This window comes from Hydra viridissima, unplaced genomic scaffold (genome assembly GCF_058129835.1).
Source record: "Hydra viridissima isolate aposymbiotic clone 2 unplaced genomic scaffold, HvirCarnegie_v1 scaffold_16, whole genome shotgun sequence".
Taxonomy (NCBI): domain Eukaryota; kingdom Metazoa; phylum Cnidaria; class Hydrozoa; order Anthoathecata; family Hydridae; genus Hydra; species Hydra viridissima.
This window is the reverse complement of record NW_028324315.1, coordinates 1,177,368-1,249,456: the sequence shown is the minus strand read 5'-3', so window position 1 is coordinate 1,249,456 and position 72,089 is coordinate 1,177,368. Positions and strand designations below refer to the sequence as shown.

General features: G+C 28.3%; 2 protein-coding genes, 2 long non-coding RNA genes and 2 pseudogenes across 8 annotated transcripts in view; 2 read left to right on the top strand and 4 right to left on the bottom strand.

Annotated features, from left to right (window-relative positions):
- Positions 1-263: 263 nt before the first annotated feature.
- Positions 264-1,060, bottom strand: LOC145192705 (uncharacterized; annotated as a pseudogene).
- A 386-nt stretch (positions 1,061-1,446) lies between these two features.
- LOC145199999 (uncharacterized) lies at positions 1,447-2,766 on the bottom strand (annotated as a pseudogene).
- Positions 2,767-14,090: 11,324 nt separating this feature from the next.
- On the bottom strand, positions 14,091-31,519 carry LOC149877237 (activin receptor type-2B-like). Of its 4 annotated transcripts, XR_016448143.1 has the most exons (8): positions 28,546-28,796; positions 26,542-26,633; positions 25,939-26,301; positions 25,035-25,723; positions 24,739-24,877; positions 23,294-23,424; positions 17,018-17,282; positions 14,091-14,333 (listed from the first exon to the last, which is right to left on the bottom strand). XR_016448143.1 is itself a non-coding variant. In XM_090074422.1 (6 exons), coding segments are annotated over exons 1-6 (1,437 nt in total). In that variant the 5' UTR covers positions 28,547-31,519; the 3' UTR covers positions 14,091-14,219. The 4 variants fall into 4 exon arrangements, 2 of the variants coding, with proteins under 2 accessions (XP_089930548.1, XP_089930547.1); XR_016448142.1 differs by lacking the exon at positions 28,546-28,796 and having other exon boundaries at positions 26,542-26,689; XM_090074422.1 differs by lacking the exons at positions 17,018-17,282; positions 26,542-26,633 and having other exon boundaries at positions 28,546-31,519.
- A 3,958-nt stretch (positions 31,520-35,477) lies between these two features.
- On the top strand, positions 35,478-40,943 carry LOC149877236 (metabotropic glutamate receptor 4-like). The gene is made up of 3 exons (XM_090074329.1): positions 35,478-35,590; positions 36,261-36,311; positions 38,167-40,943. The coding sequence occupies exons 1-3, from the start codon at positions 35,566-35,568 to the stop codon at positions 40,527-40,529; spliced, it is 2,439 nt and encodes an 812-aa protein (XP_089930455.1). The 5' UTR covers positions 35,478-35,565; the 3' UTR covers positions 40,530-40,943.
- Positions 40,944-44,224: 3,281 nt separating this feature from the next.
- Positions 44,225-59,285, bottom strand: LOC149877235 (uncharacterized). The gene is made up of 4 exons (XR_016448081.1): positions 59,162-59,285; positions 54,761-54,798; positions 47,849-47,973; positions 44,225-44,589 (listed from the first exon to the last, which is right to left on the bottom strand). It is a non-coding gene; the product is annotated as an uncharacterized LOC149877235 (long non-coding RNA).
- Positions 59,286-64,602: 5,317 nt separating this feature from the next.
- Positions 64,603-72,089, top strand: part of LOC149877234 (uncharacterized) — a 16,328-nt gene continuing 8,841 nt past the window's right edge. Inside the window, exons 1-3 of one of the 2 annotated variants that reach the window (XR_016448032.1) lie at positions 64,603-64,812; positions 64,911-65,822; positions 66,462-66,588. This is a non-coding gene — a long non-coding RNA (uncharacterized LOC149877234). The remainder of the gene's footprint in view (positions 64,813-64,910; positions 65,823-66,461; positions 66,589-72,089) is intronic. The other variant, XR_016448033.1, reaches the window with a different exon arrangement.

Below are 72,089 nucleotides of genomic sequence, written 5' to 3'. Positions count from 1 at the left end.
TTTTTCTTTTTCAATAGTTGGGTAGATATTAGTAGACATCATTTATAATATTTAGAACCTCTGGGGTGTTGGAATTTTCAAAAAAAATTTAAAACAAAAAATTCAGAAATCAGCTATAACTTATCCTATAAAAATTAAAGCCCAAAACAAGAAAACTTTATGTTTACTAGTTATATTATAAGTCTGAATGCTAAAATTAACATACTTTACAATATATACTTTAAATTATAAACATTAAATCAAATTATAATATTTGATCTATTTTATGTTTTTGATGCAAATTCAACAATACTGGATTTTAGCCGTTTTGCATAATCTTTATGGTTAATTCTTCGTTTGTATCTATTGCATGTTTTTTTGAACTCATGATGAATAGCTTCTCCTGTTTGCTCACAGTAAACTCCTAGGCCGCAGTTGTTAGAATGAAGAAAAGGAAGTATATGACAAACTGTTGTGTGAACTTTCCATGTAACAGTGAGCTCAATACCCTCGAATGTGTCATGCACATTTTCAATCAAATCTGCATAGGACTTTTTAAACTCCAGAACAGCAGTTTCGATGTTATCCCCTGCTACCATACCAAATGCTTCTGCTTGAAGGCATTTAAACTTTCTAAGACAGTTTACAATTGGTAATAAGTCATACTTTCCATTATTTACAATATCCCTCTCAAGTATATCCACCAACTTCAGGAACTTGCTTGCATTTTTTCCATTAAAATCTATGCCTTAGTATCCTTGAAACATGATGTAATTTGAGTGTAAGCACTTCTCAAACAAAGGCCATATGCTAAGCAAAAACACTGCAAGTTCACTTACTAATCCCATTAGAACATGGAGCTGAGGAACAGGAACCAACTCCTTAAGAAGAGTTTCAGGATCTTCCTCTTTGTACAAAAGTCTTGGATTTATAACATTTTTGAAGAGTGACATTTTAAACTTCTTCTTTCCATCAAGGGTAAAGTTATTGTAGTGTTCATCCAAGGACCTAAGTGTTCTCTTGTTACCAGGCACAAGATTACAAGATCCCTCACAGTATAAACAGCTCTACATCCCAGCATGACTACTTATTCTGAAAACTGAATTTGCACATTTAAGATCAAATGCAGTGTAATACTTTACATCTTAAAAATTCAGAGGCGCAATAAGCTTTCAGAGATTACCATTAGCTTCAGAAACTCCCTCGACAATTGCTATAAGAAAGGATCTCTTTACTCCAGTATCATCAAGCTCTGAATCTAACAAGGTTTTTTTTTGGGGATAAAAAACATTTACAGTGACCTTAAGACCATGACCTGAACCCATAGCTATCTCAAAGTGGAGTCATGTGGATCTATTCCTCTTTCTGTTATGTGCTGTATAAATGTAGATGTATCTTTTACATAAACCAATGTTCTAGTAACAACTTCTCCATCCATGAACGTTTCTTTAGTGGTGTAAAACTAATCTATACAGGTATGGAGAGCTTCAATTTTTTAAAAAATATTTTCTTCAATCCAGGTTTGAGTTCCCATACTAGCTTTGTATTTGGAACAAAAGTTCTTGGTTTGATTCTTTGAAAGCTCAAGAGATTTAACCAACTCCATAACAGTACCGAAGGATATCTGCTTCAGCTCAATTCGGTCACTTTTCTTGTCTGGAGTCCTAACCACAAAGGAGAAACCTGAGTAACCAGCTAAAACTTCTGTCCTCTACAAATATTTTCAGCCTCCATCTTTTGCCTAAGTATACCTGGCAACAGATATTAATAAAATATGTTTATTATTTGGGTTTTTTAAATATGTGTTTTTATTAGAAAAAGCAATTCAATTTACTTGCCTGAGGCAACATGCTCTGAATTCTTAGGTCCAAGCTGTTCTGCTGCTTCAATGAGATTGTTAACAGCTCTGCTCTTGGTACAGATGTGAGCAACTCTTTGCACTAAAATTTTTTGTTTAAAAACAAAAATAAAGCAAAACTAAATATTTTTGTTTAAAAACAAATGCACAAATGTTTTATCCAAAAAAACATTCAGTGCAATCAATGTTATTATGTGACCAAAAGCATGCAGAACATAGTCTGGAAGACTTTACATGTTCAGGAGTAGAATCATTTAAAGCATCAATTTTATCTACTATGTGGTTGATATTTGATGATCTTCTAAGATGTAACCTACCAATCTAAAAATAATTTGTTGGTCAGTAAATATATTATATTAGCATCCTATATGTTCTTTTAGTCTATTCATCCTACGTAAGGCTCGTTTTTATTTTTTATTAAATTTTATCCTATGTAAGATTAAAATTTAAGCATATAGTAAGTTCATTACAATTAAATGTAAATTTAAGTAATATATATGTATTACTTATTTTTTAATAGACAACTAAACATGGAATAAATTCCATTACTTATCAGTGTATCCTTTCTTGGAACATCCTTCCATACACCCTAAAAACAGATTTTATTCTTAGATCCAAGAATCTGTTCTTAAAGTCACTCCATCATTTCTACTTAAAAATTTATGCTTAACTTTATTCTTTACTCCTATAACTTTTTCATTTATGTTTATGTATATTTTATAATTTCTTATTTGTGTATATGTGTATGTATGTATGTATATGTGAATAGATTATAAAAGTCTAAATTTTTGTAAGGTTCTACTATACTGGTTTCATACGAAAGATTTTATCTTTGTTTCAATTGCAGGAGTGATCTTTTAAATTTTAGTTGACTTTTTATCAAACTATGTAAGACAAACAGCACACGTTTTATGTGAACATTCCGCCATTGTATATGCAATTTATTATTCTGCAGGTTTTCAACCTAGTTTTAGCCTAATTTTATTAATATTTTTATCGTTAAAAGTAATGATTTTTGAGCAAAAATTTTTTAACTTTGTCCAACCCCTCAGAAGTTTAAAATATCATGAATGGTGTCTACTAATGTATATCTAACTACTGAAAAAGAAAAATCAGACCTGGGGAACAACTCAATCTGGCAGTCACTCTGGTCCACAGTGTAGGGTTTATTTCCTGTAACTCCTGGTTTTTCAGAATCTCAAGAAACCTCTCCACTTTTTTTTTTTTCTCATTTAATTATTAACAACAATGCATGTTATCTAATCATCAATATGAAATTTAAGTCTTTTTTTTTCTTTTAGTTTTTGGCGGAAGTTATTTATAAAGTATGTGGTGCACATCTTTTTATTTTTCACTGCTTGAATCTTTTGAAGGTTGATTTCTGAAAAATCCATTCTTCTTAAATTTAAAGTGTTCAATTGGATAAAGTTTTTTTTTTTTTTTATTGGTTTTTGAAAAACCATATTGAAAATTTACCCCATTTACAATCTACTCCATGTAAATTGCTGGCTTGCCCATTCAGGTTTTTGACCCTTGATTATAGCAGGTTACAATAATATGCATACCTTTTGTTCTACATCCTATGTTGTTAACTTTTCTTTGTTTAAATTGAATAGTTGAGAGCATAGAAATTGTTTATCTGTCATCTTGATTTTGTTTTGTTTTAAAAGTGTTCAATAAAAATTTTAATAAAAATATTTCAATTCAAAGTGTCTTCAGAAATGGTGTTTTACTGTAACCTTTTGTGTTTATAATAATTTCAAGTATCAATTGTTTCATAATTAACCAACTGAATGTGACAACTTATTGAATGCATTGTTTGGTGTTGAGTAATAAAATTTTTAAAATTTCTGTTAACATTTGTAATTGTTTTCTTTGTATTTGATAAGAATTTAAATTGAACCTATTTTCTTTGGCAACTTTTAAGTAATACAATAATTTAGTACCCTATAGTGTTTGCTAGCCTATAGCACAAAATACATTATATGTTATATTTTTTATTACATTTATACAATGGACATTTCATCTGTTAACAATACTCCTTTTTAATATAATTAGAGCATAATGTTTGAAAATACATGTTACATCACCTTCAGCACATGCTAACTGGACATAATGGGAGGCTGCAAAAGTAAGCTTGTCTCAGGTGACAGTTTTTCATCAGAAGGCAAATATTCCAGTTATAGCAAAACAAAAGGCTTGCAAAAAAATAATTAAAAACCATTATGACAATGATCAAATCAGAGGAATACTTGAAAAATGTAGGTCTACAGGGGTCTACATAGGTCTGCATAGGTCTGCATAGGGGGTGTAATATAAAGAAGCTACAAGATATGAAGAAAAAAAACTTCTGCAACATTTCGCATCTGGCCTTCTAACGCTAAAAAAAATTAATTTATGTTATCACACTTGTTATCAAATTATGCCATCAAACTTTTCTGTTTTAGCAGCAAATACAGGAACCACTACATCGTACTACAACCTTGCAGCGCCAAAAGTCAGAGACTTTTCAAACTTCTCAACTATAAATTTTAGTCTGCAGCTTATGGTGGATGACATACAACTGTGTTGTGGATGCACCGTGGAATGACCTTTTTCATAATTTGGTCAAGTATGAAGCTGTTCATCCCTCTAATTTCTGCTAGAGCAACACTTACTAGAAAACTGACATAACTGGGATAAACATCCTCAAATTGGATTCATGATTTTTAGTAACTTTTAATTGATAACTTTTAATAATTTAATTTTAACAATAATTTTTAACAAAAGCCATTGAAGACTGGTCAGCCTGTATTTCATATCAATTGTAACTGCTGAAATTGTGTGCACAAAATATTGCTATATATGACTGTGCTAAAAGTGTGATTAAGCTGAGCTTAAATTTTCTATCAATAGTCAAGTGAGAAGAACACTGTGCTACATTTGCTTTAATTAAACTGTATGTGAAAGGTATCTAGCAATCAATACTGATTTGTTTAGCACTGAACTGGTGAGCAACCAAAATTGATGATACTTGAATTCAGATCTTTTAACATAAAGCTCATTTCAAAATTTACATTTTCTCAGGGTATAGTGTTATCATTTTCATTTTAAAATGATAGTACTTTAAAAAACTCAATTATTTCACTACAGAAGAATAATTACTTTAAGAAATACTAGAAAAGGAAAGAATAACAATCACTTACTTTGATATTTTTTAAATTCAAGGTAATTTAAATATTGAGACTAATTTTTTTTTTTCTTACTTTCATAATTTCATACATATTATATTCTTATTATACTTATTATATGGATTATTATAAAATTTTTCGTACTTTGTATAATATTGTAATTATAATTCACTCTTATAGGGTGCTAAATACAGTTTCTCGCGGATACTCTTTCTTGTACTCTTAAAAACAGTTTCTTGTTGCAGATTGGTTGAATGAGAAATTGAAAAAAATTGAATAAAATTGATTGGTTGAATGAATTGAGAATGGAGACCTTTATGTCTTAAACTCTTGGTTTTGTTTGAATGGTTTTTTAAAAGATCTATTCTTCTTAGACTTGGTAAAAATAGTATGGTGACAGGATTCGTTTAGCATTTTACAAATACAGCAAGCAGAAGGCTCCAATTTACTATTCATAAACAGTTCTCTAAAAACATAAACAATTTTGCTTCAAATTTTAAAAATACAATTTTCTTCATTCAAGAAAATTTTTATTCAAAAAAAAAAGATTGTAAGGTTTTAGGTGTTTACATAACATTAATAATATTTATTTATCTTTTAGTAAATACCATGTAATAATTTAAATTTATTAATTTTTTTTTTACTACAATTTCTGAGTTTTTAAAAGATGAACATAGTATATGTGCATCTGCCATTATGGAAAAATATCAAAATATCCACAGAGTACTTATTAACTTGGAAAAATGAAGGCATGTATACCATTTGTTCAAACATTATCAACCTCTAAAAAAAAAAGAAAAAAACAGTTTACAATTGAATGGGGAGATTTAAAGCAAAATGGTCTATTTTTTTAATGTGGTCTTAAGAACCACATGAGATGATTTTTAAGAACCACATAAAGATATTGAGCTGATATTTTCAGGAATTTACTTAACCCACTGATATTTGCACCCCAACAAATTTCATCAAGATCTGAGGTGGGTAATTTAGGGCTATTATTCTACTTAGCATGTAAAGACCTGTATTTATGTTTAAATGCTCATTAGATTTGTCAGGTGATCCACTCATTGATCCAATCTTAGGTGTTCCACTGATCATAATAGTAACTTTTTAATTTAAACATCTTATGTAAGTCACAATAATAATACTAATTTTTTTTTAGTAATTAGTTTTTGAAATATTTAAAAGCCAAAAAGAATTGTTATGTGCTCTACAAGTTTATGGTTGTACACAAACTTGTAAAGGTCTGAGCTGCAATAAGTTCTGTATGTAAAATAAACTACTTTAAGAGTTCAAGAAGAATGTTCGGACATCTAAAAATACCTTATACTGTGTCTTGAAAAAAATTAAAATAAAAATACACTATGGTTCTTTAGATGCAGACAGGTGACTTTTTGCTGATTCAGGGTTTTTATGACAATCAGAAGAGTCTAAGAAGCAACTTTTGACCTTTAATATTTTGAGTTTTGCAGAATCTTCCTAAAACATTGGGATATCTATAGATTTTTGATCTGAGAATCAAAAATGAAACTTAATTGAATTGTTTTTACAACTCTATTAGAAAAATGATGTAGAGAAAGAGTGTTTTAAAAAAATCAAAATCTAAAAATCTAAAAAAAAGTCTACCATTATTTTATCTCAGGCCTGCTAAAAAAACTGTAATTATACTTTGTCTCTTTAGTACTTGTTTAAAGTATGGTTTCAAAAATTATATTTTTAATATTAAAAGCTAAAATACAGAGCATGTTTTAATAGAAAAAATATATATTAGCTAAAGCTTGAAAAAAGCTTAACACAGATTCTATCTTGTCTTTATAAGAGTGGTATATTATATTAACTTCCAAAATCTGTCCAGTAGTTACTTGTTTAAGAATTTCCTGGCACACATAATAGACATATAAGAGTACCACCAATACCATGACAAGGGGATTTACCTGCTGGAAAAAAAATTTTTCTTGTGATGATAAAGATTAAAAAGGTTTAAAATTTTTAATTTGTGCTAGATTTAAAAAGTACTTGATACATCTCGTGTCTTTGATATATCTTCTTGAATTTTGTAGAAAAGCCCAGTGTCATAATGAACACCTTTTGAGATGTAATAAAAAGATTTTTGTTTGAGAAATAGTAGCAACTCTGGGTTTCAGCTGTATATGAGTGTGTGGTAAGGTTGTTAATTCTGTTGTGTAACATATCAATAAACTCATTAATTGGCAATTATTAGAATACTAGTGTTTTACAGTCAGTATTCTGTCATTGCTAAAATACAAAATTTTCCTGTACCATGTTGTCTATGAATTTTTGTGCTATATTACTTTTTAATGCTTCAATTCACATTGTTCAATTCAAGTTGACTTCAAAAAAAGAGAACTTCAATTCATTTGTTTGGTGTAGCACACACTCTTCATTTTCAAAGCAACAAATAGTTAAAACCATACATTTCTATAACTTTTGTTACACCTAATTGTGTGTTATAAGTATTTTGGTGGTGGATGCACACACGCAGATTGTGAAGCCTGAAGTTGTGATGTAATACTTAGGTACCAAATTGCAAAACTTAGACGAAGTATTACTAGCCATTTTTTGAACACTCTGGTATACTTAGAAAGTTTTTTTTTTCCTTGGCATGAAAACTTTTATCACTTTGATAAAAGTCAATTTAATATTCTCTGATTTTTTTTGGTTTTTTTAACTTATCTAGATCTTGATCTTTGTTGATGTTATTGTTTGAACTGATGCTGGACACTTCTGTTGTTAAAGAGGCTTCTTCAATACTATGTGTGGAAGGGATTTTTTTGTGACCCTTTCCATTATTTCCTCATGTTTTGCAGCAGACATTTTGCAGTTGACTTTTCAATTTGACTAGTGAAACCCCAAGCAGATGTAGAGGTAATAATCTTTTTTCTCAGTTTGTTGCTTGCAATCCTCTTGAATTCTTCATGAATTTCTACTGTTTTTTTTTTTGTTCCCACTAATTTCTTTTTTTCTTTTTTTGAGTAGACCAAAGATAAAATAAGTAAAACTTATGGACTACAAATAAAACAAAAATCAACTAATTTTGAAACCATAAAGTTGTCACGGTCTGAATGATTTCATGTGGAATGTTCCTTACTGAATTTTACATACTTATTTTTCTATTTTTCTTTATAGTTTCACATAATATTTTGTTGCAGATTCTTTTTAGTTTATTGCACTTTATTTTCAGATAGTAGATTTATTTTCAGATAGTGTTATAAAATTAAGAATAGTAGATTAAGATAGTAGATTTATTAGTGGTATAAAATTAAGAATAAATTATATCTATAATCATAAATAGTTATAGTTAAAAATAATTACAGTTGTAAATAGTTATATGATTAATTGTAAAAAGTTATAATTGTAAATAATTAAAAGTAATTATGATTATAAATTATAAAATTGTTGCAGTCAACTTGCAGATTGACATGATATTATAAGTTACACTCACATCAGAACAAGGAAACATTTGAAAGATATTCAAATTTAAAAGATTGTCACCTTAACAAGCACTGTTTTCCCCTTTTTAGATGATACCTTGAAAGTGTTTTTAGACACAGAATAAAAATTTAAGAATGTATATTTTCCTTGTTAGGTTTGATAACAATTATTTATGTTGTATTAGGCTAACTTTAATATTTTTATAGTGATTTTCAATTTTTTTTTCCATCTTTTCAGAATATCATTTGCTCAATGTTGTAAAAAAAAAATACTACTGGATATTCCCTGATTTCAGAAGATGTCATCTCTAACATCTCAGGTAAATCTCTGGCCTTTTATCAAATCTATTTAGAGAGCATAATTACAAATCAGTTTAAACAAAATGAGTTAGTAAGTAAATTTCCACACAAATCTTCAGATAAAATGCCATTTTGTTTGTCTCCTTTTTCAGTGTTGCTTTTCATTGTTATAATGCCTCAAATTTATGTGTAAAAAATTGGTAAAGGACATGTTAACTACCCATGGGCAAACATATTACAGGCTATAGATTTTGTGAAAAAGGACACCTCTGTTCGTGTTTTATTACTTGAACTTTATATTGTAAAAGAGGAAAAACTAAAAAAAATGTTTTAATACTAATCCTAATCCTAAATCCTAATCATAAAAAGTAATCAAACAAGATTACTAGTTATTAGCAAGATTAACTTGATCATTTGGGAGATTCCATAGTGGTTAAAACTCAAGTCAGCCAATGCCTTTATGCCCTTCTTTGGAATTCGAGAGCCATGTGTAGAAAGAACTTAATTTCTTGCAAAAACTGATTAGTAACTGATTTTTACTGACCAAATTATAATACCAGTTGTCACTATTAAGTGTTTAGATTATTTCTATTGTTTATTGTGGTCTCTTCCCTTCTTACATTTGTAGGGCTTCCTCAAATTTGTGAACAAAGTAAATGCACAAGAATTAGTATTAGTTGATCACACCAAGTCCTTCAGAACAAGTCAGATTCATTATTTTTTTTAAGACAAAAGGAAGCTGTACCTTCCAAAGGGTCCTGAATACATCAAAGGTGTAAGAAGTATACAAGGAGTGCTTCCTGCAATACAAAGTTTCTCATGAAAGGTATTTAGTGAATTTTCTTGAAACTCTATTTAATTGTAAAAAATTAAACTTAAAGTTAATGAATGTAAATAAGTTTTGGTTTCTTTTTCTTTTTTATAAGTATAAAGATAAAGTTGCTGGTTAGATTAAGTACCGTGTTTTGTTCTTCTGTTAATGAAAAATAAAAAATAAAAGTTTTTTTAAAAGATGGAAGGAGAAGTACACACAGGTTTTGAAATGAACAGATATTTGTTATTTTTTTTTGTTAAAAAATGAAAAACCAAAAGATGGTGCTTAATAATCACTCAAAAAATGTGTACTTGAAATGACCATGGAGCATTTACCTCCTAAAATTATGCATTTGTTCAAAACGAAATTTTCAAAAGTATGCAAACCAATAATGCTAGTAAGAAAAGTGAATACGATTTTCATAATAATAACATTATTATATTTTCAGATTTGTACCCTTGAAATTTTTTTCATCATTTCAACATTTTTTTTATTCGTTGAATTTTGTGCCAGATTTGTGTTACTCTTGGAATAAATCAAAATTCATTAAAAGTTTTTATTAAAAACAAAACTTTTAATCAGTTACAAAGACAAAAGTATTTTATGTAAAAGAGTTTATATGCAAAATTAAACTTAAAAGCAATAACAAAGTTAATTGATTCTTTTAAAAAATAATTTTAACTTAATTGCACTATTGAGGAATATTTTCACCAAAATTATAAAAGGTATGTGATGCATAACAAAATCTCAATAAATGTTTAGAATTTTGTATGTCTAAATATATATAAAATATTGTAGTATTAATTTATTTTAAAAGACAGATATAAAAATTTGCGCATTTTATTCATTAATATTTGTTTCTTATTCATTAGTATTTGTTATTATCTGTTATTATTTGATAATAACAAAAAATCCAACGACTATTTCTTTCCTCAAATCTAATTTCACAACAAAACAAAAATAATTTATAACTAAATGCAAGTTTTCTTTAAAATATTTTAACTGAAAGTTGTTGATAGTAAGCTGTTGATAGTGTGAAACCAAAGAAGGATCTTTCTGGAGCATGGTAAAGCAGCAGATTAAAATTTAAAATGGTAACATTTTCATTTATGAAGCATGAGAATATTTTCTTAAATTCCACCATTAGTTACAAATATTTCGTTTGATTAAGTAGGTTAACAGAATTTCAAAAACAAAAATATTTGTCATAGTTCTCTCGTTTCTAGCCTCCTCTTGAAAGAAGTGTAAAAGAAACTTTTTTTCTAATTATCTTTCTGAATGCTCAACAGAAGTTTATAAATAAAGCTGGTTCTTTAATTTTTTTTTTCAACCTGTAATAAAAATGATAAATCTTTGTAATATTTGTAAAAAGTAGCAGAGAAATATTTAAGTAAAAAAATATTTTTCAAATAATTATTTTTCAAATTTATTTCAATCGCACATTAGAAAACTAATTGAAATTGAAAAATGTTGATTGGTTTTACGAAACCTCATTTTTTTTTTTTTTTTTTTTTTTTTTTTTTTTTTTTCCATTAATTCAATATTTCAATTTTAACAAATAATGGATTTTTGACAATGTGTTCAATATATTTTGACAATGTGCTTTTTCTGACAATGTATTTTTTTTGACAATGTGTTCAATGTATTTTTATTTACTTTATCGTTTAGTTGTACATGAAAAGATCTACTGCTGCCATATTGCGTAAACCACCAGCAAATAAAAAGAGATGGAATCATCAAAGTCACCGTTTTGTCGTTCATTAAAAGGATTCGAATTACAAGTTTTCTAAATTTGCAACTATTTTTTTCTTGGTGAAAAACTGAATTGATGAATTAAAGGAAACTTTTATGTGAAGAGAAAAAATTTTTGCTTCAAACTTTTAGTTAATGAATTTTGAATTGATTTTTGTACCATGCAAAAATGTGAAGATCTACAGTAGAAAATTCCTCCATATTTTATTAGAAATATATAAAAACCAGTTAATGCAAGTGGAATGAGAAATGGATGCTAAGATGAATTCCTCTTTCGACATCTTCGACAATATGAATATTGTCTCAGCATTAAGATTGGTGCCGTTTTACTTAACGAATTTGACAAATCTGACATTTTTAGAACTCTCCATCTTCTGACTCAAATTAAAAATTTTTAAATATTTTTTGTTTTAGATTCAAGTAAAATTTATTGGTGTTTTTTTAAATTTAATTAAATTTAATTAAATTTGATTAAAATTCAAAATTTTAAAAATTTAAATTTTTGAAATTTAATTAAATTTAATTAAATTTAATTAAAATTCAAAACATTTAATTAAATTTTTAAATTGAGATTCACTTGTATTTCCTTAAAATGAAACGTTTCATTTGACATCACCTTTCAATGCAAAATATCTTTGTTTGAATCTCGAACTAAAATTATCTTATAAAATATATATTAAAAAAAAAAGTTTTTATGTATTAAATTTGTACATTTGAAGAGCATTATTGTCGCAATCTTTCTTACTCCGTTTCTGTAAAAATTTAGACTTAAAAGACAAGGTTTCCGGTTTAGATCAACAGATATTTTAATTATTACGATAAGCGAAACTTTAACCGCTTCTTTCAACATTCAAAACTTTAATTGATATCCTGGTAACTAGTTGATATGAGGAGGTTTTTTGTAATCAAAGCGCATGCATTTTTTTATCTGCTCGAAGATTGTTGTAATGATTGTCGAATAATAAGGTTTTCTACTGAACCTTCGGAAGTTGAATGCATTTGCTAAAAAAATGTTTTTTATAATTTGATCGCTGATTGTTCAATAAAGTTTAAACTTAAATTCAGAATAAATTTAATCTCTAAAAAAAATATTTTAAAATAAACGAACTACAAGCAAAAATAAAATGAGAAGAACATGAACTTATTTTATTACTGATTTTGTCACAAAAAATTGAAATTTTTTCGGATTTTATGTACTTTCAAAATCATCCACCAAATGAAACTTTTTCAAGAATAAAAATTAAAGACGGCAGGGTTTTACAATATTTAATCAATGCAGTCTGATCTGAAGCCCCAATGATGTCCTTCGCATTCCTCTTGGTGATAAAACGGTCATTTGTGGCAGGCTGGAACAACGGTGAAGTATTTTTCGTCTGAGAACAACAAAATTGGAATTTTTTTTTTTTCAACAAATTAAGGACCTTTCAGGAGCCAGTTTCAGTTCCAGTCTGAGAACCTTTAAGCGGTCACTAAATCAGTTTGAAGAATTTACATCTGGATATTTTTAACATAGCAAGATCTAGAAAATGATAAAAATAAAGAAAATACCAGGTTTAGCTTAAAAATTTCTCTTTTATTTCAACTAAATTAAAAAAATCTTTGTTAAAAAATCTCTCGTTCATCATTAATCACACTTACTGACGCGTTTATCTAAGTAGTATAGCATTCTGAAGCCAATGCGCAATGAAGATCCAGAAGCCTGTAAAAAGCAATTCCAATTGTGGAAGAAATTTAGATTGCGTTTTTAACCTTTGCAATAATTTTCGAGCGTTGATTTGTAAAGAGCTTTTATAACTGAATTTATCAAATACTTATGATTAGTGGAATGAAAAAGAGCGTTATGTTGGGGTTGATTAGTGCAAAAATTTTCCAAAAAGCTTTTGGCTGAACTCGAATTTTGAACATGAAGTTTGAAGGCTGCAAAAAAAATTTGTGTTAATGCAAGATTAAAATGAGTTTTTCTGTACAAATGGTGTAAATTTTTAAAATGCTAAATGAAAATTATAGATTGAGAGGGGGGTTGAAATCAGTAGTAGGCTTAGAAATAGATGTTTAGATGTCGGTTGAGATGATTTTATTACAAATTCGCTGGTCAGTACCCGGCGCTGCCCGGGTTTAAAATTTTTTTACAAAAAAGTCATAATTATGCTTTTTCCTTATTCCTTTCCTATGGTAACAGCTTTTGCTAAAGATGCTTTGTGAGATTTTGCTCCATTGAATTACCCTGTGTAGTAAATCATGGCAGAATCAAGGTAAAATCAGTGCATCTTAGGGTGTGAGCACAATACAGTGAAAACTTTGTTATACAAACCAACCGTGGTGAACAACTTTTGGTAAAGATACTTGGTTAAATTCTACCTACTTTGGGTCCCCTTTGTAGTAAATCAGGATGACCCTAGAAAAAAAGGTACCCACTAGGGTCAAAATTCTGGGACGAAAAGCACCCTATGACCTTCCCCTGGTAAAATGGGGATCTGTGCAAAATTTGGTGAGGATCGGATCAAAATTGCGGATTTGTATAAAGAACACACCCACATACAAACTTTGGGCTTTATATATTAGATTGTTTATTTTTAGGTCTTATAGATTGTTTTGCTCATAATTTATAAAATAGTTTATTGATATTGTTGGATAGAATCTTTTTTCCTTAAGAAAATTAATTTCAATCATCCAATTTCGCAACTTCTATGATAACGGCCATTTTTAATCGATAAAAACCCAAAGGACATTTTAAAATATAGATAAAAATCGAAAGCACACGATAATCTAAACTTTGTTTTTTTTCTCTCGAAAAGTTTGGGTTTACACGATGTGTAACTAACTTATTCGTAATTAGAATGTCTGAAAATGCTAGAAAGCACAAGCCATTATTTTGAACGTCGTCTTGAGATTTTTTAGCAAGCTTTAAGCAGATCTGTTATTCGTACAGAAACGCGTTGAGCAGATAGGCGAGCTCCTGGATCCATCTCCCAGCATTCTTCTATTGTTTCACAGAGATCTTTAAAAACCTTAACAAAATAAAGTAAAAAACATTAAACGTTTATTTTAAATGCACGCCGAGTACGTCGAATAAACTGAATAATAAAATGTTTGAAAAAAAGTGCAAATCTGTTACATCTGCTGTTCATGTATACTGTGTGAGATTTAACTTTAACATCATAACACTGAAAATTTAGCAAAGTTTGACTCAATACAACGAATTTCTTATAAGAATCTTTGTTAAAGAAATGACTCAACCAGATCCGAAAAAAAGCACAAAAACTAAATGTATTAAAACTTTTTAAATATATTTTAACAAATTATATTTTTTATATAATTATACAAATGTATTATAATTAACTACATTAATAACGAAATTTATAAACTAAAATTTAAGAAATGACATAATAAAGTATTCATAGTCGTTATAACAAAACACGCCGTCTGGGGTAAAAAATCAATAACAGCTACTATCCTGTAAATCGCTCTTTTTCGTTTTATCAAAGAATTTTTACCCCAGGAAACAAAAAAAAACCCTAGTTACAATGTTTTTAAAATTAAAACTCATAAAACTGCAAGTTGACAGATCCGACAAATTTTGAAAAAAAAAATTTTTTCAAAGTTTATATGATCTGTCTTTTTTTTTTTAAATTGTTACTTCGAAATAATAATATTTAAGCAGAACAAAAATACCTCCTAAAATGTATTTTGCAATTTATCAAAACTATTTAAGTTTATCACAAACGCTCACAAATAATTTTTTGGTGTCTCTAGTAATTTTGGCATTTGAGGGCTGCGAAAAACTTCAGCTTTGGGAGCAAGAGACATAAATACCCTTAAAATTAAAATTGAAAAAACAAAGCATTTTTTCAAATAACGCTTTTATGTCAATAGTACCTTGTGCACTATATTTTATGAATATTGGGATCTATCAACTTTACGGATCTTATATGACGAGACTTATGTGACGAGACTGATTAACAGGGAGTGTCAGATAAACATAAATATTCAAATTTCAAGTAGAATTTTGTTACATTGCATGATAAACACATTTCTTGACATTCATTCAAGCAACGTATTGGCAAGGTATATTTTGTTTAAATGAACACTTATTTAGCATGTGTTGTTTTACCTCAGGATGAGTTAATGCCTTAAAAAAAAATGGTTTTAAGGGAACAAATTGCATTAAGCTCTTATGAACTGAAACATCTTTTAGTTATAAATTTTTTTTTAAGAATAAATTAACAACAAATTAAAATATAAGAATTTTAGTTGAAAAATATCTTTTAGAGATAACAGGCTGGCCCATACTTTGGTCTTACAATAATTTCATAAATTTATAAAAATTGTTAGTTCATAAGTTTAAAAATTCAAAAAAAAAAAAAAAAAAGAAGTCAAATATAAAAAACTAACTGATAAAAACTTTTTTAAAAAAGGCATCTGACATAATTTTAAAATCAAATATAAAAAATCAACAAATTAAAAAATTCATAATTTTAATTGTGAATGAAAAAAAGAAAATGTTTGTTTTTTTTAAAAATATTCAAATTATAAAAGCATCTGACATAATTTTAAAATCAAATGTAAAAAATCAACAAATTGAAAATTCATAATTTTAATGAGCCAAGGCAAATCCCTTGATCAGAGTGGATCAATCTGCTTAAGAAAATGTTTTCTTTTTTTTTTTTTTTTAAATGTTCAAATTATAAACTTTTACATGGTGACAAATATAAAAATGAACAAAACCATCGAAATTCTCAACAAAACTTCTTTTGGTTCATGTTTAGGCTGTTTAAGAAACTTTTGAAATTTTTTGAAACTGAGCGAAATGCAATTTAAATAAAAGATGATACTTCAACTTTTTCTAATCCTTCAAAAATGATATTTTTAAAATAAAGTTACATTAATAATATAAATATATAACCAAATTTATAATCAAATCAATTCAGTTCAGAAATTTAAACTTGATCATGTTGATACCTATGGTGACAAGTGCTTACAGTTTCACATGGTTTGTTTTGAACAAGAATTTTTTATTACGGCAAGAACTTCAACCAAAAACTGAGCAAAATGTGGGAGCTGATATTGAGAAATGTGTCAACACCAAAAGTTCAGAAAATGAATCTAAGTTCTTGAAGGAATTGAAAATTTTGTTTGATATTACAAATGCTATGGAAATGTTGGCAATAATAACAAAGAAACAGTTCTTATTAGCACAGAGAAATGGAAGACAAGGTTGTATGTTATCAGTTGATTAAAGTTGTTGTACGTTAAAGTTGATTAAAGTTGTATGTAAAGAATAAAAAAGAAAGACCACAGAAAAGGAGAGAAAAAAAGGAACAAATAAGAAAAGAAATTTCAACAGATAAAAACAGTGAAGCAGATCTTGAGGATCAAATTAATGATGCAATTGAAGATTTTATGCTTAAAGTCATTGAATAGAACAATAAATATCTTGAACAGCATTCATAATGTGAAAATGAAGAGCACACACTGAAGAATGCAGAGATAAATTAACAACACTTAGACTTAAAGCAGCATTAGGCAGAACAAAGATGCCTAATAGAAAAACTATTTTAGTCATTGCTGTTATAGCAACAAGTTCAGGACACAACAATAATGATTTAACACTACCAGTAGCCCCATTCATAAGCTAGAAGAAATAATAAGTAAAAATTAGCAAAAAAGGATAAGCAAAGAGTTAAATCCAAACCTGCCTTGTTGTACAGTGGGATGAGAAATTGCTGCTAGATATCACCAATGTAGTTTCTGAAAAAGTTGATTACTTGCCTATGTTAATGACAGGTTGAGACACTGAAAAGGTTCTCATTGTTCCAAAACTACCATATGGAACTCGAGCAGCCATGACTAAGGCTATTATAGCAAGTCTCGTGGAACTGGATGTAAAGGAACAAGTTATTGGGATCTGCTTTGATACAACCTGAAGCAACAGTGGGGTTCATACAAGAGCTTGTAAGCTAATAGAAAAGTTATTGCAAAAAAAAAAACTCTTCAGCAAAGAAATAATTGCTAATGCAAATGAATAAGGATTAAGGATATCAAGGATTAATGAGCTGATTCCAAGTTTTATTAGTACAACATAACCTTATTTTGTTTGTACACAATACTGTTAGTAAGTTGTATATTATTTTGTTATGTTAAGCTTTAAATTAAACTACAATAATAATAAAACCACATGTCCTGAGTTGATTAACCATTTAAAATTGAAATTAAAAAACAATTGTCAAAATACAAAATGCTGCAAATGTTGCCAATCAATCCTAAACTTCAAAAGCCATGTTCAACCTCTAAATATTGTTCAAGCTGACTGAGATTTTTTGTATTTTATTATGTGACTAGTTTATTTCTTATGTTTTTCTCTTGTCTTTTTCTAATCTTATTTAGGCCATTGTGTTTTATTAGTGAATTACTATTTGCAATGACCTGTGTTTTTTGTAACATCCTTAACACGAAATATATTGATATTGATTGAATGTATAGTTTTTTTAAAAATAATTGTCACCACTTAAAAGATTCTAAACTTAATGTTGTTTTTTTTTAACTATTTTTGAACCATTGAGTTATACACCCTATAAATAAGTTAATACATAATGGCTTACATTTTTTGAAAAATTCAGAATCAAGAAGATAAAAATATCCTGTTACCGTCCTGTGAAAAGATAATTGGTAATATTAACATAATATCTTGCTTATACACCCATTTTAATTAAAGTAAAAAAACATAGTGTTGTTTTGAATGAAATAAACAAATCCTTTATAGAATCTATAGACTTCAAAGATGAACAGTTTCCAAAAATAAACAATCCATGAACAATCTAGGTTAGGAACATTGTAACAAATATCCGTGTATTCTAATATCAACTAATTATCATCAACTAAATATCATCAACTAAATATCATCAACTAATTATCATCAACTAATTATCAGAAGTTCGAGGTTTAAAAAACATATTATGTACAAGTAAAGTTTACAAGCCAATACAATTACAAACAATAAAGGAGCCCTGTTTATTATTATAATATAATAATTATTTTATTATCCCTATTTATTATTATATTATAATAATTATTTTATCATCCCTCTTTATTATCATAATATAATTATTATTTTATTATCCCTGTTTATTATTATAATATAATAATTATCTTATTATCCCTGTTTATTATTATATTATAGTAATTATTGTATTATCCCTGTTTATTATTATATTATTATAATAAACAGGGCTCCTACATTGTTTGTAATTTGTTTGTTCTTTTTTAACAAAGAAAATCAAAAAGTAACTATTTCAATATATTTTTATTTACACTTTTAATACTTTTGTTCAAATCTTAAAAGAATTTTTTTTAAGATAATATATATGAAAATACGAATTGCAAAGAGGTTTATTTAAATATGCTTTTACTATCGGTTTTCATGATTCAAGTTTCAACGAGTATTTTTCTGCCAATCAAATGTCAATCCAGCTTTGACGCTGTTATGAAGTACTTTTTTTGTAAATTTTCTTCTGCTGATATTTTGTAGAAATATCTATCAAATAGCGATTAGTGTTTCAAGAGGTTCGGAAATGCTGAAAACAGTGAAAAAGATGCTTAATGATTACAGTCATAAGTTTTTCCCATGGATTCTTGTAAAGATTGTTTATGAATGGTTTACTAAGTGAAGAAACAGATTCAGAGGTCATTGATAAGAGTGATAGCAGTGTTATATCATGAGAATGTTATGAAAACACCAAGATTAAACTCCAAACATCAGAAACCAAATATTTTGTGTGCAATATTTGTGAGATTGAAATGGATCTCACCCAAGGAGATAAAGGAAATAAAGGAGATAAAGGAGATAAAGCTCTCAGAATATTTAGAAATTGGAAGGATGGAAATCCCTTGATGAAAATTTGTTTGCATACCTTATTTGCACATTGATTGAGGAAGATAATATTTATAAGAAAATTTATATAACCAAATTTATAACCAAATCAAGTTGTATAAAAGAATCAGAAAGAAAAAAATTTTTTAATTTATTTTCATTAAAAAAAAAAGTCAAATACAATAACTTAAAACTTAAATACAATAACTTTTATTTAAAATCATGCAACATTGAATCATTTAGTTGTAAAATATTTAAAATACAGGACAGCTTTAGAATATTTTCTACTTCTAGATTCTGAAACTTGATATTCAAAAACTCCCAAAAAGGTTAGTGACTACTTGTAAAAAACTTTTTAGCCAAAATATTGTTAATTGAAATGCACTCCAACAGCTTGACATTGATTAGATAGTGTAAAAAAATTAAATGATCAAGTAACAAAAAGTGTTTTCCAACTTTCTTTAAGATTATTTAAAATATAAATTGACCTACTAATCAAAAAGTGTTGTCTACATCATAAAATTAGAGATTCCTTGGGTTTCCCTAGACATCAGAGGTCATTGTTTTATAAATTACCTAAACTGCCTATCATACACCACTGTTTAAGGTGGCTGTGAAACTCAGCATCTTAAAGGTTTAAACTTAAACATTTTTATAACAGTTTGATTGCCAACCCTAAAACTTCCTTAGTAAATGGGATTTGGAATATACTTGATGAACCCAACCGACCATGCTCAATAGAAAACATCATTTCAAAATTTAAAATCAGATATTTTAGAGTCTCCATGTATGCTTTGTTGTTCGAAATGTAAATCAAATCAACATTTTGATTTTTAAAAACTCAAATACATACAAGCTAAAGTTGAAGCAAATGACTTTTATGTCCCTCTCAAGATCCATGTTGTTAAACCTCTTTCCTTCAAAATTGGAAAACAGGACAAACTTGTGGTGTTTGAGGGCAATCAAAATAAAAATATTTTTTTGAAACTTTGATTTCTTAGTCATTTGTTATTTATAGTTTTATTTCAAAAGGATATTATTATCAGGTTTTAACTTATTTTTAAGTAAAAAGATATTTATGAGAGGAAAAAAAAGAATAATTTCTGTTGCACAAGAGGTTAAGCAAATCAATAAAATATGATCAAAGAGGAAGGAAAATGAAAAGAAATTATACATATAAGAAGGGAAAATGAAATAAATCATAAACATAAGTTTTAACTTTTTACTCAACTCAAACACTTTTAAACAATGAAAAATGAAAGACAATGGCCAAAACTACAACAGTCACACAGTTAAATTTTAAAATTCTTTTAGCAAATGTAATCACATCATTAAAATGATCATAGTTCATTATTAAGGTATACAACAATTCTGATCTATTTTATGATGATCTGAAGGACTTGATTGCATATTATCATCTGTATTTGTAAAATATTAAAAGAATATATTTGAATTAGATATATAAGAGTATCTATTAAGTATTGTATAAAAGATGAGAAAGATCAGTAGTACTGCTATTATATACATTTTTATTGAGGAATTATTATATCATTGTTTACATTAAGATTTTCTTGTTAAAACGTTACATAAAGCTAAAGTTTTAGAAGTCTTCCATTACACAAGCCATTTGACTAGACATACACACTCACACACACAATGAGAGCAACCCAACAAACCTACCATAAAGACCCAATGCCACCTCAGAACTAGAATTTAGTTCCACTACGCCAGTGCTGACTGTCATTTAGGCTTTGGACCAGGAGCTTAGCATCACAGAAGTTAAGATAATTGTAAACTTACTGAACAATCCCCTAAGAATATTTCTGATGGGAATAAATGTTATAGTTGCAGTGAGTAATATCTATACCAATCTCAAACAAAAAGTGGTGGACACAACTCTTAAAAATTGTGGAGTTAATATTACTAAATACAAAGCCAGTGCATTAACAGCATTTAGGAAGATGAAAAGAACTGCTGTACAGACTGCAGAAAATGTTTAATCAGATATAAAGAAGGCAGTGGTAGATTCCCCCTATCCCTGTATAATTGATTTTGACAGCTAGACTGTTCAAAATGAATCAGGAAAAAAGACTAAAGAATGAAAGATTAGCTGTGTTGTGAACATTGAGGGAGAGTCACACCTTTTTGAAGTACCTGTCTTCCAGGTAAAGACCTGTTTCTAGGAATCAAGAAAATACTAGAAGAATATATCCTCATTTTAAAAGTATATGGATTATGCTTTGATACAATTAAAGTTTGGATAGGAAAACAGTAAGCTATGGGCAGATTTAAAAATTTGCAGTAGGTAGTATCTTCAAGCGCATGAATTTGAGCTCATACTTTTGATTTTGATGCTGTCAGTCTGATCTTGATGCTATCATGAAATAATGTAGAGAGGTTTGCTATAAAGATGAGACAATTGACTCTGTGTTGGGATCTCTTTATAAGCACACATGGTATCTAGATTCAAGACTTGTCCTTTGAATAAAAGCTATTTTTTTCTCCATTTAAAGATAAAAATTATTTCAGTGGAGAAAAAAATAGCTTTTGGAGATGTTTGCTTTCTTTTCAGACACCAGAGTGTGATTTTTCAAACATAAGAACAAACATCAGAGAGATATGACCAGTGTAATTGAGAAAGTGCAAAAACCAACCTTTGCTCCTTTGGTTGATGAATTTTCTTATCTAATTTTCTCAATTTTAGGGTTGAAAAATCAGAGAGTGAGAGTAGTTGTCACTTCCACCCCAAAATATTGGCACTCCCAGCCCTCATTTCAGAATTTTGAAAAGTTTGCCAATATCTTAGTTGTTGTGAATAATTATTCTAAATGACGTGATGGGATGGTGTAACATTTTGTGCATAGATATGAAAAAGAGAATGAGAAGCAAAACCGACTACTAACTGTAGACAAAGTAAGGTCAACTTTCAGAGTTCCATGTGGGAGAAGAAGCAAGATTAGAAGAAAAAAAGGATTAAGAAGATATAAAGGAAATTATTGCTTAATTTAAAATGCTACACTGAAAAATTTTTTTAAATGGTAAATTTCTTATTGAGTTTAATACATTGTATTTTTCATTTTGTTTACAGTAACTGTAATGCCCCTCTTGTGTGTTAGATAAGTTATTTGAAAGCCTAAAAATTTATTCAATTTTCAGGCAGGTTTTTAAAACGGGTTTAGAATTTTTTCCAGCTGTCCATCTAAACATATTTTAGGTATTTAAAAACATAACTGATTTATTTAACCTTCTGCTTAGCCGAGAAATTTTTTTTTCCTCTCATAAATATCATTTAAATATCAATACCAGATAAATATCAATACCAGAAATTTAGTAAATTTTTAAATATCAATACCAGAAAATAAGTGAAATCCTAGGACACTTTTACCTATTTTGAAGAATAAGTTTTGAACAACTGCTCTTGAGGGAGACATAAAAATTATCTGATCAATCTGAAAAATAATTTGAGTGAACTTTAACAAATTTGCTCCAACTTTAGCTGGATATGCACTTGAGCTTTTAAAGTTTCCTCAAAATGACTCCCCCTAATCTTTACATTAAGCTAAGCAACAACTTAAAACTTGTAATTAATATTTAGTTACATCTTATTTAGTAAAAATTAGTTTTAACAAAACTACAAGACTAAAAACATTCTTCCCAGGGTTAAAAGATCAGTAGCTCTAATGATTTTAGATCAAGTAAACTATTTCAATTCTGATTTTTCATTAAAATACTAGATTTAAAAAAATTGTCTCATTAGTTGCAGCACTATTTACAGAATTTAAAAACTTCTTTAAAATAGCCATGATAGTGAATCATGGTGTCAGTAGAAAGAAGTTTTTTATAAAAAGAATTTCAAAAAGAAGCAATCTGCTAATGTTTATAGTAATTATTACTGAAAACTATAATACCTTCTGATGTATTTTAGTGCCATATGTTTTTAAGATTTGATATAAGCAAAATGATCATCTATTAATATATAACTAATAATATATAATTAATAATATATAACTATTAATATATAATTATTAATATATAATTAAACAACATAAGCTCTGTGAGGATTTTAGAAGACTTTCTTTAAAACAATGATCAAATTCTTACCGGATGTCTCCACCATTCTGATCGAAGAACTGGTCTTACTTTGCAAACACAAACGCATTTTACCATGTCATCTATTGAGGGATGTAATCCAACAATATTTTGATAAGGAACTTGGTAGTCCTTAACAGGTGCTAGAAGAAAAAGGAAATGAAAAAAATCTTAAAAATTCTGAAAAAAGAAACATTTCCATACCACTCAAAAACACATCTTTTAAGTTTGGTAATATATAAATATATAAAGTTACAAATTTGGTGTGAAGTATTTTTATGGTTAAACTTTTTTAACAGTGTAAGAGGGGGGAGCTTAAATAAATGAAAACTGAACTTTAGGATGAAAAAAAAAGAAATATTAAAAATGAATCTAGATCAGCAAGGAGGTTAATACTAGCATCTAGTATACTGATTGTACAATTTAGAAAAATCTATTTCTAAATTTTTGAGTCCCCAACCCTATGTGAAACCAAATATTAAACTTATTTATATCACAAGTTTTTTTAAACACTTTTAAACACTTGTTTTTGAGATATTGCTGATGATTAAGCTTCTCAGAAATCTTAAATTAATGTCTTATATAACTGACCTTCCTTAGTGTTCAGTATCTCAGACATTAAAATTAGTAGACAGAAATTTTCCAAAGCAATTCTGACACTTCTGCACAAATATATTTACCACATACCTTTCTGTAAGCCTAAACATCTATAAGCCTGAACTGTGTTTTTTTTTTAAAAAGAAAAAAGAAAGGAAAAGTGTTTATATTTTTTAGCCAAACAAAACCTAAAACTAAATGATTAATAGAACAATTATATTGAAATATTTTTAAACGAATAATTATTGAATAAACAGTTTTAACTTAGATTTTTTTTTTTCAAATGGGTTTTAATATGAAGTTATTTAAGCTAATGAAATCTTTCATTAACATGATGTAAAAAGATACATTCAACTTGTTGAGTTTTATCAAAGAAAACTCCTAGTTACATATATGTTAATGGACATGGTTCTATGTAAAAAAAAAAATTTGATTAAAGAAAACATAAAATGACACAATGTGACCTTAACAAAGAAAAATACAAAAAAAAAATCATTCCTCTTGACATGCCTAAAAAGATAGCTATACCTCTTACCCAAGTAAAATGTTTTTTAATCAACAGTTTGAGATCATTTAGTTGTGGTTTTTGTAATCTTTGAAGAAATTTTAAGTTTTATGCTTCTATATAAATTATCAATGAAATAAAATAGCTAAATGAAATTAACTTCTTGAGAACTGTCTGGATTTAACATATATTTTAGAGGTATTAGTATGAAAATCAAGCAAGAAGCTTTTAAGTTCATACTTAAAAAAAAAAAATTTGAATTCTTGTTTGTAAAAAAAAAAAAATTATAACAAAAATTTTATTAACACAACATTTTATTTAAACTATATAAATGATACTTTATGAAACTTCAAACCTTCTGTGCCATCACACCTTGATAGAATTTCCCACAGTACTAAGCCTAATGCATAAATATCTATTTGTAAAAATGACTCAGTTTGAAAAGTAATTGCTCCTTCTAGAACTTCAGGGGCCATATACTGGTTAGTACCAATCTTAAAAAAATGATTTTTAGGTAAAGTTCAAGGAAATTTATATTTAAAACATTTGTTAATTAAAACCCTTTAAAATAATTTATATTTTAACTATTTTGTATTTAAAACAAATGAAAAAAAAAAAAAAAAAAAAAAAAAAGAAAAGAAAGAAAAAAACCTGAAATCTAGCCTTTTCATTGTCTGCATCGTTGACAAATGCAAACGAAGACCCAAAACCACATATGCAACATGTCAAATTATCTTTCACTAAAACATTACCACTTTTAAAATCTCGATGTGCTATTGAAGGTTTGCGTAAACATTCATGCAAGTAAGAGAGCCCATTGGCAATACTTAATGATAAGCTTAATAAAGTTTTAAAATCAATGATATTTAAAGTTAAAAAATTGGTAAGTGAGCCATGTGGATGGAACTCCGTAATAATCCAATATTGAATATGATTATTTTCAAATCTTTTTTCAGCAGCATAAAAGTTTAAAATATTTTCATGATTTAGTTTATAACTTAAAAAAATGTTTCTCTCAGTTTCCCAGAGGTCTTTTTGACTCGCAAGTATCTTTTTGACAGTTACTATTTTATCTTCATAAAAGGCTTTCCATATGTGACCAAATTCCCCATTTGATATTGCTTCATAGAATTTAATGGATTTTGTAGCAATAGGAGGGCTGGGAGGAGTACGCAATTGTAACAAATTTGTTTGATTTAACTCAACAATACGCTTATACCTCCACACAAATATCAAGATGCCAATTATAGTGACAAAACCAAAAGATGGAAAAATGATAAAAAAAATCTTCTTATTGTTGTGTTGAACTTTCTTACTTTGTGCTACGGTAGATTGTTGCTCTGCAAATTAAAAATCTTTATAAAACTTCAGTAATTTAAATAACTAATTAAATTTAATTTTTCAAATTTATTATTATAATTTATTATATATTTATTATAATAATTATTCAAATTTAAAAAATAATTAAATTTGAATAATTTTTAACTTAAATACTTATAAAACCAAAACAGAATAACAAATCATGTCAAAAAATAACTGATTTTTTTGGACTAACTTGTCCTCGGTTTGACGGTAGGCTTTTTTTTCATTAGTGTTTGGTTAAAGATAACATTTGCATTACAAAGGTGGCCAGTACATAAACAAATGTAAGAGCTGAATCCATGTTTTGTTGCTTGATGTTTAAGATAGCATTCTTTTTCATAAAGAAATTCATCTTCATTTTGATACCAGCAACCAGAGGTATGTGGAAGTATGGTTTGATTTACAGCTGAGTTGTTTTGAAGATATAATGAAAAGCAAGGTGATACCTTATCATCACAGTAAACATGATTTAAACAGTTCGAGGGGTGAGTACAGTTACTAAGTTTGATTTCTGAATCCATAGATATGCAAGCCTTTTGAACGATCTTTAAGCACACTAAAGTTACACTAGTAGCAATCAATATTTCTTGATAGACTTTAAACCAAACAGTAAGTTGATATAAAATCAATAATATACATTAAATAAATACTACATTTACTGATTACATTTTTCTTAAAATGAAAATGAAATATTATTTAATTACAGATGACACATGTTACTAGTAACAACATGTTGAAGTTTTTCTGCTATTAATATAAAAGTAAATGGTAAATGAAAAATAAAACAATGACTTACCAAATTTGTAAGTAAAAACTGCAAAGATGTAGTAAATTAGTAAAAAGTGACAATGAAGCATTTTTCTTTATCAATGCCAATAAAATGTTTAACTACATACAGTAAATATATATATGTAAATAAATAAATACACACACACACACACACACACACACACACACACACACACACACACACACACACACACACACACACACACACACACACACACACACACACACACACACACACACACACACACACACACACACACACACACACACACACACACACACACACACACACACACACACACACACACACACACACACACACACACACACACACACACACACACACACACACACACACACATACATACACACACAGTAATTTTAATTTTTATGAATTCCTTATTTTATCATAAACAGTGAATTACAAATTTTGATTAAATTAGAACCTTATTATTATCAGAAATGGGTGTGTGCAGGAATATTTCTGCTGATCTGCTATTGTTTTAGAATAATTTGAAATTTATATTTACATTTAATGTGAGCAAGAAAAATATTGTACCAAAAAAATTATTGTTAAATTTATTCCATTTAGGTAAGTTTTTAAAATTTTTCCATTTAAAATTTCATTATTTAAATATATAAAATGACAATAAATGAAAAAATATAAAAATATTTTCAGAGTAAATTTTTAGGCACAAACCCTCACAACAGTTTCAAATACAAAAAATAGAATTTTTGGTGCAACTACTGATGTTCCTGAAGAATATCAGTAGTTGCACTGAAGAAGGTCATAGAAGAAAGATTCAAGTGAAGGAAAACCACTTTGAATCTGAGAGAAAGTTTGCTGAAAATGTAGAAGAAGACCATAAAATCAAAGTCACAAGAATCCTCAAAAATCCTTTATTGACTGAAAGTCATATAAAACAAAGATTAGCATTGACTAAAAAGTCAATGTGTCAATAGACAACTAAGAAAACTACTACTAGACTACTAGAAGAACAGTTTATGGAGTAATGAGTCAAAGTATAACCTACATCAGATGGAGCCTAAAAAGTTTGCAATTTACACAGACATTCTTAATATTGCAATGTACACAGACATTCATAAAAAGAAACTCAATTCTTCTGCCAGAAAGTTAAAGTTAAAAAACTATTTCATCTTCCAGCAAGACAATGATCCTAAGCACTCAGTAAAGGAAACATAAAAATGGTTCACTGAAAAATGCTGTAGAAATGGTGGAATGGCCAGCACAGTTACCAGAGCTACCACAATTTAAATTGTGCATTTATGGGCATTTTTGGACCATAAAACTGGAGATTTAGAAAGAAGATCTGAAAGATGCAATCTTAAAAGCTTAGGATTAAATTGACCCATAAGAGACCAAAATTTGGTAGAATCAATGGTGAGACATGACAGCTGTCAAACTAAAAGGAGTTCCAATGAAGTATTAAAGATTAATTTTCAGTGTAAACATTTTAAAATAAGTTACTTGATCCATTATCTTTTTGTTATTAAAGTAATTACAGAATGAATTAAAGCAAAATTTTCTAATATAGTGTGATATTAAGAATAAAATATAAAATCAAATGATCAAAATATTATGATTTTAACAACTAAAAAAAAAAAAAAAAAAAAAGACTAAAAAGCTCTTAATCTGTTAATTTATTTGCTCCCTGCATATGTATATATGTATGTATGTATGTATGTATGTATGTATGTATGTATGTATGTATGTGTGTATATATGTATATATATGTATATATGTGTATATATATGTATATATATGTGTATATATATATATATATATATATATATATATATATATATATATATATATATATATATATATATATATATATATATTTAAAAATGTCCAAAAATTCCTCTAAACTTTTAAAAAAGATCACCCCTAAAAAAAATCAGTCAGAATTTATCTAAGAAGCTTTGTAGGACTTTCTGGGACTCTTAAAAGTTTACAAAAAACATGTAAAAAAACATTTCAACACCATACTTTTTGATGATTTTTCAGTAGCAATACATGTTACACAATATAAGTTCTGCAACACTGTTCTCCAGACCACCAGGTTGAAATTCTCCTCACTCCAGATTTTCTAGCATATAATTAATCATATACAATTCTTCTGAGACATTTCTGAAATAAGAATATGATGTCAATACACACCAGAATCTTCATATTTTTCAGTAGATGAATAATAATTTTTTGGATCAAAAATGTTATTCATAACTTTAAAGAAGTTTTGACCACCATCTAAAGATATTCCTACCATTGAATTAAGATTATCAATACTTCTCTCTTCAATTACAAGTTTGATAAATTCTGTACTATTCTTGACATATCTCTGATGATTATCTGATCATTACTAAAGAATTCTGCTTTTCATTCATGGAAAGGATCTAAAGTTTCCTACAGTTCAATCATTTTATTATTAATTCTTAATTTTACAAAACTTTCTTCAGAAACTTCTGTATAAAGTGGAAAATTATTTTTTGGTTTTGTTTTATGACCATTCTAATACATTTGATTGTTCCATAACAAATCGAAATAAGATCTGATTTACTTTCTTTCATTTTAGCATGATTTCATTTACGTTTACTATATCAAAGAGATGGTTTCCGCATGTAGACAGCTTGAACTTCTCTCCTCTGACAATATTTTCTTGTTCCATTTTATATTGTAACAATGCAGATTGTGTTCAAAAAAAAAAAAAAGTTATTATCAAAGTGCCTTAGATATATTCTCCAACCAGTTTTTCTTTTATCTAAACTAAACCAGTTTCTTCTGAAGCTGGAACAAACTACTGAACGATAGATTATAAGATTTTGAAGTCTGGCTATATATATTTTTGAATTTTTTCACATACTAAGGGTGTTATGGCTGTTAAAGATATTGAACTGATACCTTTATTTTGAGGGAAATTCCATAAGTAGATAATTAGTTAGATGTTAGAAAGGTAAACAGCTGTAATTTGCTTAGTTTAACTACCATAATGGCTGAATTTATTGTGATTTTAATAGCATAAAACACAAATAGTTATGTTTTAATTTTGAAATGAACATGTTTAGCAATTAGTTCAGCTTTGCTGAAAACAGAAACTATATCTAGCAGTTAGTAACGATGTCAAGAAAAATTAGGGAGAAAGAAGAAGTTCAACTGAAGAAATTCAATCTGGAGAATAGTAACTGCAATATAGAAGAACAAAGATATTTGGACCAATAATCTGATGAGATATTAGCAGTCATAAAAAAGAGGAAGTGTGTCATTAGAAGAATCATTACTGGAAGAAAAATGAATATTGACACTTTCCAAATGCAAATTACTGGATTGTACCATAATGAAAAAAAAAAAGATGTCAATTTTGAATTCAGCATCTCCAAATTACCATGAAACAGTTCTAATATTTTTAGCACCAAGACATTAACATTTTTACGCCTGTATAAATAATGACAAAGAATATTGCTTCAGAAAAGTTCTATGACATTTGAATGTTTTTCTTTTTTTCTCAATTCTTCAAAGTTTCTCAAAACCAGAAATCAAAAGAAGAAAGCCAAGAATATTGGAAATACTCAAGAAAACTAAAAAATTACAGAACAATATTTGAATATTTGATGGAATGAATCAAGTAATATGACCAAAGCTTGACAATTCAACTTTTAAATAAGATTGATAAATATGCAAACAACTTTCATATGATAGTATTGGCAACTCAACTCCAAGTCAAGCAGTAATTTATAAGTCAATATTTGAAGATATTGTTAAAAGAAGAAATAATTTAAAAGTTGGAGAAAAATGGTCCTGTATTTTGAAGGTAAGCATATTAAAAACTCATTCAACTTTTTTAAAAAACAACAATGCTGAAACAATTGCTACAGAAATTATCAAAAGTTTTGATGAATACAACTCATGAAATGCAATAATGATGGTCATCGCTAACACAATTTTAATACTGGGAAAAGGAATGAAGTTGTTATCAAATGGCAACAAATATGCTCAGAGAAGAAGAAACCAAATTACATTTTATTAGCTGTAAGCATCTCATTCTGGACAGGATTCTCTGGCTGGTGATGAACAATTCACTTGGTGGCAACACAATATCTTCAAACATTGAATATCAGTTTGTGAATGAAACAGAACAAATCTTTGATAAATCGGGCTGGAAATGTGACATTAAATTTTTTGTATCAACATTATACGTAGGAAAAAAGGTATTTTCAATTATTTTACTTTCAAGAAACTCCTAACAAAAAAAGAAATATAATACTGAATTCACTCTCTCTATGCTTGAATTCATTATTATGCCTGCAACAAGGTACACTTTGAATAAGGTTTGCAGATTCATTTCATGACTGGGCAGACTAATGGTTTGATCAGATGCACAATCAAAATGACTTCAAGAAGTTTTCTGAAATTTGAAAACCTTACAAAAAAGAATAATGCTCATCTGAGAATTACTGAAAGCAGGAGCCATCCATACTCAATGTATCAAGAAGTGTACAGAAAGCACAATCTAAATGATGCAATAACTATATGTTACCTGCAGAAAGAAAAACAAACTACAACTTCAGTTTTTTCTCACCAAATAAAATAAATATATAGATACATTTGCAAAACTAATTTATTATAAGCAAACGAGCTAGTACTAGAAAGTTTCTTATTTTAAGGGTACTTTTTTACAACTCTAGTACTAAAAGTTTCTTAAGAGTTTCTTAAATATCAAAAGAGAGAAAAATTACATAAAATGCTATTTGAAAACATGTTAACAAGTAAGGTAAAAAGTTTTACAGTCAACTAAAATTATTTGAATTCCATCAAAATCATTCAACGTAATACAAGGTTTGGTCAGGTTTGTCCCTGAACAGAACACAAATTAGGAAATATTCCTAGAACTCTTAACAAAATAAGTTACTTATCGAAAAGTAACTTAGTATTAACAGTTTCTTAAGAATTTGGGACTTCTAGTACCAGTTTATTATTAAAAAAATTCTTATATAAAAGAACAACGTGTACCTGTTTTAAAATCTTTTTTTTTTTTTTTTTTTTTTTTTTTTTTTGCGAATATTTAAAAATATCTATTTCGCGCGCAAATACATGGTGGATGTGCAAACTTCCTGTACTTTTATTTACGGACGTTGAACAAAAGAATTGAGTGATGTTTTGAGAATTTGAACATTTGAAGTATCGATTTACGGTTTCTTTCTCTCTTAATTCCCTTTTTTCAATGCTTAAAATTCCAATATCAATTAAAACAAGTACCAATTTAGATTTTAATAGTCATGACCCGAACCAATCCTATAAAGCTGAAAAATGCGTAATTTACGCAAAAAAACAGGATTTTTCTTACGCTAAGTAAATTTTTGTAATCTGCAATCTGTTTTTTTTTTGCGTAAATAACGCATTTTCAGCTTTATAGGATTGGCCCCTGCATGAATCTTTTCGCATTATTTGTTTATATTTACATCACGAAATAAAATAATTAAAACGACAGCTTCTTGATAAACATAAGTAGGAACAAATCCATGTCGACTTCAGGTCACAAAAAAGCAAAAGTGATCTTTCACACTCACAGAATCTGCTCTTGTTTATCTTTAAAAGGTGCTCTTCTGCCAAATTTTTGTTTTTAATTTAAAGGTCCTTATAAAAAAGATTTGATCATAAATGAGGCTTTTATCGTCGAAGAAGAACGGAAGATTTTTTGACTATGCATTGAAGCCATCTTTATTGCGAACAGAACATCGCAAAAATCACTAAGTTTTAACTTTTGTTTTTTTTCTGTTATTTGTAACAAATTAAATTTAAGTTCTTAGTTTGCAGTACCTCATATACCTTCTCTAATTTTGTTTCAAAATATTGCACAATGTTGGTTTTCATTTAGGGTTGGGATTCCCGGGATCCCGCGGTTTTTACAATCCCGAAATCCCGGAATGGAACACTTTATCCCAAGCGTCATGTTAATATGTTATTCCGTTAAAATTTTACTGCGCAGTTTTTCACGTTTTTGTTTTACTTCTCTCGGTATTATTTTACTTCTTATTATTTTACTTTATCAAGTTAAGCAGGAATGTTAAAGTTTGTGGGTGGGGTGGATAAGTAGTGTTAGGAGGTATTTACTGTAGGATTCTGTATGAGGAGAAAAAAGGAAGTTCGTGATTTATTAAATTGAAACTAATTCAATTTTTCTTCCTATGAAACTTTTATTACGTAATGCATAGATTAAATGATAGGTTTTTTTCCAGGCTAGATTTAGATTCACTTTTTTATGTAAAGTTATGCGTTTTCTCTTATTCTTAGCATTAGAAAACTTACCTTTAGGAACAGATATCAAATAGTTTCACTTATAACTGAAAGCCATAAAATATTGATGTATCTGACGAACGGATCTGTTCCTCTTACACCAGGACTATATATACTTGTAAAACAGCATGGAATCAACAACATTTTGGTTTAATATAAACCTTTTTCACTTTAAAGCTTTTAGTTTTTAAAAAATGTGAAAATGATTGTTGTTTTTATTTTCTAAAAGAATAAAGAAGGAGATGTTAGTTGGTCGAGTTTAGTGGATGGTGGATATTAAATCAAGCTAGTTTTTGTCTTGTGAATGACCACACAGCGAAATATCATTTCCAAAAACATTTACTGTACCAAGGATCTTTATATCTGTTTCCCATATATAATCTGTGGCCATACCACTTTTGGTTAGTTACCTTTCCATGTTATTGCCTAAATATCTAAATAAGAGACTGGAACAAGGTTTTGATATCATGTGTTTCACAACCAGATTGCAAGTACATACATGTTGACATTCAGAACCTGTCAGCAAATACGAATTGTTCGGAAAAAACAATTTCAATCAGCTTTTGATGAGCCAGGCTAAGGGAAGATTTTAAGAAAATTTGATTTTTAGTTGTTTATGTTTATGTTAGCATAAGTTTGCAGGTTTACAGATTGTTCTCCTATGATACATTCGTAAAATGAGAGCTTAATGTAATTTTTGATTGATAAAATGAATACCATCTTTAAGTTTTTTTTTTAGCATAAAAGTTATAGCAACGTCATTAGTGAACAAGCTTGCATCCTGAAGACGAAGAGTCTCTACAGTTGCTTGTATTGGAAAAACCATGAAAAAACGTTTAAATAGTTTTGAATATTAGTTTTAAATATTAGTTTTAAATATTAGTTTTAAATATTAGTTTTAAATATTAGTTTTAAATATTAGTTTTAAATATTTTAGCTGAGTCGTAAAAAATAGACGTTCAACAAATATAAAATATTTTGCATGTTACCGTAATAGATAGGCACAAGTTTTATTATTTATTTTAATATAAAGTTAAACTTCTTTACAATTATATAGCAAAATCGAAATAGTTAGAACGCCATGGTTTCATTTGTAATGCAGTTAAAGGCAATAAAAAACTATTTATTTGGGTTAGTTGATGGTAAATTACAACTTCATTTAACCAATTTTTTACATCAGCTGTAGTGCCTTCATCTTGCTAAATATAATACTTGCTCACTACACTTCTTTTTAAAAACATGTTATGACCAGTTTTCGCAGCCAGTTTTATTTTTTTGTTCTTCGATCTAATTTACTTGATTTTTTTTTTAATGTAATTACTTTTAAGTTTAAAAATAACACTATTTTTTAATATAAAGAAATCTTTAAAATAAATTTACTATTCATATTAAATTGCTTTAAAAGTAATTTTATTGTAAATTAAAAAAACGCCAAAAAAATAAACGCCACAAACAATAATAGTCAAATAATAACGATAACAGCAAAATTCCAACGTTAAAACAGTAAAAAAATTTTAACGACTGTAAATTTTAAAGACGGTAAATTAATTTTAACGACAGTAAAGAATTAAAAAAGGTACACCAGGATAGGTTTTTTTTTAAGGTTACAATGAAAAAAAAAACAAAATAACAAAAAATAGCTTGCAGTTTCCGTATTTTTTTTTTTTTTATCTTAGAATGATATTTGATTGAATATTTTTTTAATAAAATTTCTTCAGTTGAGTTTTTTGAGTATTTTGAATTAGTAATAGTAAATAGTCATAACTTTTTTTTTTTTCAAATCGGAAAATAGTTGCTTAAATAAAAGACTGTAAAACTAGATGGAACTACCTTTTGTTAATGCTTCAGCGCGCTATTTGTTAAAAATTTGTCTACAAAAGGCATCAATAGACAGAAGTCTATCTGAAGATGAATCTTTAAAAATCCGGATTTCTGACGGTCGATTGTTCTACCAGTATCCTCGAATAACTTTACAGTAAGATACACAAAATTACAAGTGACTCCGAGCGGTTGTATGAAAGATATCAACTCTTTCTATACCACATTTTTTAAACCAACTACATCAACACGATTTCATGCAAGCCCCATTCCATGACTGCAAACAACTGAAACTAAAAATTTTATACGCAGAAAAGTAGCATGTCACTTGTCAAATATTTGTTCAAAGTGAACTTGTTTAGTCGTGTCCAAAAACATCTGAGGCTGCTAGGTATGTCTAGAAAACTATAGCCTTCACCAAGTAATGCAGAGAGGTTAAAACTGGGGGCAGAGGAGTATTTACCAAAAGGAGGACAATGCTTCTATACCAATGAAAAAATCATAAAAAAATAAGATTTTTTAGTTACATTAAAACTTTTATTTCTTCTAATACTAAACATTTTACCACAATAGGTTTATACATAGTAAATACAATAATAAGAAAACGAAACGTCTATGAAAAAAATAACGCAATTCCAAGAAAAGTATTTTTAAGTTAGGAGAAAGTTGGCGCCAAAAAAAAAATCAGTGTTACGTTTTTGATTACATTCGCCTAAATACAATTTTCCCGGTAATCGTGTTACCGCTCATTAATCTCTATTAAAAAACAACAAGATGTTTCAATCAAATAAATTCGCTGATATCGTTATCTCCGTAGTCATCAGTGTACTCCTTTAACAATTTATAGTCACGCGTCTTTTAATTCTAACGCTCACGAGGTGTGCTAATCCACGTACAAACAAAATGAACAAGTTTCAATTTCTTTTAGGTAAAAATTATTTCTCTTCATTTTTTTTTTTTATCTCTCTCTCTCTTTTTGTTTACTTTAAAAGTATCCTCCAAATATTCTGGATTTTCTCTGATAAAAAATGATTTGTTTACTTTCAAAAGACAAACTTCCTGGATGCCACATGGCCTTATCCATTTAAATCCGTTGCATATCAATCTATTGTATCAATAAGTACTTGCGCTATTGTTTATAAGGTTATAATTGTTACTATTTAAATAGCATTTTCTCTCATAACCGTCTACGAAATTTTTAAAATTTGATACATCGATTAAAGTTTTAAATAAAAAAAAATTTTTTTTTCTTCATGCACAAGTAACTTGAATTTAGAGTCATATATTCAAATAAAAAATTTAATGAACTCAACATTTAATAATGCATAAGTAATTATCAATTTAGAGAGAAATCAAAAATATTGGATGAGAGCAATTTCAATTTATGTTGTTAAATTAGAGATTAAGATTAGCTTTTTTTAGGTTGTTTTTTTCTTTTTGTCTTTCTTTATTAAGGAGAGTTTTATGTTGTTGGATGGGATTGAAAATAAGTAAACTAAGTTTTAACAAAAAGAAAGTTTAATTAGTCAATTAGTTATTAACCTTTCAAAAAGTTATTTTGAACAGCAGATGCAAAGTTAAAAGAATTTTTTTTCTAGGTTTTGTATGGCTCCTACAGGTTGCTTCTGATAACAGTGTTAATATCTCAAGTAAGTAATTTAAAGACATTACTACTGCATGCTATAAATGAATATATTTTGTGTAATTACTTATTAAGATTTATCAAAATATTTAAATTACGTACAATTATCAAATTACAAGGGCTAGTAAAGTTTATCAGAACATTCAAATTGTCAATTAAACTTTCTGTAGTTAACAAAATACAGAGTACAAATTCAAATTATGGAATATAACAGTAATAAATTTCCTCTTTTCCCAAAAATATTTTCTTCAAAAATTTTTTTTAATGATTTCTGCAACCCAAAACCAAAGTGAATCTCTAACTATTGCTGTTTAATGGCTTGGCTGTAAAAAAGAATTCAAGTAATTTTTATACTTGAACAAATCTTAAATTGATAGATAAATAAAATGAATTAATAAATTTCCTTTGAAATATGTAAATGATGCCAATAATATTTTAAAGATTAAAAATTTGTTCAGGGTTACTATTGATAATAGTATATCTTTTTTCATCTTGTTACTAAAATTTTTTTTTTTTTTTTTGAATTTTAGTTATCAAACTGCTATAAAACTTTTGTAACCTAATAAATAATAACAAGAAAAGTAAAATAAAGTTTTGTTTTGTAGAAAATAAAATGTGTTCTTAGGAAGAAGAACTTATTTCATCTTAAAACTGCTCATCAGAAATATATAATTTAAATGACTATCATTAGGCTGAGGTTTAGACTTGGTTGTAAAATTAAAAGTATATCAATCTTAAAACTATTTTTTAAAAATAAGCTTTTAGTGTTTTTAAGTGATCTAGTTTGGTTTTGCTACCATATTTAGGCTTAAAATATATAATACAAAATTCATATTATTTAAAATTATTTGCCTAAAATCAAGTTATTTACAGAGAAGCTTTTTCTATTTTAAGAAAAGATTTATTGTCAGGCTTTGCATTTCCATTAAAGATAAATTGTATAGTTTAAATAATAAAGTTTTTAAGAAAATATTCATTGTCATGCCAATTAGATTTCTTGAACTTGAATGAAAACTTTGAAGATTTTCATAAACCATACAAGTAATGTTTTATAATATTTTTCCAGCAAAAAAATAAAAGATTCCTAGTTTTTCTGTTAATTTGCTGCTTTATTAAACTGTTTTATTTGCAAAAACTAGCTGAAGCTGTGTGTGCCATATGAAAACAGTGGCTTTAAATATAATTTTAAAAAATTTTATGTTAAAATGGATTGTGGGTGCTTATTTTAATTATACTAACAACAATAAGTAATGTCTTTGCTATAACAAAAGTAATTCATTACAGCTAATGTATTTTATGTGATAAGTTTACATCAAAAAGTTTAGAAAGATTTCTTTGTCTCTTACTGTACTTTTCATTTGCATCCAACCATCCAATCATAAATTTGACTAAAAAAGATTATCAAATCATTAGATTATTTTTTCCAAACATTTAGCCCTCAAAATTGTGACTTTTAACAGTAATTTTACTTTTAATTTCTCATGATAGTTTTTTATATTTTTTTACAAGTTAATGCACTCATACACTGTGAACTCTCTGAAAGTATGGAGCATTTAAATTAGATAAAGGCTGTGATATTTTAAATTTTAGGTCTAAATAACTTTTTTATGACTTGTTTGTCATGTCTAAAATCTCTCAAGTTTTACCAAGTTTCAACTTCAAGAGTTAAAACCTGGTACCTAAGCAGGAAGAGAATTCAATAACCTGCATACAAAACATTTGCAAGTATGAATGATCTGCCTTGAAAGAATTTGTGTTTGTTTAGTTAAAATTAGAAACAGTTGATTCATCTATGTACGTAGTCATATCTAAAAAAACGTTTTCTGCTAAACTATTAAAATGAAATGTGTTTTTTTATATAGCTGGAAGTCATCTTAAGTTTGATATTATTGTTAACCTCTACAATGGTTCAAAACCAGTCCGTGTCTCTGGTTTCATGATGTATCTTGCAGCAAAGTATATTTCAAATAAAGTGAATACATCAACTGCATCATCAAAACTCTATCTGTTCAACCAAACCTTGGGTATAAACAATGTTATTCAACTTGGCCAGACATTTCTGTTAAGTGACTTATTTAAAGAACTTTGGCCTTGTTTTGATTGTGATTTATCTAGGGCTAATATTTTTATGTCTGCAATACCATCACGATTTATTGAAATGGCACAGACCTATTTTTATACTCTTGAAAGGCCAGTTATAAACTTTTATCCCAGCCCATTCAATAGTGTTTCAAAAATCAGAAATGTTGGTACAACCAGACTTCTCAACAGTGGATCAGATAGACCCCGACTTAATGTTTTACTGGACCTAGTAGAAAAACTGAAGTTTTCCTATCTCTCTTTAATTACATCAGACATTGTTGAAATTGAACTTGTGTCAAACCACTTTCGATCAAGCTTCAATGGTTGCATTGAAAGTGACTATGTCCTTCCTGATGAACCAATTTGGGATGTTTCAGCTGGTCTGTTACAGCATTTAAAAAGACTTAACTCACTAAGTCACCTAAGTGTGATAGTACTTTTTACTGATGATAACCATTCAAGAATTGTTTTAGAAGTCCTCAAAATACTGAATCTTAATAAGCGGTTCATTCTTTTATTTGTATTTGGTAGTTCTACACGATTTGATGTCATTCAAGGGCTAGAGGAAACAGCTCAAGGATCTTTAGCTATTGAGTACTTTCTTGAAGAAAATTTAGATTTTAAAGAATATGTATTTCAACAAAATCCTAACAATAATATAGATGACGAGAATTTTTTGTTGTATTATGAAGATGTTTTCCAGTGTAATTTAGAGGTTAATATTTCTTTAACCAGGAGACAAGCATTCAACAAGACTTGCATGCAACCATACCTAAACTTAAGTGCTGAAAATGGCTATTATTACTCTCCTTTTCCTCAATTTGCTATTAATGCAATGTATACATTTTTTGAAACTGTGCATGAAGTAATGGCAGACTATGGGTGCAACGAAAGTCAGTCTGATTGTCCTAATTTCTTTTTTTTTCAGCGAGTGTTACTTTCTCCTAACAAAATCTACAGATTGCTTAGTGATGCATTAGAAAAGAATTTCAATGCAAGAAATTTTACTGGTGAAAATTCTTCATATGCTATATACAATTTACAACCTATAAGTTCTACAACAACTATCTCTTATGAAAACAAAATTGTCGGAGCTTGGGTGTTATCTGAAAGACATAAATTTAAACTTGATGACCTTTTTTTTGGAAGAGGTATGCAAGCATCAAATGGGCGTTGTAGTCTTCCATGTGAGCCTGGTTACTTCCAGCAGCATGTGAATGCATCCAGCTTAAAATCCTGTTGTTGGACATGTGTCAAATGTCCAATAAAACATGTCATAATCAATAACCAATGTGTTTCTTGCAGTTCAACCGAAACAGCTAACCTAAGTACAAATAAATGTGATCCTCTGCCTCGGGTTTTATTTTCAATTAAAGGTGGTTGGAAAGTACCTATTATTATCAGCTTTTCATTGTTAGGCATTTTGATTGCAATATCCTTAGTTGTTCTTCACGTTAAGTACAGTAAAAATGAGGTAATCAAAGCATCTGGTCTGGAACTTTCGTTTGCAATTCTAAGCGGTGTTATAATACTGTTTTCTTGTCCTTTTTATTTCTTTGCAAATCCTTCAGCTTCAGTGTGCATTACAAGAAGCATGATACCTCCTTTTGCTTGCATGTGCATATATGGTGCTTTGTTGCTGAAAATTGTGAGGGTTTATCGCATATTTACTAAAACCAAGCAAACAACAGTTCTTCCTTTTATTAGTAAAGAGTCACAAATTAGCACATTAATGGCATTAACAGTTTCCCAATTAAGTTATACAAGTCTCAGGTATTTAGAGGGCATTCCTGTTCCTGACCTTATTCTATCAAATGATGGATCGTATCTTGCTGTTATTTGCAAAAATGCACACAATCCAATGTCAGTCCTAGTTGATAATGTACCTTTATTTATTATTCTGTTTATCACCAATATTTTTGGTATCCTGTGCAGAGATTTTGATCAGCATTTCCATGAAGCATATTATGTTGCTGTTACGTCATACCTAACCTCAGTTATATGGACTGTATTTTATATTGGGTTGGTTTATTCAAAGAGCAATGCTGAGTACTTTATTAGTGGTCTTTGCATACTTTTAGGATATACTTCTATGCTTGTTTTATTTTACAGACGAGTTGTTTTACTATATCGGTGGGATTGAAGTTACGGTTGCTTGAACTTTTTAAGATGCATGCGTGAATGTGTACTTTGATTATAGCACATATTTAAGATGCATGCGTGAACATGTACTTTTGTTAAAGCATATATATTTTCAAGATGCATGCGTGAACATGTACTTTTATTGTAGCATATATATTTTTATTTTTAAAAAAGTAGGCTCTGGCTTATTTTTAACTAGATTTTGTTTACAAAAGAAAATTTTATTGTATATAAGCATATTGAAGAGTTACAGGATTGCTTAAAAGCAATTTTTTAATTTTTCTTAACAGTTTTTGTTGATTATCAGTTAATTTTTGTATTAACTAATTTTTGTTGTATTTTCTAATACGATTTGTTATTAGTAAACTTTCTGTTAACAGAGTTTTTTATTTCTAAGAGAGAAAATCTCAACCAACTTTTTTCTTTTCGTTTTATCTCTCAAGTCTGATAGAATATGATTTTAAAGTAACAAATGTTTAGTTGGATTCTTAATTTTTATTTTCATTTCAAATAACTTTTTGAGGAAATTTATTGTTTGAAAATGATATTTAGATGAGCAGGTTTGGAAAACTAAACTGGAGAGATTTTCACCAAAAAAGCGTTTCGAAATAGCAGAAATTTAGTTCCGAAATCATACGTAGTTGTGGTGTGAGTCTTTCCATTTTAGTTTGCCAAACTTTCTATTCATCTGAACATAAGCAAAAGCTTAGGCAAACTAAATTCGCTCAGCAAAATAACTGTCAAAACACAGGTATCTAGATACAAAAGTTCTATAATTCTAAATAAATATCATTTAATCATGACTATGACGGAATTATTCTGATTCATTATCAGAATTATTTTTGGTTTTTAACATTTGGCATACATGATTGGGCGTGAACTCTAAAAATCTCTAAAACATCAAGTAAAAAAAAAAAAAAAGTCCCCCGTTATCTTGTTATAATCAAAGAGGCCAATTGACTTTGTTTTTCTCCAAATTCCTGAAAAGTCACATCCTTTTGGCATTGAAGCAATTGACACTTCATGTTTCTACCCCACATTAGAGAAACAAGAAGAGCATCCAATATGTATGAGTAATTTTTGTGATGTTGCGACGCAAAAATTAAACCACCATTTACCAACTCTAAAATGTAACCACCGGCAAATGTCAAGGAATTTCTTTTAGTTGGATGTTGGTAGAAATATAGCTCATAAATCTATTTTTTCTCAGTTAAGGATTAATCTCTCAGCTTTGTGAGGCGGAATAAACATTAATTTGAAAGAGTTAGTGGCTGTAAAACGAATCAAAGTGAGAATTGTGGAAAAATCTCTTTTAGTATAAGTTTAGCTATTAAAGGTCCGTAAATTTGATTAAGGTTAGTAAGATTGATCAGTAACCAAATGTTATAAACTACACTCAAAGAAATAATCTTAAGCTTGCATTTGTTCTCTTTAATTGATGTATCGTAAGAAAAGTAGCTCCATTTTTAAGAGAAAATTTGTGCAAGTCATCCGGAGAATCAAAAGTTAAATAATTTATCCAGAGCACTGATTATGAAAGCATACACATCTGTGATGTTCGATTAGAGAAAGAACCTGAAAAGAGAAAAGTTTTTCAATATTGTGAGGGCGGCGATGTTATGTTATTACAACTATTTATTTGTGTGAGTAAAAATAAAATGATGAAGCAAGGGATTAGAGAAGGTTTGGGCTCTAGGTTTATGTAGATTGGGATCGAGGTTGATGGTTTGGGGATCACTTGGTTAGGAAAGGGCAAGGTTTGTGGATAGTTTGGTTAGGAATGGGCAAGGTTTAATCTAAAAGGTTAAGGTTGTGTTTGCCGTCCTCAGTATACTTTATTATACAAAATATTTTAATAAATGTTATATTAGTGTGTAATGTTTAGCACTCTTTTATTCATTAAGTTGTAAAATACAAATAATGCTCTCTTACGTTACTTGTAGTGAGCGATACTGTTATCAAAGAGGAATGATTATTCGAAAAGAGGGATGATTATTCAAAAAGAGGGATGGTTATTCGAAAAGAGGAAAAAAATTGCTGGGAGTTTACTAATTTAGATGTAATAAATTTCGTTCCGCGATCCAATTCAATATTTTCTAACGTATAAATAATTGCGTAAAATTAAATCAAGTGAATGTCCTAGAAAAATGACACTATTTCAAGATTGAGTCATCACAAATATTTCCAAAAAAATCAGCCAATACCGCCAGAAAAATCAAAAGCAAAACGAAAGATAGTTATGATCTTAGAGAAAGGCGAAACACCATTGTCAACTACATAGTTTAAAGGGTAGCTTTTCAAAAAAGAACCCTTTATTGTCTAAAAAGAAAAGCATCAAAAAGCAATGATTGATTTTCTGTAAAGATCGTTTGAAAAACGGCAAAATATATTGTTGAGCGACAAATCGAAGTAAAACATATTTGGATCTGATGGCAAAAAGTATGTTAGACGCTCTAAAAACCAGGAAAATAATCCAGGGTAAACAAAAAATGTAAAGTACAGTGTAGTGAAAATATTATGACATGGGGTTTGGTTTTCATGGTATGGAGCCGATCCCTTTAACAGAATTGAGGGAATTATGTCAAAAGAAATACTAGTTGGAACATTAAAAGAAGATAATTGGACATTCCAGCAGAAAAAACAAAGAAGAATTATGGAAATGGTAAAGGACGATTGGTATTCTATACCAGTTTAAACTGTACACAAACTGGTAGATTTGATGCCTATAAGGTGTGCCAAAGTGATAAAAAAAACCGGATATTCATATTACTGAATAATACAAGTTTATAATAAATTTAGATAAATTCAATAAAATTAACTTATCCAATTAAAAAATTAATCTCAAAAAATTGTTTGTCGAAATTTCTTGTTTCTATTCTTTTGATCACCACTTTATGAGAACGTCAATGCAAATCTCGACCTTCTTCAAACTAATTCAATACATATGTTTACAAGTTTAAGACTCAAGTTTTGAGTCTTAAACTTGTAAACATATGTAGTTTGCAGAACAAATCCGAGGCTGCACTTGTTGAGAACACTCGAATAATTTAAAGCTCATAACTATGGACATGCAAAAAAAAGAGAAAAAAGTTCTACCAAAAGATTTTTAAAGTTTTGCGAACTTACCCCCGGGGTTTGCATGTTCATAAATCATGCTCCCGGATATAGTTTGAATAAAGATTTTGCTAATTGCATTCATGAACTTGGCTCCCATTAAATGTATCTTAACATCTCAGCAGTTGAATGGACAGCTTTTAATATAGTCATCAATCATCTGATTGAATTTTAAAACTTCAAGAAATCTGGATAATAGGCCATTATTATTTATAAACGTAATTTGCTTTATTATTTAAATGTAATTCGGTATAACAGTGGCCACTTGACCAAGTGTTAGTTGTGCTAAATTTAAATTTAGAGACATCTACTGTACAATAACCAACAACTTTACTATTTAAAAATGTAGTTTTTGAATATATCACCTATTTTGTTTTATATTGTTTAACACCGAATATAATAATTTTGTTTTTAACATTTTAAACAGCTTCACCATTTATTGTAAACTTCAGAAATACAGAACTTTGATTGGCAAACGAGAAATCAATAACTAGTCATAACTTGCGAAAAGCTAATAGATTATTTATAGTATAATTATTTTTTTAATCAGTATGATAAAAGATGTCTGAAAGAGCTTAGTTTAAAGCAGTCGTTTTCTCACTTGATGTTCTAGCGTTCAACCGAGATTAATAAATGATTAATTACGTAAAATTTAGTTTTTTAATTTATTTTTGTTCATAAATGACATACGAGTTTTAGTTAGGCTACTTTTAATAATGTATAACATGCACAAAATGCAACATCAAAAATTCCATAAAATATTTTTAGTCATTGAACTTCTTCTATCGAACAATACTTCGTTGAATTTAAACTCAAGATGGAGTCAATCAGCGGAGCATAATATTAGATCTATCTGCTGCACTAAGAGTATGGAGTTAACTTACGGAATACAAATCTTTCATGATTCTTTGAGAGTATATAGATAAAGTTTGGTGTCGATGTAAACTCTAAAAAAAAGAAAAGATCCAAAACTTAGATGAAAGTTAATGTGAAGAGATTCAAATATTTCAAGAATTTTGAGTTAAAATAATAACAAGCGGAACTTGCTTCTCTCAAAACAATCTTCGTAGAGATTTCGTAGAGTTCCGTTTTATTATTGAATATTGACATATTAATGGTTAATAATATTCAAAAAAAAAAATTTTTTTTCTATTCTTCACAGAAGACAGTAAGTTAAGAGTTGAGAAGTCAGCTCAGATTGAGAGCATCAAAAAGTGCAATACAATAAGCTTAATGATTTGCATCATCAAAGATGTAATTCCAGTCTATAAGGTTCACTGCTGTGCAGAAATGACACTGAAAACTTCCAAATAACAAAGTTCACATCAACAAAGAAGGTATACCAATAGATAAAGCCCCTCACATAAAACCTTTCGGGCAGAGAGATGGCAGTTTTAAAAATAATGCGAAGATGAAAGCTACTTGACTTGAGTTAATATGAAGATGGGAGCTGTAAAATATTTGAAGTTCTTTTGTTAATATCATCTTTTGTTATTTTAAGTGACGATATAATAAAATGTTTCTTTTTTTTTAAGTTTGCTTTCTGCTTTGATCTTTTGCATCTCATGCAAGACTATTTCTATATAAACAGTTTGAGACTTATTTAAAGATAATAATTGATGCAGAATATAGTGGGGTGAAAAATGAGTTTTTTTGGAATTATACTTTGTTATGGGTCCTAAAAGTTGTCACTTTCCCCAAAAAAACATGCCTTTAAAATTTGATAGTGATTGAGTAAAATTTAGGGTTCCCAACTTTACTTTTAAGAAACAACACAAATTACCTTTTTTTTATGAAATTTTTTACTGCAACATACAGAACTTATTTATAAAAAGTGTCCCTTTTTTTTAGGGTTCAATTTTTGCATAGATATTAACCTTTGATGTCTGTTATGTGTAGACCTTTCTAGAAACACTAGTAACATCTTTGACAGCTCTTTCTACCCCTTTGCTATGACAGGGGAAGTCTAAAACAGTTGTTGATGTAAACTGATCATCAGGAATTCACTAAGGTCAGAGGAGGAGGAGCTAATTTCAATATTCCAGCCTATTATAGACATGTAGTTGTCAGCTTGAAAACTTAATTTGTAGGGACAACAAAATGATCTGATTATGTTTAAGCTTAAAGAAGCGCTCTTTCTTGCAGCAATTATAATTTCAACTGTTTGCTTTCTAATTTTGTTGTTTGTGTCAGAAATTGCACTTAAAAATAAAGATACTTCTTTACTCTTCATCAACTTTCACGTCAAATCCAATACAAGTAATAATCTTCTCATGTTTCAATCTTTTTATTTTTCCAAAAATCTTGTCTTTTAAGTTTTGTTTCTCTAAGATATTATCAGCAGAGACTATTTTCATGTCCTTTTGACAAATTAACAAGCATGCCTAAATGAAAGATAGCTATGATCTTTGAGATATATACCAATACGTTTCTTTATTTGGCACAAATTTAGTTCTACAGCAGATCTGTCTGAGAGTCCAGGGCAGTCACAGACCAATTAAAGAAAAGGGATAGTCAATTGCTTCTGCTTTGAAGATGATAATGATGCTGGAGTGTTTTTGATGATGATGATGATGATGATGATGATGATGATGATGATGATGATGATGATGATGATGATGATGTTGTTGATGATGATGATGATGATGATGATGATGATGATGATGATGATGATGATGATGATGATGATGCTGAAGTGTTTTTATCAATAGCATGTCAGTTTGAAGTACTGGAGCGACAGAAATGACAAAATCTAATGGCATTGCATCAGTAGGGTTTGAGCTCTGTTTGCTTTGAATATTCTGCAAATTTGATTAGAGTAATTAAAAGTAAATAAAATAATACTAAACTGTTTGGTGACAGTTTTGTACTTTTATCAAATGATGATAATGATTCTCTATCATCTTCACTTGAAAATTCTGTTGGTATATAAACTTCTCTACTTTGACATTTTATCATCAAAGAAAGTGGTAACTGATGCCGCACTAATACTATTTTTAACAAGATGCAGTATTTGGACTTTCTGTAAAATTTTTATTACCAATAATCATTATTACCAATAATCATTATTACCAATAATCATATTCCTTAAACCTTTTTGATCCAAAAATCCAATTCTAATAATGAAACTTTGAATTTAAATAGTTTCTGATCTCTGTTTTTCTTATCAAAACATTTGCAAGGACATGTTTCAAACACTTCCTCTAAAGACTGCTTAGAACTTCTGTATATGGCTGACAATCTTTTTTCATTTGAATATCTTAGAAGACTCTGCGCAGAATCTACCTATTTTTTTTGGATGGCTTGATATAAACATTGTTCAAGGTAATAGTTGGTAGCCACCAGCTTTTTCCCAAACAGATATAATATTTGAAGCTGGTGTTTTAATAATTAAATGAGCTGATATACCAGGTGAATTCTTTCTGATATAGATACATTCAAAAAGCATAAGCCTTGGTTGGTAGCATGTTCTTTGGTATACTGCAAGGATTTTCAAATATATTATTAAATGAATTTATTCTTAATGACATTATACACTTGAAAATAGCAATAGGAACATCTCTAACCATTGGAGCATGAAAAACAGTAAAAACCAATGCACAATACTAAAAACTGCTCTTATATAAGCTAAAATTTTAAACAGAGTTAAATATTAGTTTGAAAGTTAAATTTTAATTTTTTAAATAGGAGAACACATAAATTTATCAGACAGTCAAGCATACTAAAATTAAAATGCAATAAAATGTTATTTTAAGAAATTTATAACATAAGACAGCTGCTTGCACTGACTTTAACTAGCTAAAACATTATGGCAAACTCCTCCAAAATTTTTAAAAATGATTTTCAGAAAAAGGGTCTAAATAGGAATTAAAGTAGGGACTCCTAAATCTATAACAAACATTCTCACACTTGATTGTATTACTATTGACAACTATACACAACTTTTAGGACTCATAAGGAGGAAAAAAAAAATCTCACCCCACCCTAATGTGGAATTACCACCAAAAAAACGTTATAAATTCAAACATTTCATTGGCTACAAATATTTTCAATTAGAACAAAAATTTGTACAGCCAACAACCAATTGATGGGAAGATGATGCTCACAAGAACATGATATCATAAAAAAGTACATCATAAAAAAAAGCACTTAAATTGCTAATGACAAAAACAAAGGTTTATGTTTAAATGGTTTAAAGAAAGGTACCTAAGCGCCAATAAATGAATTTATATTTTCATATAGAGATTCTGACACTCCATTTAGCTGAAGTAGTGAGTCTATGTTGAGCAAGTATAACAGTTTACAAAGCATCTTGATTGCAATACAATTCCCTGAAAGAAAAATACTTAAATAATTATTTTGGCAAATACAATACATATATATACACTGCAGGCCAAAAGTTTCCGGACACTTGGATTTTGTTTAATTTTTTAATTCAAACTCCCATAATTATTTCAATAAAATTCAAATATCATATTTATTTTTTTAAAGATACATATAGTTACTATTTAAGAAAAAAAAAAGCCAAAAAATGAAATAAAAAAAATACTAAGAATACTATTCTTATTACACTGTCTTTTCGTCAAAAAATAACCCACGAGTTTTTATCACTTTTTTTGCGATCCGTGGCATCCTATTTATTAATTTATTTATTATTTCGGGTGTAATTGATAACCAGGATTCTTCTAATATTTGCCACAGGTACTCTTTGGATATTGGGCATTTTTGTCTGACCTTTCTGTCCAATTCTTCCCACAGTAACTCTATTGGGTTCAAATCTGGTGATTGGGCTGGCGAGGTCATGATTTTGAGGGCACCATTATCCTCTTGTTCCTTTATATAATTCTTACATAATTTTGAGGTGTGTTTAGGGTCATTGTCCTGCATAAAAACAAAACCACGACCAATAGTTCTTAAGCCAGAAGGTATAGCATTGTTTTCTAGAATTATTTTATATTGTTCTTTTTTCATAATACCCTCAATTTTAACTAGGTTACCTACACCAGCTGAAGAAAAACATCCCCATACCATAACTGACCCACCACCATGCTTGATTGTCGGCACTAAACACTCTGGGATCATTTTTTCTTTTGAACTGAATATCTTTCTTTATGTAATGTAATTATTTCAGAACGTTTTGCAACCGTTAAAGAAGGTTTTTTACCCATATTTTTAATTAAATAGTCGAATTATAAAATTTTAAAATTTTTTTGAAGATTTTTTTATGCAACCGTCATTAATACCAAATGAAAACTAAACAAAACTAAATATTCTTAATCATTTTAGTCGGATATCATTATATTATAAATATTTCCTTCATGTTTCAACAAATAAATAACTTTAACAAGACCAAACTCTTAAGAGTAATGAAATGCTATATATCAAGTTAAAATAAGCAATTAAAAAAACAAACTTATTTATGTAAGTTTGAGGCCAGTAATACCTAATTACTGACCTCAAACTTACATAAACACTTAAAATTAGTAAGTTTAAGTATTATAAATTAATATTATTGATTAATTTAATGATACAGGATAGATTTTAGCTTTTTATATAAAAAATATCAAGTGTCCGGAAACTTTTGGCCTGCAGTGTATATATATATATATATATATATATATATATATATATATATATATATATATATATATATATATATATATATATATATATATATATATATATATATATGACAAATTTATAAAGGGATGACAAAACAACTCAATCAAAAATTCAACATTTGTTTTGGAAATGGATTATTTCTTTTGATTTGATAAAACAAGGTATGGATTTTTTTTGTTAAATACAAAGTTGAGCTGCTTATACAAAAATAATATCTTTAATATATTATGTAACTTAAAAAATTAGTGATATATGAGAAGAGTAAAGTGTATAAGAAAATAAGAATCTGGGGCAAGTGTCAAATTTTTTTTTAAAACTGTTTTTTCTAACCCAACCCTAATGATATTAAACAATTTTTTCCAGTTTTATAATTTATTACTGCATTTTTATACTTAGTACAACTTATTACTACACTTTAATACTTAACAAGATACTAACCCACCCAAAATCTGGATCTAAAAATTCAACTTTATTTTATGAGTTTATCTGCTGCAAAAAAATATAAGTGATCAAAAACGGCAAAAGGAATTGTTTTTTAAAAAAAAGAAGAATTGTTAGGACCCAAAAGGAAGAAAAAAAAAATCTCATCCCACCCTAATGTAGAATTACCACCAAAAAAACGTTATAAATTCAAACATTTTATTGGCTAGAAATAGTTTCAATTCGAATAAAAATAAAAAAAAAACCAGAGGTATTGTTAGTCATATGTAGGTTATAGTTTATTAAATATTTTCTTTATGCTTCATAGAAGCAATTTGATTGAAGACGATCTTTTTAAATTAAAATAACTTTATTAACCTCATAATGATTTTTTCAAAAAAAAAAAAAAGAGACTGAAAAAGGTTTTTTTTAAAAATGAACTACGTTTTTGTTAGAATAAAAATTTTAGTGTAATATTTACAATAAAAACAAGAAATTGCTCAAGTTAATTTGATTGTGATTATCATAGTTATACAAAAAGTGTTGATGTTCAAATGAACTTGAGTGTGTGCATTTCTGCAGGTTAACCTTGCACTTCATCTTCTACATTTAGTTAACATATATGAAAAGTAAACAAACCATATCAAATTGGGAAGAAACTGCAGCCAAAAGTAATTTGGTTAAATTAATAGCAGATCAATTATGGTTTGGCATGAAGTGAAAATTTTAATATAGAGCAATTTCACGACTGTCTCACAAAAAATGATAAAATTAAACCAACCCAATATGGATAATACTATATCAGTAGAAAGCTCTACTTCTCCTCTTTCAAAAAATATATAGCTTATTATAGTATGTCGCTATTATAAAAAATAACATGGGCTGAAACAGAAGGTAAAAGTAGGCATTTTTACAATAATTTAATTCATTTTTAATCACCAAAGTTAAATAGAACCTATAAAAAATTCAAAAAATGTCTTACTTATTGCAATCAGGTTTTTAGCTGCACTAATCATTCCTACTTATGATAAAAACATACTTATTGCCAGACGAATTCAGAATACCATTTGTTTTAATCAAATCCTATTACCACTATTGTCACGGTGTGACATGTCACGCTGTGACAATTAGGGTACCAATTGTTTTATTTCTAAGACTACCAGTAAAACTTAGGGTTTCAAAAATGCAGCGCAATGAGAACTCAATCTAGTACATCTAAAAAAATACTAACATGTTTTAAAAAATAATTAGCTCAAGTTATTTTTAGAATCTTTTTATGTCACGGCGTGACAATTTTTTAACAACATTTAAAACAAAATTTAAAACTGCTAAACTGAAACCAAAATTGAGTTTTTATCGACTTTAAGGACCCATATTATTGAGCAGCTTACTTTCTTTTACATTATCTACAAAAACTACAAATTATAGGTATGTTTTACATAGGCAACATTTGGAGGATGAATGCTTAGCTATCCTTGAGGCTCTCTTTTGAGATGCATAGAGCCTCTCTAAAGGATAACTGTAACTCCATTGAGCCTTAGATGTAATACGTGCATCTCCATAACTAATGTGTTGCCTTTTTTTTTAATCTTTCAAGGGTTTAACATGCCTCTTACTCATGCTGAGCGTCAAAAAGAAATATCGTGAAAGGCAGTTAGAAAAGTTTGGCAAAAAAGTTAAAGAAAAAGAATCACAAAAAAGAAAAGAAAGAAGACTCGCTAATTTGGAGGCTGAGCAAGAAAAAGAAAGGCAGCAAAAGAGAAAAAGCAGACAAAAAATAGCAGAATCAAAATCTGTAGCTGTTACATCACCCCCTTACAAATCTGCAAGCACTCTTGGAAAAGCTGTTAAGAGAGCCGAGTCAGCACTACCAAAATCACCCAGAAAGAGGGCTAAAGTTGCAAAAACTTTTAACAAAAGGTAATGAAATCCCAAGCCCAGAAAAAATACTTAGTAAAAATGCATTAGATGCTTTAAATGTAAAATTGGTTCTTGATTTTTACCAGCATGATGATATATCTCGTCAAGCACCCGGTAAAAGAGACACCACTGTGGTGAGATTAAAGAACAAGAAAGAAACTGTGCAAAAATGTCATTTGTATGTTGAATGTTAATGAAGCTTATGCTGTTTTTAAAAGTAATTATCCTGAAGAATCAGTCCGAAAATCAAAGTTTGCTAATTTACGCCCACCACATGTGCTTTTGTCTAGTTTAATGTCAAGAAACGTTTGTTGTTGTCAACAGCATCAAAATATAATTCTTATCCTTGAAGCCTTGCACAAGTTTGATTCAAATTTTCCATTGTATTCACATAAATTTCCTTTAAGCATTGTATGTGATAGTGAAAAAGACATTTGGTATAATAATATGTGTACAACATGTAAAGATGCTGCAAAGCTTCATAATCTATTTCTTTTGAATGAAATTGACAAGAATAAATGCATTACATGGTACCAATCAGAAAAAGTTGCAGAAGGTTATGGAAAGGAATATATTAAAAAAATTGAAAAAAAGGGAAGAGCTGATGATCTTTATAGCACCTTTTCAAAATCTTTACCTTCATTTCTTTGGCATTACTTTATTAAACAGAAACAATCAATTACATATCGTGATCATAAGATCCAACTTCAAAGTAATCTAGACACAGCCGTTCTTGAAGTGGATTTTGCTGAAAATTTTTCAACTTTGTGGCAAGATGAAGTGCAGTCAGCACATTGGTACAAAAAGCAAGTTACTGTCTTTACTGCTGTATTTTGGTACCAAAATTCATGCTCATCAGCTGCCATAGTTTTAGATGATTTAAGCTATTTAAAAGAATCTATTCTTGTATTTGTTCATAGTTTATTATCTAAGCATATTGAATCAAGTGTTAAAATACTACAGATTTGGACAGACGGGCCAAGTAATCAATTTAAAAATCATTTTATTGCATCAGCAATACCCTGGTTGGAAGAACAGCATGATTTATAATTATTCTGGAACTTTTTTGCCGCTTCTCATGAGAAAGGACCAGTAGATGCTATTGGTGGGGCTGTTGAAAGAATAGCAACGCAAAAAATAATCCAGAGAAAATGTATGATAACTGATGCCATTATTTTTCATGAAGCTGTTAAAAATGAGACTAATTTCAATATCTATTTTGTTTCTATGGAAGATATTATAAATAAAATAAAAAAATTTAAACTTGATGAGTTATTTACAAAAGCACCAGCAAAACCAGGAATATTTGCAGCGCACCTAATTCAAAACAATAATGGGAAAATAGAAATGCGACCCTATTCAAGTGCCAAATATTTAGTGAAACAACTTACGTCTTTAGACAAAATCACCAAAAAACTTTAAAACTTTGTATATATGACAGCAATATAATATGGACGCGATTTGACACTGATATAGTATGGGCGTGTTCAGAAGATTACTATGTAAGAACTATTTTTATGAAGATGTAATTATATATTTGTCTAATACTTCTCTACTTAGTTTTAAATTTATTAAAAACAGCCCATTTACCTGGTTTATAATTACCCAAATGTGTCTGGTCACGCTGTGACGTTTACCACTAGTTAATTAAAGGTGCACCTGTTTGAAATTTAATTAAATGTTATTTAGCTATAAAACTTGTAAGAGGTATGTCTAAACTTTTTGTTTAATACCAAGTTAATAATTCAGTTCATCTATATTAGCTGAATCGCAATGTTGATCTAAAAACTAAAAAGTAATGAGAGAATTTTGGTCACGCTGTGACGTTTTATATTTTCTCGCATGAATAAGAGGCTAATATATCCACCCTAATTTTTTTTCTTGTTTTTTGTAGCACCTTTTATGAGCTAACAAAATAGCAAAAAGAATTCTTTTTATATCTATTTAATAATAAAATATTGAAGGCTAAAGACAAAAAAAAAGACGGTTGTCACGCTGTGACGGTCGTGGAATTGCTCTGTAAATGATACATGAGTCACTTAAAAATATATGAAGCTTACAATAACAATATAAGGGGGAAAAACCATTTAAGAAAAAAATAAATTTTCATGAAAACAAAACTTCATGAATTTTACAAATTTATCTAATTTTTATAGACATTTAGAAAGTTTACACTTCAAAAACTATATATTTGCTAAAAATCCAAAACTGTCATATTTTGCAAGAAAAGTTGACTCATACAAGTACCTTTTCTAGCAAAATATGACAGCAACAAAGTTTCATTATATTACATTCACATATACATACTTGAAGAGCGGTTTTAAAGTTAAAAATTTGTAAAGCATTAAACAAGCTTTCCATATGATACTTTTCTATTACTGACGTTTTTTTGATTCAATAGAATTTGATGACAATAAAACACTTAACAATTATATAAATAAAAACAATTATATAAATAAAAACCATTTTCATTTCTACCTTTTAGTAAATTGCAGTGTTTTTACAGTTTGCAGTTTTATACAAACTAAACTCACATAATAACAAAATTTGCATAAACTAAGACAAACATTTTCAGTGCAAAAGAAACAATTTTATTATTCAATTAACTTACATCTCTTCTTTGTTAACAAAAAGTTTTATAACTTTGTTTAGAGTCTACATTTGCAACTTATACAATGAAATTTATTTAACCAAAACAATTTATTATATTTTTTGTCATTTGGAGTCAACAAGTACATGTTATTTACAACTTATGAAATGTAATTTATGTAATTAACGTAATTTATGTTTATGTATCATTTAGTCAATTTACTATGAATTAGTTTGTAACTATGAAAGTTGATAGTTTGATGTCAATTAAGTAATTTAAAAATCTTTTAACTCATATGAACTCTCATAAGAAGCAACATTAAATTGAATTTGAATTTTCTTGTTTTTTATTTACAAATATTTACCATATTATCATTAATTTTCTCTACAAATACAAAATCTGAAATTATTAAGTTGAAATTAAATCTCAAAATTTTTTCGAAGATGTAAAGAAAAACAAGAAAACACAATAAATATATAAACAAAACACAATAAAAATAAACAATAATTGAAAACTGTCGTCAAAAATAAGTTGGTAGAAATATATTCAAAATGATTAAAAAATACCTGTCAACTACTGCTGTGACTAGAAGCATCAATCAGCCCTAAACTAAACATATAAAACATATAACTATAATCATGGCTTTCTCCATTAATCACATACACACATTAATCACAATCACACAAGTTTTAATCAAAATGATAAAACTAAAAAACAGTTGAAACAAAACTTCAGAAAAACGGATTTTGAAGTTTCCAACCCAGTGATAACAATAATAGTAACAAAAATAATAACTATAAAGTGCTTTCTCTTTAAATTTTAATAAATTTTAATATTCAAGTGTAACAGAGTTAAATCAAATAACTCCAAACACAGGATTAAAACTTTACATTTAGGTATATTTTCCATATCAACTCAGTGAGAATATTTGATAACACCTCTGATTTTGTTGAAATCTGTACATTTGAACTCAATAATTTACCTAGAGCAATTTGGACACTAAATTTAAAATAGTTCATAAGATACTCACATTTTAAATGTCCCAATTTATAACTTAAGGGTTTCTTATAGGGCAATCTAATTTCATAAAATTTGTTGATTAAATTATGCAAAATATTTTGAATTATTTAGAAATTTTAGAAAATATTTAAACTTAATTTTTAAAGGTTTTAAAATGAACCCTTCATGAAAAAAATTTAAATTTTTCACTTGGGGTTCATTTAAAAACCTTTAAAATCTAACATTATCATGGTATTAGCAAAAGTAAATTTTATCACGATTTAGCAGGTTCATGCATGACTTTCTAAAGAAGCAAAACCGCCAGGTTTTCATTTTTTTTTTTTACCAGGTAACTTTAGAAGGTTTCTGTTTCATAAACAATGATGGTGCTATTTATAACTTTAGAAAGTACAGTAAACTCCCAGTTATTTGAACCTCCTAAAGGAATAAGAATTTATTTCAAATAACGAAAATTTAGAATAACTAAGTTTGTTAGTTTAAGAAAAATTCACAGGGAAGGAAAATTGTTTCATATAAGCAGGAAATTCAAATAAGTGCCAGTTTGAATAACCGGGAGTTTACTGTAATAAACTTTTAGCAATAGTACTTTTAAATATGGTCATATATAATAGAAATCTAAACATTAGTTAAATAAAAAATTGACAACTTTAAACTAAATAAGATATATTGAATAATATTTTAAAGTTATTTCAAAAGTTTAGCTGTTTAAATTGAACTGCGAAACCTTACTTTTAACTTACTTCAGTAAAACAAAGAAGAAAATACTTGGTTAGAAACATTCGCATCTATCTGCACCTTCACAAATGTGATAATGAGATATGAACTCAATGTTTTTAAAATACTGACCAAACACTTAATGTTTATTTATCTAAAATAAATGTGTTTTATGACAGTAATTAACATGAACTAAGCTGCTGTAGTTTTGTGCTCTGGGTGACTCTGTTTTTTTCCTCTCAAATGATATATTTTGCTACATCACATGGAAATTATTCCTCTTACAAACATCTAATTTTCTGTTATCAAATGTCTCCTACCTTTAATGTATATTATCTTATTTAACTTAATGTATATTATCACATGGTAGAGGTGCTTGGAGGTGTAGTAATGGCTAGAGGATGATTTATAGGTATGATACATTTATCACTAAACTGGGGATGTATGAATGCAATATTAATATACTGCTTTCTTCATTCACATTTTCCAACAAACTAGTCATTATCATACATACAGGCAAGTTATTGAATTATTACAACTATTTTAGCAATATTTTTAGCAATAATTTATCATATCTGTTTCATCCATACTTGATCTTTTGGATGCCAGGATGTGGATTGTGGTGCAAAATGGAATTGTTATCAACAATAGTGAAATATGTGATCATATCTATAAAATATTTTGATATAATTTATAATAACAATTTGTAATACATGGACAATATAAACATCATGTGCCAACAGAAAATCAATTAATCAACAGAAAATGCCAAAAGGTTTATCAAAACATTGTAAATTTATTTTGTGAGTAAAGCATCAACAGTATTGGTACCAGAATGTCCCACAAGAACATGCCATTTTGGGCTAAGGAAACCCAAATTTTGTGATTAGGTATTTCAATTTTTTTTTTTCTTCTTCTTCTTGTGACTGGATGTTTTAATTTAAATGCATTAAGAAGTACATTAAGGCTGCTTAGAAATTGTCTCTTTTACATATAAACATTTTTTCTAATTCTAACAGCTTCTATGTCAGACATTATTCTGCTGTGCTTGTCATTGTTATAAAACTTTTGAAATGATTCTATAGTTGCTGCTTTTAATGCTTTCCTATGTTTATTTATTTGATTAAACCTTTCTTTCTATTTTATACAAAATTATATAAAAATTATATTAAATATACAATATTATATGGCACTTGCTATCCAAATGCTTACTAAAATCTTCAAGATTACCATTCATTTTATAATACTTTTGCATACTTTCCTTTTCATCTAATACTAAATAATTTTACTTGCCACAATTTTCTTTCAATTTATTGTAACATCTGTTTTACAAAGACAATAATCAGAACAACTGAAACATTGAAAAATAAATAATGGCTTGAATTACTTAGCAATGAACCCACGCACAAATTTCAAATTAAATTAAAAATACACGGCACACAAACTGATGATACAACTGAAAAATAATTTCCAAAGTATTTTTGCAGATGACTATGTGCAGCCTAACTGGTGCAGAATAACATTAGAAAAATATTAACGTTTCTAGTGCTGAAGTTTAGCTAATTTAAAAGTAACATGATATAGTTTATGTAAGATTTTTTAAAATTTACTTCCTTAAACATACTTATTATAGACTTTTAGCTTTGAAATTTTAAAAATAGGTTTTGGTTTACAAATGACCTTGCTAGACCAAATTTGATCTCAACTAACTAAATCTGATCTCAAACTCAGTTTTGAGGACCAAGAAAATGACCTATGGGACAAAACACATTTAAAGTTTTATAAGATTTTGCACAACTGGTTGCACTTCAAGTCCTGTTATAATTTTTTTTCACTTTTCATGTAAAAAATATCAATAACTCCTTAGATATTTTTTTTGACTATACCATTCAAAAAAATCAGCTCTTTAGTTTGTGTACTGGGACCTAAGGTATGGCACTAAAAGCCTCTTTAAAAGGTGACAACAGAATCTTTATATACTAATCTTGTTATTGCTTTATTCTATTATTAGCTTTATATTCTATTCTTATAATTGACTATTGAAGTTTCAAAATTTAATAAGATGACAATTAACAGAATTAACGGAAACAAAGTATATTGAAAAATTGGCCAAAGTAAAGCTTTTTGTGGTTTTTATAGCATGGGCCAGGTACAAAAGAAACCCTGATCACCCTGATTATGGAGGCCAGTTACTGAAATGTGTAGTTGACCATAACAATAAGCAACTTTGAATAGGAATTTTTTAAATTATTACAACTTTTTTTTTTTTTTTTTTGATTATTTTGTTTTTTAAACAATTTGTACAATTTCATGTGTTTAAAGAAACTTTTCAAAAAAAAAACTTAAGACCATTTTCATTTTAAACGTTGCTCACATGGATAGTTCTAATTTTGCAAGTACTAAATAAAATAAAAAATTCAATCTCAGCAACAATTTAAGGAGAAAATGATAAACACCATAACACTATAATAAAATAGTTTAATTTTTTTTAAATGAAGTTGTTTCATGTATTTATTTTCAATGGGAGATTAAGGTTAAATGGGATTTTCTTTAACAACAAAGAAGCAAACCTTTGGAATACCAACTAAAATATAAAGAGTTTTTAATGCGTTTTAAACTCAGAGCAACCAGTAAAAATACCTTTAACTATGGGTTTTCCACCCCAAATAAACCAAAGGATTGTTAAATCAGAATGCAAGCTGAAGTTACACACTAAACTAATGTTTAAACTATAAAGTATATATTTGAACTAAACAAGGGTGTCTACACCAGCTATCAGAGAATAGAACATATTATCATAAAAAGTAATGTCATGTGAGTGACATGAATTACAAACTACAGACGCTGCTTAATATTTTATGCTTTTTAGAAGCATAAAATATTATGTTTTAGAAGCATAAAACATAATATTTTATGCTGTTCTATTCATATATTGAATAGATCATGAAAGGAAAATTTAACAAATAAGATTAACATATTGAATTTAAAAAAGAAAAACTTTATGAAACCAACTGTAGATATATAAAAAACAATGTTTTAAGAAAATTAATTGCTGTAATGTTTTTGTCCTTAGTTATAAAAGATGCAGCAATTTCAAATTTACCAATTTATATATAAATTAACAGCATCTAACTCATGTAAGAAATGGAAAAACATACTAACATATACTAACTGCAGCAATAAAAATTTGTAGGCAAAACTGGGTAATTATATTTAATTCTACTGTAACTTACCAATTATGCATATTTATGCTCCTCAATCAATATTGATTGTATTAATACAACATTGAAATTATCCAAATTATCCATCCAAACTGTGAAAGATGTGGAGTTTTTTTTTTCTTTTCTACTTCATTCAAAAGGTTTGTGAAAATTATACTTGAACCTTTAAAATGCTACAAGCCTCTCAACACAATACAAAAATGAACAAGTAGTAAAAAAAATAACTTTAAGATCATCCTTTGGAAAATCTAACCCAATTTATCAAACAATAAATAGCCTCTGGTTTACTGAATACAGGCTGCTACCCATACTTAAACACAATGGTGAATGTTAATCTTGATCTTTGTTAACTAACCAATATGCGAGCTAACAGTACATATGTCACTATCTGAGTCCTTCTAAAGTTCACAACCAAAATAAACAAGCTTATCTTATAAATATACTGGTTAACACAAAAGTTTGTAACCTTAGAAATATATAATCCTATAAACATACGCCTGGCGGTCAATTTTATAGAATTTACACCTTTATAACACTTTCGTGAAAAATTCCTTAATATGAAATAACGTTTTCGCGGTTAAAATAAACTTCGGGTTTAGAAAAAAAAAATTTTAATTCAGCTCGCATTTGGATTTTAAACGACAAACTTATTCTACAATTTTAGCATAGGATTTGATTTTTTTCCTTCAATTAGCAAACAAAAAAAGTTTACTTTAAAAAAGCCAACAAGAAAAAACTTTGAAACTTCCCAGCAACTTCAATTTGTGAACTCTTATATTACAAATAGGTGCACACAGTTTTCAAGTATTGTTTTACAACCTTGTTACCAGCATTTTTGTAAAATTTTTTGTCACTTTTCCCAAGACAGAGGAAGGAAACAGTAAAAATAGAACATAAGGTCACAAGTCAACTCAGTAACAGCAACTATTAAAGCTGGTTTTGAACCTTGAAAACAAATGTATTTTAATACTTTTGCAATTTTAATACGTGAATTATGACACACTGTAACTAAAAAAGCAGCTGATACATTTTTCTATCAGTAACTTTTCAAACTAAAAGAAACTGTACTTTAGATATCTGTTCAGGATTAAATTCGTAGTAAAGTTTTCTATCAATTGTTAAATCTGCATAAAGTAATCTGCGCTCTGGTAATTCGGCCGGTAAATTAACAAAGATTACGGAGCATCTATAACATTTGACTGACTATAAAGTTGCTAACTTCAGAAAGGATTTCCCAGCAAGCACACGACGTTGAAACAACGTTGAAATAACGTTGATCAATGTTATTTCAACGTTGTTTCAACGTCGTGTGCTTGCTGGGTTCTTTTAACAAATTTAATCAAAACTATTCATAGCATGAAATAAGCTGTCTAAGAAGGAAAAAGTAGCGGTATCGGAAGGTAAAAAAAACTTGATGATTATAAAGCCGTTTACAATTACAGTTGCAGTTCAGAACCAATTTTTTCTCTGTGCGTTAAACAAGAAAATTTATCAAATATTTCTAAAAAATTTTAATTTAACAATGACATTCCCAGTGGCTGATAAAGATACTATTCCAGATTTGAAATCGGCCATTTATAGTGAAAATGGACTTCAGCCAGCTGATCAAATTTTCTCAATATCATTATGGCAATTTGTATGTGCTAATAGACAAAGATAAAAACTCAGAAATTAAAAATTCGAAATAATATCAATTTATTTTTAAGTTTGTCTTTGAATTCTGAATTTGTTGATGTAATTATTCATAGCAAAAAGAGAATTATGGTAATGTTAAAGTCATTTTTTAGCAGTTTTTTGTCTAAAAAGTTTAAATGAGTACAAATCAGAGAGTATATTCATACCGATCAACAATTTTTGAACTTTTTATGGAAATGAACTAAAGGGAGGTAAACTTCTGAGTTATTACAACATTTTCGTTGGCTCAACATTAAAAATGCAAAATTATAATGGGAGTATTGCATCTCTTTTAAAAATAAAACAGGAGCATAGTAAAGTTTCACTCAGAACAACTATGAAACTTATCACATACATATATATGAGTTCTCTCAGCAATAACCAAAATTATTTTGTATATTCAGAAAGATTAGAATTTTTCTTTTCAATTAGTAATTGACTCAACTTTAAAAATGGAAAATTATAATGGGAATATTTCACTTTTTGCAAAAATACTATACTTCAAGAATGCCACGTTAAAGTTAGATTCCAACAAATCTAACTATTCTACCAAGGGGTTAAAAAAGTATTTTTGAGGATTATTCTCAAGCGTTTTTTCAGCAATATTTAATACTGTTATCGAAAGGTATTTTTAGATCTTTCAAACACTTCACCATTTGTTTCTTTGGAAAACTACGCTATTTCTTTTAAAACTCATCACATTAACTTTTTCTGTAAACAATAACATTTCAGAATTTTAATTTCCACACCAGTCGAGCAAATAAGTTACCAAGGCTACCAAGTTTTCTGTTGCAAAAAAGGTATTCTCCTATAAGTCTGTATATTTCTGCAACAAAACAAAACTGACGTGATAATATTATACATTTATTATCACAGTTAATTTGAAAATTATTAAGGGCTTTTGGATTTGAAATTTTTGTATATTTAGTTGTGGATCTTTAATTGCTTTACAATCAAACTGGCTGTGTAAAAGTGAAGCTAAGATATAAGATTCTTCAGTATAATGAAAATGCATACTCTTGCTAACTGCATCTGCAGTTAGGCAGAAATAAAAAAGTTTGCCGTTAATTCTTATTACATTATATATATTCACTTTAAGCAAAGACATTTGAAATTTCAATCCATTAGAAACAAATAAAAATATTCCAGCAATGTAAAAAAAATTGTTTTTCTCTAAACTACATTTTCGGCAAGAATTATTGAACCATTCTTAAATACAAACAATCCGTGTTTTCTAATATTTTAACTTGCCAATTACCAGTTTTAAATTCGCTTGTTTTCCTTGTAAATTAGATGTATCAATCATGATAGCAGCGTATTATTATGTTCATCATTTAATAGGGATTATCAACTTATGTTTAGTAAAATTGTTTTTGTATAGTCTTACCAACTGCTGTAATGTTGCTTTAGGTTTAGGCATTTAGGTTAGACATTATTTTCTTCAACTTTACAATTTAGTGCATGAGGTTTTCTGGCTGACTTAATAGGAAAATATGAAATAAAACGTAATAAGTTATCTGATATTTTTAGAAAATCTCTTAAGCCTAGTCCTAATTTAAGAGGATCAACTGAAACAATACAAAAGAGTTTGTATCATAATACCCAAACAGTCCAAACTGAGGAACAGAACCGATTTTGTGTTTTTGTATTTTGTGATTTTGTTTTTTGTGCAAAAAAAATGGCTTTGAATGAAGATCAAAATCAATTATTAAATGATACATCAGTGCGCATTTGTTTTTGTAAAAATTACCTTCCCTAATTAACTTCTTTGTGCACTTTTCACCCCTCTGTATGCACTTTTTACCCTTCTTTGTGCACTTTTCACAAGAATGTTAAAATTCAAATTTTTCTGATATTTTATTCTGTGTTCTTGCAGGAGCAACGCACAGACTTATAATTTTGAAGGAATATTGTGCATTCTTAATTGATACATCACTCTAAATTATATTAGTTGCTTCGTTAAAAAAAATCTTTTTTCGATTTTTCTTTGCCACAACATCTTTTATAGTATTATTTAATACTGTAAACTTTTAATATACTGTTTTAAAACTTTTTATGATATTGCTGGTCATTACAAGAACCAAAAAAGCCAAAAAGCCAAACCAGAAGTCAAACCACGATGATCCTACATATAAAAACAAATTATGCGACTTGACACATCAATTAACAAAGACACAAAACGAAGGTAATGGTTGGTTTATCAAACAAATACGAGTTTCTGGAAATTAAAGAAAATTTAGAAAAACTTAATTAAAGAAAATGAATGAATAAATGGGGAATTCACAGAAGCGATGGAACATGTAAGTAGATGGATGCAATCGAAGTGAAAGATCTAATTTTAAACAAAAGATGGATCGAAAACCTAAACTGGTAACGGAAAAGCAACAACGTGATCAATGATCAAGTATTCAAAGACAACAAACTTAAAACAACCAAATAGAACTGAAGAACTTGGTGACGGAACTTTATACCACCAATTGCAAAAAAAGGTTCCAGAGATGATGTTATATCTTATGTGTTAATAAGATATAAACTTTGGGTGTATAAACAATTTATGATAAATTAAATGCAGTAAAATTATCTGCAGTTCAATATATCAACTACGTATCTCATTCAGATCACTCAAAACCAGTGCAACAAATAAAAACTTAAGGTTTTGTAGCTTTCTCGCAGAGAACATAACGTTGCAATTTTAAAATCTTTCGTTTTACTCATTCAAAGAACTCCCTCAACAAAAACTTCGCATGCAATTAATGTTTTACAAATCACCTCAAAGACTTTTATAAAAAAAACCGCTTAAAGTATATTCACAATTTTTCAAGGAAACTACGTCAACCAAATCCGCCATACCTAGTTTTTCCCACGCAATTCAATTACAGGTTTCAATCAATTTACAAAAATCAAAAATTATCGAAAACATAACCAAAACATCATAATGACACTACAATACCTAAAATACTGTTAATAAATTATCCTCAGAGTATTGCAATAATCAATAGTAAAAAAATTTGTTCTTATCCGACAATTGTAATTTAAAAATGGATAACTGATAAAATATTAGAAAAATATATGCAAAATGAAATACATACCACCATTTGAAAAAGAAACAACTTTAAAACGCAGATTTAAACAATTAAACATAGCAAATTAGGAAAATACAGTAACAGTGTTTTGCAAACTAAAGTAAATATATACATGTAACTGTTACAAAATTATTTAAATCTAATTGTACGAAGAAGATTACCAACCAATGCTCCCTACTACTACAATTCATAAAATCACAGTCACATTTAATGCAGTTAATTTATTTCATAAGCACAGCCTAGTGTTAATACAAAATTACAATAATTGTATGAGACATCAAAATTATTACAGTAAATGCTCTAAAAGCAATTGATTTATGCTTTAGAGCACTCAAAATTATTCTGTAATGTTTTCATTAAAAACTGACATTGATTTTATAAATAATCAATGACAAAAGCATAAATATCAACCTAAAAATTAAAGTTAGAGATCATAATACCCAAACTTTTCATAGGAGTTTTAGCAATATCAATTTAAACCAGTGTTATTTTTAAAAGATGTGTAAGGTCAAAAAGTTCTTAGTTGGTATTTTATTTCGAGGAACCAATATTAAACACATTAAGTGTAGAAGAACAGATTGAAACCAAAAGCAATCAGAAAATAACTGAGAATGTGCTCTAATACATTTTTCTATTTTATTACTATTATTTCTCAATATGTATGGAGTATTTTCCAAAATAAAATTGAATTTAATAATTTAGACCAAATCATTAACAAAAGAACAAAAAAAATCATCAAGGCATATTTTGTGAAAAATTTCAATCAAGACTGGCAAGGTATATTCAGCTGAAACGCAAAGATAATGAAAGAGTTTAAGCGGTTTTTAAACTTCCTAAACCAGGTGATTGATTTATTAAAGAAGGAAGGAATTACTAATTACAAGATTGAACAAGCTAAATTACAAGGTGAGAATATTTTGGTTGATTAACTGAGTTAAATTATCTAAGCATCTTATAAAACATTTTAACTCACTATACCATTATTTTTAAATAAACAAATTTAGAGAAAGAGTACCTATTAAAAATCTCTTCCAAGAGGAAATCCCACAAAATCTTGAAATGTGTGGAAGTTGCAATGGATTTTTCTCTAAAAGATTTATAAGTCGGCACCCTAAAGTATGCAGCTCAAACTCTTCTAAACCAGCATTACAAGTCCCCTTATCTTTATTAAAGAATATTTATGCAGTGTCTCTTCTGGAGGAGTTTGTTAGAGATGTTCTTTCAAATCTTAGAAATGGCAGTATTGGTCTTATTTGTAAACAAGACAGTACCATCTTTACAATAGGACTTCGATTGGATGATAAAATGAACAGAAAGTGTGACAAGACATCTGAAGTCTTAAAATCAGTTAGGAATGACATGAGCACACCTATACTCGATTTTTAATTCAATTGAAGGTGTGCTTAAAAAATATAATAACTCAATGGACATGTTTAACAGAGTAAACTTTGATCATTTAAGTACAGCAATTGATAAATATACAACAAGTGAGGAATATTTGAAGTTTGACCTCAAAATTGTTCTTTCATTTTTATTTAAAAAATCTGCAAAAATAATGAAAGGAACAGTTTTGACCCAGAACAACAACAACCTCACATTTGAACAAAACAATAAAGAAGTTCTTGATAAAGTCTAAGAAACAGATATATTTCTATTTTTGACACATGGAAAAGATTTGTGTTTGGGGATGCAGCTTATGTCATTAACAAAAAACGCAAACAAAAAGTAAGGAACTCAGCCTCATTACCAGAAGAAGAAGATATTAAAATGCTTAAGAATTACATCTTTAAAAATGTAACTAAAGTAATGACTGATAGGTGCATACTTTGGGATGCCCATATATATGTTGAACTTCAAGATTTGTTGTGTACTAGATTAACATTGCTTAGTTCCAGGCTTGGCAGAGAACCTGCAAGGTAACTTTTTCATAAACTTTTTATACATTAATTTTTTCAATAATACAATATTGAAGTAATTAACACCTTTTAAAAAGAAATATATTATATAAACAGAGTTTATTTTTAAGAAGAAACTTAAATGGCTGAGACAAAAATCAATCATTTTCATTTAAGTTTTTTTTTTTTTTTTTTATCTCTAGAGAGCTTTAGAACAGAGAAATAATACATTAACATATAAATCACTTAGTGAAGAGTAAAAGTTGATGATTGATTAAATCTTATTCTTCACTAAGGTGGCGAAAGAATCATAAAAGATTTGTATTGTTGTTTACACTGTTACTTTCAGTTTTGAATATAAGAGATGTTGTATGATTGATTTTCAACAAAATGGATGGTGCTCTTATATTTTTTATCTTGAAGTTTTTTTTTTTTGTTTTTTTTTTTTTTTACTGTATGAAAAAAATAAATTTTTTACTGTATGAATAAATATGAAAATTTTAGCACAGCAAGGTAAGATCAAACAGTTAGTACAGTAATTTATGAACAGAATAGTAAAAATATCAATATAAACTGACAATAAAGAAAATTCATAAAAACAAGTTATGAAAGGAGGTTTTTTGTATAGAAAAATTATTCAACTGAAATAATTTCTCCTAGATTATTACTAAGTGGTCGGAGAGATGCAGAAAAAGGCTCATGGGTTGATCCTCAATGAGTTCAACAGCTTGATGAACTGGACATAAAGTTAACAAATACATTGCAAATAGTCTATATGGCTAGAAAGGTTTTTTTTTTTTTTCATTAAAATAAAAAACATGCTGAAAAGAAGTATTAAAAATTACCAATTAGGAAAAATTAGAGTAAACATTTAATAGTTGTGTACCCAAAGTCAAAGATCTCTGAATTTCTGTAAGATTGACATTGAAAGCACTATTTGCAGAAATATACAGTAGGGTGTCCCAGAAAAAAACTTTTTTTTGAATTTAATATGTGTACTATGTCAATCCTCCTTATTTGGCCCCAGTAGACCACTATAAAAATATCTGGGCTCAAAGTCATTGTTAAGCTGAAGAAGGTGTTTAAGAAAAAGGTTTCATATTCATTTTAATGAGTTTGCAGAGTTTTTTTTGCATTTTATGATTAAAACTCTGCAAATGTATTTAGTAATACAATACAAATTTTTAATAAGTTATCAGTTATTAGGATGTTGAAAAACAGTAGCAGTATATATTGTATACTGCTACTAAATTCTAATTGGAGTAATATAAATTTAATTGTGACATTTTTTACATATATGTAAAATATATATAAAAACATTGTATATTTTGTAATCAATTCTATTGTATTTTATAAAATAGAAAATAGTATTAAATATGGCTAGTGCAGGGCATATTGAAAAAGCTAGTGGAAGAAGAATTCTTTATCTGTTGGGGTATCCTCTCCAGATATTTTCTCCAAATAGACTTCCAACTGGTAAGGAAGTTTGTTGCAGAGTTTACTGGATTAACCAGAGTCATGCAACTGCAATCAAAACATGGTCATCTAAAATTTGATGTTCTCTGGAGAGTACAGGCAAACCTAAATGCAGTGGTGGTATGTGTTATGCTGATAGCAGAAATGAAATATCAAATGTGTGCATCATAAGGGATGACATAAATGTTGACATTTTTTAAATGTTTTAACTTTTTAATTTAGGAATAGAATAATTGCTCTGTATACCCAGTATATTTTAATGATGAGAACCCTAAAGATGAGCAAAGAAACCATGAACCATGATCCTAGAAGGAGTAAAGAGGCTGTAAAGGAGGATTCAATTTTTTTGAAAAGATATTTGAAAGGGGATATGGTCAAAATGTCCTACAAAAATGACAAAACATTTGCTGAAATAGTTGCTGAAGGTGAGGAAAGAATGAAAAACCTGCTGAGGAAGATGGTAGAAGAAGAGCAACAGGAGGAGAGACTGAAAGCAATTGTTGAGCAAAAAAAAGAAAGTCAATTACTGGAAAAAGCAGCAGAAGAAGAAGTTTTGAGAAATTTTGAGCAGGAATTCTCCAGTGGGTGTAGTGGAACAGATTACGGTTCAGACTAAAACTCCTACTGTAAAGAAAAAAAAGTTGTATGATTCAACCAAGATTTGCCTTCAACTCAGTCTGAATGATGTTTTGGATAAGTAGATTCCATTTATGACAAGGTAAATAGTTTTATGTTTAAAAAAGTTAAGTATATTACAAGTATATATAAAACTTCAAGTTAAAACAACTTAAATGTTACATAATTTAAAAAATGACAATATTCTGTTTTTTTTTTTAGGTATCAAGTTAGTGTGAGAGCTGAAACAGCAATGTTATCTTTCCTATTCTAAGCTGTGGGAGTAGATATTGGCATGTTGAACATTTCTAAGTCACAGATGGCAAGAAAAAAACATGAAATTATAGAGAATGAAGCACTTATAGTAAGAGAGCAGAACCTGGATAAGATAAGGGGTTTAAAACTTGTTCTTTATTTTGACACAAAGTTAGTCAAGCAGTACAGGACAGAGGTAAAGATTTCAGAAACAGTAGAAAGGTTGGATATTAGTCTTTCCTCTCCAGAGACCCGCTCACTTGACTATCTTCTGGGAATACTCGAAGTACCATCCTCCAAAGGGAAAGATTAAGCACTGGCTATCCAAAGTCTTGTGAAATATTATGACTTAACAGACCAGATTATAGCTTGTTGTGCAGACACAACTCACTCAAACACTGGAAAACATAATGGTATAATAAGAAATATTGCAGTTTATTCTCTATCTTGTCCAATTCTTTGGCTAATGTGCAGGTATGATACTTTACTATATAAATTACAGGTATTTTTTTTCTTTTCGTTTTTTCTGAGAGTAATGACAGAAAATGATGATAATAATAAATTTAGGCACCATACAATGAAATGACATGTTCATCATGCTATGATGGAATTACAGGGAGAAAAAAAGGGACCCAGTTGGTCCTTATACAAAAAACATCAAGATCTTTGGTCTAAGAATGAAAAAGGTGTGAATACATTAGCCAACATTGAGTTTGTTCTTGGAACCTTCCTTTACAATCTTGCAAATGAAATAATTGAGTTCTGCACAACAGTTCTTAAAACAAATATTTTTGACAGAAGTGATTACAAGTATTTATGTCAACTGGTAGCTTTTTACCTTGGAGCAGATTTGTTGAACTTCAGGTTTCTACAACCAGGTGCACATCACAAATCAAGATTTATGGCTGATTCATTGTATCTGTTAGCAATGCAAATGACCAAGAATTACAACAAGCAACTCAGTATCAATGAGATATCAATGTGCCACTAAACAAGACTTGAAGAATATTTAGATAGAAAAAGCACATTATGCCTATATTTTTATTTTTAAAAAAAATATTTTTTCCAACAAAAGTTTAATAATTCTTGCACCACATTTTTTTTTTTTTTGTATTCCCTAATGTTTCATTTTAAAAAACATTTTAAATCAATGGAATTATAACAAAAAATAAAATAATTATAAAATATTTTCAAAATTGCAGTAAGTATAGCAGTCAGAATTAATAAATTGGATGATTATCTTTAAGTTAATTTGAATTTTTTATAAAAATACTAAATAAATGGAAAAAAAACTCATTAAAATTTATATGCAAGTTTTTTCCAAAACACCTTCAGCTGAACAGTAACTTTGAGCTTGGATATTTTTATGGTGGTCTACTGGGACCAAAAAGGAGGATTGACATAGTGTACAATGTAAAAATCAAATTTTTTTTTTTCTGGGACACCCTAATATACATTGATTTCAAAAAAAATAGGTGCAGGGTCAGATCATTACACTTCAACCAATTTCAAGAAAACTTTGTGGGGTACCATCTCTGATTTTTCTGATTTTTACATATCATTATCTACATGATGTAAATAGGTTAAATGTGCAATTTCAGAGTTCCAAGTGCAACGGTTTAGAAATATATCTAAATCGTTGCACTTGGAACTCTGAAATTGCATAACTTATTATATAGCCTTACACTCTCAGGTTGCCCCCCTCTATTTCACAAATGGTAAAATAGACAGCTTTAAGGCCTTGTAATTTATTTCTAACTTTCAACAAGTGGCTCATTTCTTCTAGAACTGTTTTCTGGATATTTCTGTCTTATAAATAGTGATTTTCATTGGCTTGTATCATGTTAGAAAAAAACTATAGCCTCCTCAACTTTGGAAAAATTCTGAAAAATGATAAAAAAAGGCAAAATCAAGTTAACTGTAGTATTTTTCTAATCATCAACAAGTCCTTACATGTTAGTTTTCTGATTATCTACAATTTTCTGCTACAAATGGGCAAAATATAAGCAGCTTGTTACATTTTAGGAATCAGTTACATCTAAAAGTATATAGGCCACTCAACAAAAAAGTCCCATTTTCAGCCATTTGGGGATAGCTTGTAAATTTTTTTAACACTTTGTATTGATCTGATATTAACAGCAAATAAGGCTATTAGATCTAACATTATAAAAATGTAATCATTACAAACTTGTCATGTTCACAACAAAAATGGCAGCATTTTTTAATAACCCTATTTTTCAATTATCAAGGTTTAATAGCGTTATTGAAAACCAGTGCCCCTTTAAATAAATAGTTAAAATTAACTAACAAAATTGCAACTCATTTATACTTTGTAAAAAAAAATCATTTATTTAAAACATCAAATCAATATTATAATGGCTTATAATGGCTATAAATGGTTTCATATTGCCAGTAATGTATGAATCCACTGTCCTGCTTTTGCCTTGAATTATTAGAAATTCAATCAACTGTAAAAAAATCAACATAATAAAGATTAAACCGCAATTTTACGATTAACAAAATTTTTTTTTAGTATCACATTTGAACAATAATGCATGGCTCTATATAGTTATTACCACTTTAGTTATGCCCCTATCCAGTATAAAGACCAGATCAAGAAGAAAGTAACCAACCATCTTTTTTTTTTTAAGAAATGACTTATAATAGGTTATATCCCTCACATGGGCCAGGAAAGAGGTTGGAGGGGAGAACAAAAGCAAGTGTTTTTAACAGAACAAGTGTTTTTAAGTGAACAAGTGCTTTTTTCACCGAAAAAGGTTTTTTTTTAACTGTACGACCATTTCTTTAACGGAACAAGGGTTTTTTTTAACCATACGACCGTTTTTTTAAGCGAACAAGTGTTTTTTTAAGCAAACAAGTGCTTTTTTAAAGCAAAAAACCATGTTTAAGGGTGGTATGCCCTTTACAACATTTGCGTAACTTGCAGTAACATCAAATTGTCATCAAGTAAGTACATTATTTGCAATTCTGGATTTATCTTTTAGAGATAGAGAACTGTTTTATGAGCATATGGGCCACAGTCAAACAATAAACAAAATTGTTTATTAAACACCACCAGCTTTACTTGAAATAACAAAACTTGGTTGAGACTTGATAGATCTTGATACTAGTTAGTGTTTTGTCCTTTAATCTAATTATTCTAAAGAAGAGAAAAAAGCATACCTATAAAGCTGATTTTCTACTAAAATAAAACAAAATAGATGTTTAATACTCGAAAGTAAAAGCAAAGTCTTCAGTTTGTTCAAAGGGATTTTATTTATTAAACATCATTCAAAGGAATACAAAAAGCACATTCAAATGTTTGTCAGACTGTAACTTTAACCACAGTTGGTGATATCCATTCTCAAAATTGTAATTAATTATAATTTAAGTTATGATTTAAAAATAATATCAAAAAGATAAATTAAAATAGATTAAAAATAAAATTTTAAATTTTATCTCTTCTTTTTGGGTCCTCCTTTAGTTATTGCTTTTAAATGCATTGACTTGCAATAATTTTATCCCAGGCATTTACAATAATTGCTTTAGCTATTATTATTATTTTTTTTTTTGAAATTTTTGGACTTTTTGAACAGTTTTTTTTTTGAAATTTTTTTTAAAGAGTTCAATCGGTTTAACATATGGTGTCAGGGATAGCTACTTCACTGCATCAAAATAGTTTTTATGAGTTTTATATTATAGAAACAGTCTTTTCATATGTCTTTACATCAAGTTTCATTACTTCTTATCACTTTTCAACAAATCTTCAATCTTTTTTCTTTTTGTAAAAGTAAAAAATTGTTAAAGTTCATTGTAAAATTAAATGAAATTTTAATAGATTAATAGATTCACCTTTAACAGTCAAACACAAAAATTTTTTAAATGAGCATTTGTTACAAATGCTGTTCAATATATTTTTTTTAAAATGTCTTATTAATAAGT

Bases quoted from the DNA above. Each gene is read 5' to 3' on its own strand.
- LOC149877237 (XM_090074421.1), bottom strand. From the start codon at position 26,602: ATGCTTCATTGTCACTTTTTACTAATTTACTACATCTTTGCAGTTTTT. The intron at 25,724-25,938 runs GTTAGTCCAAAA...TTTAATTTGCAG, and splicing joins TACCGTCAAACCGAGGACAA to AGCAACAATCTACCGTAGCA. The intron at 23,425-24,738 runs GTTTGAAGTTTC...TTTTTCTTCTAG, and splicing joins AAGGTGTGATGGCACAGAAG to CACCTGTTAAGGACTACCAA.
- LOC149877236 (XM_090074329.1), top strand. From the start codon at position 35,566: ATGAACAAGTTTCAATTTCTTTTAG. The intron at 35,591-36,260 runs GTAAAAATTATT...TTTTTTTTCTAG, and splicing joins CAAGTTTCAATTTCTTTTAG to GTTTTGTATGGCTCCTACAG. The intron at 36,312-38,166 runs GTAAGTAATTTA...TTTTTTATATAG, and splicing joins TAACAGTGTTAATATCTCAA to CTGGAAGTCATCTTAAGTTT.